Source organism: Taudactylus pleione, unplaced genomic scaffold (genome assembly GCF_031769625.1).
Source record: "Taudactylus pleione unplaced genomic scaffold, aTauple2 ptg000102l, whole genome shotgun sequence".
Classification (NCBI taxonomy): domain Eukaryota; kingdom Metazoa; phylum Chordata; class Amphibia; order Anura; family Myobatrachidae; genus Taudactylus; species Taudactylus pleione.
The window spans coordinates 6,759,711-6,822,500 of record NW_028284504.1 but is presented as its reverse complement, the minus strand read 5'-3'; the positions used below and the strand labels follow the sequence as shown (position 1 = coordinate 6,822,500).

Genomic DNA, 62,790 nt, shown 5'->3' with positions numbered 1-62,790 from the left:
TTGGGGGCGTGCCCGGCGCTTACGGACATGCCGGGCAGCCCCCAAGCGCTGCAGAAAGGGAGAATAGACGCCGGGCGCATGCGCCCGGCGTCTATTCTCCGGCAGTGACGGGACACCGCATGTTTCTCCACCTTGCGGGACACTGCGTCCCGCGGGTGAGAACGGCACCCGCAGGCTGTGAGGGCAGGGCGCTTTTTGCCCTCCTCCTGGAGGGCAGGGTGCTTTTTGCCCTCCAGAAGGAGGGCAGGGCGCCGCGCCCTGCTAAAACAGCCTAGCGGGAACGCTATATATATATCTATATATATATATCTTAGCAAAAATGGCAGCACTCCAAGGACTTGAAATCAATTCGACAAACCAAATGGGTATTTCAGTTCTTCAGATGTTTACTTCATCTTTTTTCAAGGATCCTTAAAAAAAGATGAAGTAAACATCTGAAACGTTGGCATACCTATTTGGTTTGTTTATTTGTCTTCAAGTCCTTGGATTGCTGCTGTGGAGGGGTCTGAAGAGTCTCCAGGGAAGTGCACTCAGGCATTTATGAATTCAGTGGAGTGCCAGCCAACATTTCTTCTGTGTTTATAGATAGATGTACAGGTTGAGTCTCCCATATCCAAATATTCCGAAATACGGAATATTTTTAGCATGACTGAGAAAGTGAAACCTTTGCTTTCTGATGGTTCAATGAACACAAACTTTGTTTAAAGCACAAATTATTAAAAATATAGTATAAAATAACCTTCAGGCTGTGTGTATAAGGTGTATATAACACATAAATGCATTATTTGTTTAGATTTGTGTCCCATTCCCAAGATATTTCATTATTTTATGCAAATTTTCCAAAATACAGAATATTCCGATCTCCAAAATACCCCTGGTCCCAAGCATTTTGGATATGGGAGACTCAACCTGTATATATTTTGGCAAATAAACATATTTAGTACATTTACACATTGTTTACAAATAAATTGAGTTTTGGTTTCTGCTGTTGTGTTGTATCAGAGGAAAAGGGACCTGATAATAGTATTGCAGGAACCTACCCTGATACTCTCCAATGAGAGTGCCCATAGAGAAAATACAAAGAATTCTTAGTTGCAGAAAAGACGATACACAAAGTAACACAGTATAACTCAGGGAGCTGTGCTGCTGCCAATCATATGCTCAGCAGTATTGGTGATAGGAGAGCAGCAGAACCCTGTATGCAGTGATATGAAGAGAAATAGTATAAGCTGCGTAAGTGACAGTTGTGGATGATACTGACTCTGTTGCCTGTGGGATTGCAGGGTCATATATCACTCTCAAACAACTATACACGCTACATGCTAGAAGGGAGAGAAGGAGGACAGGTACCTGTTACCTGGATGAACAGGAGAGAGTATCTGCTTAGGGAGCGGTGCATCACCGTGTAGCTTATATGTTTCCCGCTCATGCACAGCAGGAACCCGCGGTACAAGACGCACTTTTGACACTGACTCTTCCTCGGAAGCGTCAGTGTGAAACGTGCGTATTGGAACTTGCGCGGCTTATACTATTTTTCTTCATATCACTGCATACATGGTTCTGCCGATCACCTATCTCCAATACTATTGAGCATATGATTGGCAGCAGCACGGCTCCCTGAGTTATACTGTGTTACTTTGTGTATCATCTTTTCTGCATCTATTATTTCTTAGTACTTTCTCTATGGGCACTCTCAATGGAGAGTATCAGGGTAGGTTCCTGCAATCATTTTATCAGGTCCCTTTTCCTCTGATACAACACAACAGCAGTTGCCAAGTGTACTTTTTTCCCCTCCCTGGCAATTTATGTTTGGAACACACACTGATAAATTTGTCCTCCTGTTTTGTGGTCGCTCGAGGTTGTCCAGGTCGTGTGCGATCACATGCACTGTTGTTTACAGCGTATCTCTTGTGGGTACACTGCCGCCACCCAGAGAAACCTTCTGGCAAGCATTTCACGCAAACTATGCCCTGCATTTCTCAAAGAGACTATGGTAGATCACTTTTCGAATAATAACACCTTCCTGGGAGCCATTTACGAGACCACTTTACACGTTTTCACAAATGTTCACAGTATCACAATACAAGGTGAACACTGGAATTCTTCCACTGTATATGTGTTGATGAATTGTTTTGAAAACAGCATTAGGATCAGGGATCAGACATTACCCGGCTGTTAGCATACCTGATAACCTCTTTATTTCAGGAATTGGGGCCTTTGTGCACGGCGCAGTCGTGCGCCTGGGTGTGGCTTTGCGGTTAGGCAAGACCTCACGGTCAGGGGAGTGGCTTCAGGGGGAATGCCGCCGCATCCGCGCGTCACAGCAAGTGGCCTCATTTCTATGCAAAACGCACGTATCAAGTTCATCCTTTCCAGAGAATCTGACAAATCTGGGGGTGTATTCAAATTAATTAGCTATAGTGTATATGTGGTGATTTTTTTTTTTTTTATTATTTAATAATGCAAACTCTCTAATTATCTACAGGCAGCGGTATTATACTAAAGTATCTGACTGACCAAAACAGACCATACAGTGCACAGGACGTGTTCAGCAACCTGCAGCGTGAGCATGGCTTGGGCAAAACTGTAAGTAGGTGGTGGTGGTTGTTATGCTTTCTTTATGTATGACCAACCCACTCAATCCATTCCCCCCTCTGCTCCCTATATGATTTCCCTACTACTGACACCGCACACCCAAGCTCCAAATTTCTTAGTAATTTGCCTACAAATGGTTTATCCGGCTGCTTTACAGCATATGTCTCGTAGGTTGATTTCTGCTTACAGCCTATGGGAGGTGTGAGCAGAGATCAGATCAGCCTTACATAATAATGCTAATAAGCGCGGTGACCCAAAACTGTATCCCCATAATTAAAACCATTTTGCAGGAGTACAAAATGGAAGTGAATACAAGATATACAGCACCCCAGCAGAATAGCGGTTGTAGTGACACTTGCAGTGTGTTTAGGCCATGCCCATTATGCCTTTCACCAGAGGGTTGGCTTCACTCCCTGCACACTGGGTTTACATAAAGCTATATACAAACCATAAAACATTAAATAGAAGCTGGCTCTGTTTCTGAGCAACTGTTACTTATGACTTCCTGGTGCACCCTTACAAAGATTGGTGTGATATTGTATAAAGTTAATTTTTATATATATATACACACACGTGCTATGTTTTCTAAAGTCCCTTAGGATTCAATAGAAGCCCACACGCCGGTATTCTGTGAAGGTGGGGTCTCTGACTGTGTTCTCAGGGCCTGCTTCAGCTTCACACGGAATAGCTAAGCTGCTCGCAAGCAGCTTAGCTATTCTGTCTGTGCTGATGTGGTAATGCAGTAGGAGGCATCACGCCTCCTGCTGCATTACGTATCCGAGCTGCGTTGTCCAACGCAGCATCGGATACTCTTCGGACCATCGGCCGGCTAAGGTGACCTGGGGTCATGCAGCCAGCCATTGCAGCTGCGAGGAAGAGGCCAGGAAATCTCCGTCGACGAAGATCCTGGCCTCCACCCCCCCACCCCCCTTTCCAACGGCGGCGATACGCCTCCTCTTCAGGAACCGGAGGCCATCGCCGCCCCCAAACGTCAACAGCATGTCAATCACTGACAGTCTGCTGCCAGTTTATGTGCGGGCTCGCAGACCCGTTATCTGGCGCCTATCGTGCACTGCTGAATTAGGCCCTCAGTCTGCAGTATTGAGCAGTGACTGATTTTATGTAAACAGATGTGAGACACTCCTGTGTTCATCTATTACTAATATACCCTTATTGCACTTATCCTTGTGCCTATTTCCATATAGATCAAACTTTCTTGAATTCTGGTGCCCTATAGTATCAGCACTTTTTTCATGGCATCCCTAGGCCAAACGTTTATTTTTGAGAGTCAGAAAACCGTTATTAAATTAAGTAGCTTGTGCTTAGCAGTCATTCTTAGGTTGTTAGGTGGTGGTGGACAGAGTTGCGCTTCTGTATGTCCACACATTTTATAATTGGCTGCCAATATCACTGGTTTTGCTTATTACATGGACCATAAATAATTTCATTTGGTCCTGGACCACCAACCCATGGCAGCCCTGGAATATAGATTAGATTGTAAGCTTGTGGACAGGACTCTCTCTTACCTCTTTGTCTGTCTGTTATTACCCAGTCTTGTTTTATCACTAGATAAAAAGTTAATAAAACAACCGTTTGTTTTATTACTGTTTTGTCCCCAACTGTAATGTTGGGTACACACTTGGCCGACAGGCCGATTTGGTCGGCTGGTGAGTGTGCATACACACTCACCGACCAACTGATATGTCTGGCCACAGGAACCAGGTTGTGACGTCATTAGCTGCAGTTCCTGCGGCCGGCATATGGGTCAGTCGTCCTTCCACACAGGTAGATGTGCACGATATATCTAAAGGATATAGTGCATCTGCTGTGCTGCAGAACCAACACCATATACAGTACCTGTGAACAATGTTTGTTCACAGATACATTGGGTATACACACTGGTTGATGGCTGAGACGATATATCGTTTGTCGGCTGTATGAATGATATATCAGCCACTGTGTGCCTAGCATAATGCGCAACGGAATATGTTGGCACTATATAAATATTTGTTATAAATAAATAATGGTGATTGTATGGTTTGAGCCTTTGTTTGTAGCATCGGCTGTAGCACTTATGGTAACGAAGTACACACACTGTAAGTGGATGATATTAATAAATTGTATTTAACTTATATATAATTCCATTGTGAACTATTTTATAGTCATTCTGGTCAAAACGTAGCCCAGGGTCCCAGCATTGCAAGAGGAGGAAACAGCTAATCATTGAGCTTCCACCTTGTGAAATGATTGTAGATTTCGGCATTGTGTATAAACCAGGGTCCTCCATTTTATATTCTTATAGAGAACAGATATCACTTCTTTGCATATTTTCTTAGTAATTTTATGATTGTTTCTGTAAATAACTGGTTATAACTTTTGCAGAAATATTATTGTTACTGTTATTATTAGTGCAATTTTATTTGCTGGATAATATCAGTGATTAGTCTCTTATTTGTACATCAATGTGAAATATATTCTGCCATAAACTTCAACTATCATTGGAGACAGTAACAAAATTTACAATCCAGCCATTATTGACACCACACTCTCCCTGCTTTAGGCTGTTGTCAAAGCGATGGAGCTGCTTGCTCAGCAAGGCAAAATCAAAGAGAAAGTGTATGGGAAGCAGAAGATCTACTTTGCAGATCAGGTGAGTGAAAGCAAGATATCGTGTACAGATCGGCTGTGCTGCCTTCATCAGCACAGACAGGGCCGTGTGTAATTCCTGTATTTTTTGCATGAATTAGGAGAAGTTTCCTAGTGTGAGTGACTCGGAAATAAGGAGTCTGGACGTCCAGATTACAGAAATTACCAGTAAGGTGCAGAATGCCCAGCAGAGCTGCCGACAACTTGAGTCAGGTTTGTAAACTACTTTTTGTAAATTCTCATTAAGTTCTCTTAATAGGTTTGTGTAATCCGGTCCCCAATGTAGTGTCACCCACAGCAAAGCAACTAATTCAACTTTTATTTACTGGCTTAGTCCTTTCTATCAGGGATTCCTAACCTTTTTCAGCTATCAATAGAAAACAAAATCAAATTACACGACTAGTAGGGAGCAATCGGGCTTTTGCGCAAGCCCTGGCAAAATGCGTGTCTCCTATCTAAGGAGTTACTTTTGTGCGCACAAAGGGCCCCCCACCACAGCACGGACCATATCCACCTCAGTATCGCTGAAAAGATGCTCTACTCTCCTACTCACTTGCAACACTCTCATCAGCAGCACATACAAGGCATAACCCTGCACTGAAACATGCATCAGGGACTGATGTGGTGAGCCCTAATAGCAGATGCAGTACTGCTTCTATTTTCAATGTGCCATTGTAGAGGTATTTTCATCCCACCGCTATAGCAAAATGGGGGACAGCAGTTCACAGAATCGATATTTCCTCTCTCCCTCTGCTTAACAATAATGCTCTAAATGGGACTTGTGTGTTTCTGATTAGAAACAAATTGCTGGAGATTACATGGGCTAATGTAAAACGCCCGCTGCTACAATACTATATAGGAGATTGCCATTAACTGGTCTATTGATTTAATCTATTACTGTGTCCGATATTTGTGGGATCATCCATGGTGTGCTATTGTAATTTTAGTGTCATTATTTTGTCTACTCATTCACTTATCACAGATATTTTGCCTAAGAGTATACGCATATACTCAACTTTTCACCACATCTGCCTAATCAACCCTCACTTTGCTATACTTCCTTTTTTTGGGGGGGGGGGAAGGGGAGGGGGGGGGTGTTTACAGAAAATATTATACACAAGGGCAATACTAGCCCATCTCTGTACACACCCCCAGCCCAATATGATTCCTTCTATGGTAATAGGTTTAATTAAGTAAGAGTTGATTTAAATTAATGTAATTGGTCAACTGACAGTGTGTACAAGCAGTAGGGGGCAGTGATATTTTGAAGCCGACAAGGTAGTACTGCATTGTAAAGCTGACAGTGACTGTTTTACAGCGCAAAACTAGCGTGCCGGCTTGTCCCCCTTCTGCTTGTTGACATTGTAACTGTTTATTAGCCATACCGCACCAGCTTTATATACAGAACTAGTGTTCCCGCCAAACCACAGGCGCTGAGGGTGCAGGCAGGGAGTATCTGCGTGCGCTCCTGAAAAGGGGGCTTTGCCGACCGGGGAGGGAGCATCTCCTTGTGACATGCCCCCAATTCATCACACTTTAGAGCGTGCCCAGCACTTATGGGAGGTGCTGTGCTTCCCCCAAGCTCTCCCTCACGGTGAATAGATTCACCCGGCGGGGATCGACCACCGCAACTTTTCCCACCAGCAGGACATTGCGTCCCGCGGGTGGGGAAGGCACATGGCAGCCTCTTTTAGTGGGACGCTGCTAAAAGGGCAGGGCGCATTTTGCCCCTTTAAAATCGGGCATGGCGCAGCACCCCACTAAAGCAGCCTAGCGGGAACACTACAGAACCCTGTAACTAATGTGGTTGTATTTATGTGTGTTGGTATCTATATTTAGCCAATTTAATTGAATTTGTATTTTAATTCAATAAAGGTAACATTTTAATTACGATTGCATATACATCTTGAGGACCCCCAACTATGGTGAACTTTCTCTCTCCTTGGTACGGGGTGAAGGCAAATCGCCCCATCCATCGGCAAGATTTACTGTCGTCTGTGTTCCCAGCCGAAGAATTGCAGTACAATGCAATTTGTATCGTGATATTTAATAAACCTATTGCTGATTTCTAAAAAAAAAAAAAAAAAAAACAGAATGCCTATAATCTGTTTGAGTATCATGTGTCTTTCCATCTTATTTGTAGCTGAGGTTTGGTCACATGAATCGGAATGATTGACTACACATTTAAGGAAAGCACACTTGTATGGCTGTGACTATTGTGCATTGTATGTAAATGTATGGCTCCTTTCATGTCGATGTGTCAGTTGTATTTGTAACTATCAACTTTGTAGAGCAGAAAGATTTGAACAGCTCATTGACCACTGAAGAGATGATAAAAGAAAGTAAGGAGTTAAAGGCAGAATGTAGTAGGCACCAGGACAAGCTGCAGAAAATTAAATCTGCAACCAACCACGTCACTCCGGAAGAGAAAGAGAAGGTACAAGATCGGTGTGGAAGGCTGGTGCTGTGGTGTCATATGTGAAAATCTGACATTGTGCGGTCTCTGCATTAATACTGTAAACTGCTCTGTGTATTTCATATAATGTGATATTACTAAGCTCTTTTTTTTCCCCATACTTGCAGGTGTACAGTGAACGGAAGCAGTTTTGTAAAGAATGGAGGAAAAGGAAAAGAATGGTGAGTTTTGCTTGCTGTTGTGCCAGCCTTGTCCTTTTGACCAAAATCAAGTGTACAGTCAGGGGTGGGATTGGGATTTTATTTTAAACGTACATGAATTGTGATTCTACAGCGTATTTCATGTGTTAAAATTTGTCCAGTCTTAAATGTGGCCATACACTGTACAATTATTGGCCCGTTCAGCTGATTATTGGTTGATCGGGCTGATAATTGTGTGGCCATGAATGAGCAGCAATTATCTCTGTAGGGTATGAGAAATCTTTCAGCATGTCCAAAAGATGTGATAATTGCTGCTCGGATCTGGTGATGGATATACTGGGGGGACAGACCAATTATCCTACTCTGTGTATGACAATTGTCAGAAAATTGGTATTTTTGTCTTATGGTGAGTTTAATCACAAGGTGTATATGGCCAACGTAAGATTTACATGTTATGCATATTTAATAAATTATTACATTTTTTTTTCAGATGTGCTACAAAATTCTGAACATATTGTAGGCCTTAAGTTAAATTTGTGTGTGTTCTAGGGGATTTATTGCAGGTGAAGACCTTGACCTTAATGCACTCATTTTTACTTATACCACCACCTTGGATCATGGGGCATATTGGAAGGAGAAACATATATAGGTGTATGCTTATTAAGGAACGATTTTTTCAAAGCCACCAACTTTAAGTGTAATATTATTGGCCTTTTAAAACCGACCTGTAAATTCTCAGCTACGTTGAAAAGCTGATCTTTCGTAAATACACCTCATAATGGGTGTAGTAGGTATTACCGTCGGCTGCATGGGTTCAAATCCCGACAGCGGCAGCCCGGCAAGGGTGAAGATCCTGATCGTCCCTAAGGTAAGTATCGCTAGCCTAATTCTACCCCCTTAAATAAGCACATTACTGCTGAAAAAAAGGGTAAGGAGGGAGAAATAGATGTGGGATTTAGGGGAGGTTTGCCTGCTTTTCTATATGATATTGAAGTACTCTTCCTGAGAGTGGGACTTTAGTCCTTTTTTATTCTGCTGGTTTGAAATAAACTTGTCTTTTCAACGATCATACACAATTGGCCTAACTACTTGGATGGGTTCAGTCTGTCACCTTTATCAGCAGAAGCAGTAGCCATTTGCCGGAAATACTGTTGGTAAAACCCATATAAGAAGAATTATTATAGGTCTATAAGCATACAGCTGTGAAATACCTAGCATTGATATTTTACTTGTCAACATTATTACTTCTCAAATGTGTTTTTTGTATTGAAGTTACAAATCTCTTTTATTTGTCTTTTTATGGGCCCAAACAGCCCCTCTCATCAAACCAAATTGTGTAACATTTAGGCATTATATAAGTGTCACTTTTTGCTAACTGTACAAAAAAATACTTCTGCATTGGATAGAAAGTTCTCTTATGAAATGCAATGATCACGCCAGCATTAAAACAAGGTTGTATTTATGGATGTTTAGCAGATGGCAAATGTGACAGTACACCAACTAATACACATGTATGATTTCCCTTCACCAACACCAGGCCACAGACATTTTTGATGCTGTTCTTGAAGGTTATCCCAAAAGCAAGAAGCAATTCTTTGTAAGTAATCAATTTGTTTTAAACATGGACTCCAGAGCTGCTCACCTACCAATTGTGCTGTATATAAAATGCTTAGCTGTACTATAGTTTTTTTACTTTTAAACTGTAGTTTGTGAAATTTTCTTTGTTTCCTTAAGCATGCCTTTGTTATATTTTGAAGTGAAGAAGGTGCTCGGAATATCCCTAATATGACTCTTGTGAGTGTATATTGTATATCCAAAACTTAGGTTACAGAACTCTAGTAATAGTGTAAAAACAAAATCCCTTTCCCCAGAATTGATATATCATAGTGTTGTGTTTTATAGTTGGGGCTGTACCATAAACTGCATAACAATGTGTGGCCATGGATGTTACACAGGATTTATTTTACATAGAGGAAGCACAGTTTGCAATAGTTTTTAGGTATGTCAACCAAATGTAATGCTAGGATCAAGCCATAAACTCAAATATTTATGTTTGTACAATATAGTTTGTTGGCATTTGCTTTATCAGTAGATACATTTTCTAAGTTTAACAAGGATTGTGTTGTATCAGAGTTCTAAACCAGCTTGTTTTGTGCTATCCATAGTCCCACCTGATAGAAATTAGATTGAAGTGACTTTTCCAGCTCAGAGAAGTCTAAGCAGTGCTCATATAAGATAGTGTAATTGGTTATATATGCATGAAAGCTAAATTACCGATTACAGCATCAAAAATATTTTCAAAATCTAGGACTATTGTACCAGTGAATTATATATGTTCTATTCGACACTGAACTTCATTAGATTTGAAATATGGGGGCAATTCAATTCGATTTTGTTAAGCTGATTTGGGTTTGATCACATATTTCTATGACTTTGGTTAGTATAGACAATATACAATTAGATACCCATGTACTTTGACTCTGTGGAGTGGTGCATGTTTATTGTGTGCTTTTTAGGAACTCTACTGAAATACAGACTCAATGTCCGTTATCGCAGCCATTGCTTTCTATAGACCGCTAATTAAGCTGTCATGGAAATATCTAAGGTAAAAATGTTTGACACTTTAGGATTTATTTTTTGTACACAGACAGGGCCTGATTCAGCACAGATCGATATTGCGATCATGGCTGCAATTACATAAGCAGGTCTGCTACGAAAATATGCAAATGAATGTAATCGCAAAGCTGTCACACGGCCAGCATAGAAACGCCCACTACCACTATCTCACATCCAGTCCTGCGTACACTTCAGTAACATAGGGCCCTCAAGCACAATTACAGCAGGTCTGACCTTACTCAGAAATTGCTAACCTCGTTGCACGCAGTAAGTACTCAAGCTGCGTATGCCGTCACAGTGGCTAATTTATTTATGCCCATGCAATGGCGTTCAAACGGACAGGCACATCTGCGTTTCTCCTACCACTCCCGCCACCACCCCCAAACGCTGACAGCCTGTCACTCACTCTGCGATGGGTTCCTGTGTTCTGCGTGATCGCAGTGCGATCGCATTTGAGCCACTGCGCATGCGCAGTACGCACCATCGACTGGTCTGTGTATGCTGTTGCAATCCGTGATGAATCAGACCCACAATCCACTATTGCAAGATTACTAAAATGTCAGGTAGATTACCAGGACAGGGGCTTTGGCTAGGCCAGCATGACCAGTTCCAGTCCAGGAGTATTCAAATCTGGATGGATCTACAAGCGTTTTAGGTCATTAAAAATTTTGATAACCCCTAGTTTTAATGAGACTCCTTTCTCCTCTTTATTCTATCTCCATAGAGCACTAAGCCCTTAATTCATCTAGTTCAGGCATTATTCTACACATATTTACATGGATGGAAAGGGACACACTGCAATATTGGCAATTGTAGAAAGTGAAGGACCAGGATTTGGTTCAACATTACCTACCTTGTTTGTTCCTGTTTACTTTGCAGGATTACAATATCTGTTGAAAATTAAATTTCAATAAGAAAAAAAACATCTGAGATTAAACTTTAGAAGTGGAGGATATGAATTATGCACAGTTCATTCTGGAGCATCGGTGTAGTGGAGATTTCAGTACAGACTTCATCAGTTTAGTAAGGCAGCAGAAACTTCCATGGGGCCAGATAGACTGTATAATAAATCATACATATAGACAGAACAAGGTCATACAAGGTTTATGGTGGTGCAGGCGTGAGATAGAGAAGGCCCCACTCAGGAGAGCTTACTGTCTTGTGAAATAAAAAAAGACTCCCATTGGGTATCGTGTGCCCTCTTGAGGCAGCATTTCCACTTAGGAGAAATTCAGATAAATAGCTTATTTTCAGGTGGTGCGACCATGTTAATAGTAATACACATGTCCGGGAACTTATCATGGATTCTGTGTGTTAGTGCCTGTTAATTTACCGGGAGAGAAAAAGGGGCTCTAATTAAATAGCCCAGTAAACTATCGGGGCTAATTGATAAGGATACTGAATTTAAACCTCTATACGCTCCTGCCTATACCTTCTAAAATTTACGCTATTTGCGTACGCAGTCATACAGTAAAATAAAAGCCTTCAGACCTTGAAAATGTGTTTCCAAAGCACAAAGTATTCAACATAAAAAACAGTAGGTTACACGCTGTGATCTAAAGACAATTTAGCGCAAAGAAATTATACAGACCCAAGGTACAGTTATACATATGCACGCGCGCCCACTAGGACCAGTTACCGGTATCCATAAGAAACCTCCATCAACAGCATCAGCATGAAGACTCCAGATTGGGGTCAGAACACACATATATATACCCTTACAGAAATAGACTATACAATAGAAAAGTTTGGCATGGTTTCATTGGTTCCCAGTGCGGGTGCATCTGTTACAGGATATTTAACAGGTTGATTCAAATGGACACAGGTCAGTCCGACAGCCTATTGTCTCCTCTGTTCCCCCTGCATGCAAATCTAAGCTGTTTATTTTACAAAGTACATTTTAGTGTTTTAACTCTCTACTGTTCATAAGTTGAGAATGCAGGTTGCGATCTTCTCACCGATGATACCAGAAAGCTGTTGAGAGAGTCGATCAGTACAACACCAAACACTGTTTGCTTATCATGTACTAAACCTTAGATACCAAATAATCTTTTATTTCACAACATTAGCAATAAATGAATAAACCCTGAATGTTACACTTTGAAGCTATGGAACCTTTTACGTGAGTGTGCAGTGTGTAAGTATTATGGGTTTGGGAAAAGACGCTAGTTAACTTGTGGCAGATGCGTACGCATGAAGCTAACAAACAGCGTTCACATGCAGGATATCATGCATTCGCTAATGTGCATAATGTGTGTTAACAGCGCAACTGTGTGTAATGTGCAGTGTTTTATGCATGTGAGTATTTTTGATGGATTTTATATATATATACATATATATATACACACACACACACACACACCTCATCCCTTACTAACATTTTTAAACTGCAATGCAATGTGTTATGGGCAGTGAGCTTCACTCTCAAACAGGGTGGAGACCCCCAGCAGATTGCTGGTGCCATCCTGTCTGATAGTGAGTTTAAAAGTTTTCTTCTGCCTAATTAGGATACCTGTGTCAGTTCTTTTCAAGCAGATTTCTTACCATTGTTCAATCAGTCAAATTCAAGTGTCTGGGCCATATTACAATTGCCACAGCTACACCTGTCCACATGTGGGGTCTCTCCCTTTACATGCAAAAACACCCACAGTTCCTGGTGTATTGTCTTTTCTAATTACTTTTCTCAGGAAGCTGTTTTTCTAGCTGTTTTAGTATTTTTCTATGCAAGGTTGTCCCCAGAATGGGCTTGTCATGGCTTCTAAAAGGATTGCCAAAAACATTGCCATCTGTACTTAGCTCGTGAGTTGTAACTTAAAATGGCGCTGGACGGCCATTCGCAAAATGGCGTCATGCAGCTTCCGATTCTAAACAGATTCTGCCTCAGCCAATCATCCGGCTTCGACATTGAGTTCCCCACCTTAGAGATAGATGTCACTTGCATTAGAACTCTTCTTAATTATTACTTATAAGCATAGCTTACCATATCGTGCGCAATGGCTGTCAGCCGCTTCATCGGGTAAGTGTGTACCCAGCTTAGGGCCGTAATCAATTAGTTTAGCACCCGCGATACTTTTTTGCATGCCGCACTTTGACGACTATGCGCGTTTTAGCCGCGGAAACTTATCGTGCGCGCCCCCGCTATTCGCCGTATTCAATTCCAAAGGACATGAAAACGCGTCCTGGTGAAATTCACAGGTGAAAAGTGTTGGCAGAATTGGGGAAATCAGCCTGACACCCCCCAAAAGATGCACTGACATTGGGGATCAATGTAGATGTCCCCAATTAGCCCTTCTGAAGCTATTTGGGGCACTTAAGTGCTGGCAATTGCTCCAAAATAGCGTATTTGCACAAGTGGTGAAGAATAGCATTTAGCAGTGTTTTTTTGTGAAAATAAGTAGTCCTGTCAAATTTTGGGGTACTTGAAAATGGGTGCAAGCATAGTTAAAAATCACTAAAGTGAAGTTTTAAGTGCTGCAAAAAACTAACCTTCAGCAAACACCTGCAATAAAAAACACCTCCCCCATACTTAAACCACCCAAAAGTCTATTTCGCTAGTTTTGGAGTTTGTACCCTCACTTAACTTTTTCGCCCCCATATTCAAAGTGCTTTTATTGGTTGGGGTTTTTTTGCATTTTTTTGACGCAGTTATCCTGTGGGGGTCTGTCCAAAGGGTGCAGAGTGTTTTCCGCACCTTTGCACCCCAACACCGCAATTCTGTACTTTTTCCGCCGGGTATTCATAGGCGAAACGTTTTTGCCTATTACATTGCATTGACTTTCCGCATACGCGAAAAAGTCGCAACAATTGAATACGGCAGAAACTTTCCAACTGCCGAAATGACGTCACTCGCGATACTTTACCGCGGATTCTGACATTTCGCCTGGAATTGAATACGGCCTTAGTCTGCATTCTTTTTTTGAAGGTTTGGAAGGGTAGCACTGCACAGGTATAGGTGGGGGATGGTGGTGACTGGGGGAATGAGGGTGTACAGGGGGGGAGCGGGAGCGGATGGGGAGACTAGGGAAGCCCGTGAGGTGGGGTGGCTGTGTGTGGTAATCTAAACTGGTGTGGAGTGGTGTGTGATGCTGGTGTGAATAAGTACTGGACAGTGAATACAGGGTGAACATGTGTTTATTGCAGTGTACAAATAAGAGACACAGTGCTCGAAGTACTTGTGCAAGTCCCTCCTGGGCTCAGAACCGTATGAAGCTCGTTACAGTCCAAGAGGAAAAGTCCATACCCTGTTGGTGAGGGGGGTTGAATAATTTCAAGGTGGGGGGGGTAGCCTGGCTGGCTCCGTGGATGCACAGTCTGGGGTGTTCCAGTGCTAGTGCGGCGGCCCGCTTAGACTTTATCACTTACCGGTAAATGTGGTGGGTGGGGCAGGGGTCCAGCTGGAGCCTTGTGTCCTTGTCGCTTGGGAGCGCTGGTGTTGTGCTGTGGTGCCTGTGCGGTCCTGGCTTCTCAAGGTAGGATCACGAGTGTGGGTGCTTCACCGGTGGTTCATCTCACTCGTACTGGTGCGCAGCGTCACCTTGCCGGTGGTGTGGGCGGGGTGGTGGTTACCGTAGCAGGTAACTTTCGATGTCTTGGCGGGGGGTCAGGACACTTCGTGGGGGGCAATCCTGCGGCTCTTAGTTGATGTGGGTTTGGCTTTCTAGACCTACCAGGACCAAGCTACACCAGCTGTCACACATCGACGCTACCCGCTTACTCGGCACAACAGTCTCCAGCTGAAATCAGAGCCAACACCGTGAAAGCCAAACTTGCCTGCCCCTGCAGCTGGAAGTTAGGGCTAAGAGGATCGCTGAACATCATGTTCCCGCATGGGTGTCTACATCGGCTAAGAGAGCCGCAGGATTGCCCCCAAGAAGGGTCCACCGGCAAGGTGACTCCGTGCACCAGTACGAGTGAGACGAACCATCGGTTAAACACCCACACTTGTGATCCTACCTTGAGAAGCCGGGACCGCACAGGCACCACAGCACAACGTCCCCGTTCCAACACCAGCGCACCCAAGCGACAAGGATACGAGGCTCCAGCTGGACCCCTGCCCCACCCACCACACTTATCCGTAAGTGATAAAGTCTAAGCGGGACGCCGCTCTAGCACTGGAACACCCCGGACTGTGCATCCACGGAGCCAGCCAGGCTACGCCCATCTTGGAACTATTCAAATCCCCCCTCCCCAACAGGATATGGACTTTCCCCTTGGACTGTAACAAACTTCATATGGTTCTGAGCCCAGGAGGGACTTGCAAAAGTACAAGCACTGTCTCTTATTTGTACACTGCAATAAACACCTGTTCAGCCTGTATTCACTGTCCAGTATTTATTCACACCAGCATCTCACACCACCACACACAGCCACCCCACCTCACGGGCTTCCCCAGTCTCCCCATCCGCTCGCCCCTCCCCCACCTATACCGCGCTACCCTTCCAAACCTTCAGAAACCAATTTAGAGACCGGACACCTCTTAGGGAAGCTGCGCACAGACTACCTCCCCCCTCCCCTCACGCAGTATTCAACCATTGTTATATGCATTCTTTTTTTGTAGAACAACAACAGGGCTGTTCGCAACAGTGTCTCTACGTATGCGCTTATCTGCACAGAGTAGCTTATAATATTCCTGTCGGCAGATAGCCATGGGCGTTCCAAGGAGGTGGCTTGAAAAACCATCTCATTACGTGTTATGGTAGTGTCACCAACGTGTCAGAGCCACAGAGGCCATGATTAGAGAAAGTTCAGGAGACACTGCTCCAGCCATAGGGTGTCGTGTGGATGGTCATTGCGATGGTGGAGTGTTTGAGTACACCAGCGTCTGGCTGTGTAATGATGCCTGTTGCCTGTATTGCAGATCTGAGGGTTGCAGCCACAGTTCTCTCTGCATGAACATCGGTCATCTGAGTCTAACTTTCTGCTTACTCAAGATGGTCAGTGTTTCAACACTGTCTGGGCCAGTGTAGCTGTGTCAGAAGCCTCTGCACGCCTCAAAGGGGCCTACATGCCCCGTTTTCGAGAAGGCTGTACTGCACGTTGCCGTCCAGTCGCTGCCCCCAAACAGCCACATGTCAATCATGCTGCAGTTTAGGGGGCACTGTAAGCAATCTCGCAGAATGAGATCTACACATGCACAGATCTCACACCATCGGAGATTGACGCAAACCCGATGGTTTACATCTCTAAATAAGGCTCCTTGTTGTTTATGTGATCTACAGTCCTCTGCTTATCCTAGTTCATACAGGTCCAGTTTATCTAGCTCTGAGTTTGATCTCAACCAGGAGATTGTAGATCCGGCTTTTCAGTCACCTGATTCTTCACCGGAGGTCTCTATGGATGTGGTAAGTGCCCTCCAGATCTATGTAGACCCCAATAGAGATCTCTGTAAGTCAGATTTCCTTTTTGTGCTCTGTGGCTTTCACAAATGGGGCTGGCCCGCTCGCTGTTTAACTATCCACCACATGTACACGGCGGCAGACATCCCTGCACCGGCCATGGTGACTGCTCATTCCACCAGGTCGGTAGGTACTTCCTGGGCAGCTCAACTAGGTGCCGCTGCAGAAATCTTTGCAGGGCGGCTACGTGGTCTTCTGTCCACACGATTATCAGTCTCTATTCCCTTGACACCTCCGCGGACGTGGCATTTGGGCAGAGGGTTCTCAGTGAAGTTCAGGAGCGTCACATCCCTTAGGGGAATTTCTTTGTGAGATCCCAGCATTGTCTCTGTGTCCCCTATGGCAGTGAAGAAGAGATTTGTTCTTGCTTGGTTAAATCCTTTTCTTCAAGCTCCATAGGGAACACAGGGTGCCCACCCTGACGCACCTGGCTTGCGGGGGTTTGTTCTGTTTCTGGTTCCCCAGTCCATTTCTTGTGTGTGTGCTGGTCTTCCTTCTCCTTCCTCGCTCCTGCCTTGGGCTTGCTAACTTAACAGCTCTGATGTCAAAGTAGTTAACTGTTTGGTACCCAGTCCTTCTGCACTGCCCTATACCCCACCGTTGTCCCTGTGTCCCCTATGGACCTCAAAGAAAAGGATTTAACCAGGTAAGAGCATAAATTTCCTTATTTTTGTATATACGGTACCTATTTTCACTTATAGCCATGCAACCCCAGGTACTAAAAAAACAAAACAAAGTCGAAAAACCACTAGAGATCCTGATCATTCCAGATTAAGGCCGAACTGCTAAATTAGGTCTCAGTTCTGCACCAGGACTTGGTTCATCTGGCTTTAATGATATGACTGTTGATGTAATCATACACAGAGAAAATATGAGATATGGTAAGAACTTACCTTTGTTATCTCTCTTTCTACGAAGTCCATAGGGTTCCACAGGATACCTTGGGGTATAGGTGATGACGTCAGGCATCGGGCACCATAGAGTTAAGTTTTCAGCCTCCCAGGATGCATCAGAGTCCCCCTCCTGTACCCCGCCCCCGAGCCAAGGCACCTCAGTTACGTACCAAGCCTTAGGCCGGAGGAGAAGAAAGATCTGGACACACGCAAGAATCACATTCTCACCAGAGGGAGACGGAAAAAACGGTGACCAGAGTAAAGCCCATCTGCAGCACAGGTGCGACAGGGCGGGAGTCCTGTGGAACCCTATGGACTTCATAGAAATAGAGATAACAAAGGTAAGTTCTTACCATATCTCATTTTCTACATCAGGATCCATAGGGTATCCACAGGATACCTTGGGGATGTCCCAAAGCAGTATCCTTTAAGAGTGGGGACGCTCCTGTGCTGAAAGGAGAATCCGCCCCCGAAGGAAGCATCCTGAGAGGCAAAGGTGTCAAAAGCGTAATACCTCACAAAGGTATGGATAGAGGACCACATGGCAGCCTTGCAGATCTGGACTGCAGAGGCACCACGTCGAGCTGCCCATGAAGGACAACCTAAATCCTTAAGGCCCGCACAACATCCAAAGTGGCCTCACCCACTGAACGATCAGGTGAATTAAAAGCCGGCACAACGATTTGCTCGTTGATGTGGAAACTTGATACCACTTTAGGAAGGAATCCAGGACGAGTGCGAAGCATCGCCCTGTTCCTATGAAAAATCAGAAAAGGGGGTCTACAGGAGAGAGCCCCTAAGTCAGAAACACGTCTGGCCGAAGCAATGGCCAGAAGGAATATCGTTTTAGCTGTCAGCCATTTGAGGTCCACTGAGCCCAATGGTTCAAACGGCGGTCCCTGGAGAGCTCTCAGGACCACAGCCAAATCCCAAGGAGCCACTCGTGGTACAAAAGGGGGCTGAATGCGAAGAACGCCTTGCATAAAGGTGCGCACATCAGGGAGCGCAGCAAACTTACGATGAAACCAGACTGACAGGGCAGACACCTGCACCTTCAGGGAAGCAAGGCGAAGCCCATGGTCTAGGCCAGCCTGTAGGAAAGCCAACACTCTAGACAGGCGGAACTCCCAAGGAGCATAACCTCTAGGTCGACACCACTGGAAGAACGTATGCCACACACGATGGTAGATTCTTGCAGAGGATGGCTTCTGAGCTCTTGGCATGGTTTGCACCACAGAGCCGGAAAACCCCCTGGACCTTAACATGGCCGTCTCAACAGCCACGCCATCAAAGACAGCCGAGTCAGATCCGGGTGAAGACAAGGACCCTGTGACAGCATTTCCGGCCGTAGTGGTAACCTCAGAGAAACGTCTGCTGACAGACTTTGAAGGTCCGAGAACCAGTGCCGACTGGGCCACTCGGGAGCTATCAACAGGAGCGTACCTCCTTCCTGTTTGAATTTCCAGATTACACTCGGCAGAAGGGAAAACGGAGGGAAGAGGTAGGCAAACTGGAACGTCCACTGGACTGACAGAGCATCTACTAGAGACGCCTTTTTGTTTCTTGTTCGAGACCCGTACACCGGCAACTTGTTGTTGGGCCGGGACGCCATGAGGTCTATCTCTGGAAGACCCCACCTATCCACCAGAAGTTGAAAGACGTCCTGGTGCAAAGACCGTTCTCCTGGATGCACGTCCTGCCAGCTGAGAAAATCCGCTTCCCAGTTGAGGACTCCCGGGATGAACACCGCTGATATAGCCGGGAGATTGCGCTCCGCCCAGACCAGGATGCGGGACACTTCTGCGAGTGCTGCCCGATTTCGGATTCCTCCTTGTCGATTTATGTAGGCCCCGGTGGTGGCGTTGTCCGACTGGACCTGCACGGGGTGACCTTGGAGAACCTGATGTGCCTGCTGGAGAGCTTTGAACACTGCGCAGAGTTCAAAGATGTTTATTGGAAGATCCGTTTCTGCCTGAGTCCACCTGCCCTGGAACAAGTGTGGACCCGTGACAGCTCCCCAGTCCCGGAGACTGGCATCCGTTAACAGGACCCAGTTCGCCACCCAAAATGGGTGGCCCTTGTTGAGGTGGGTCGTCTGCAACCACCAGGCCAGAGACAGGCGAACCTCCGGAGTGAGCACCATCGTCTGGGACTTTAGACTCTAAGGCTGTCCATTCCATTTGGACTGGACCAATTACTGCAGAGGTCTGGAGTGAAACTGGGCATATTCCACCATGTCGAATACTGACACCATCGAGCCCAGTAACCGCATTGCCGAGTGCACAGACACTCAGCGACACTGCAGACAACTGCGCACCCTCAACTGCAAAGCAGAGATCTTTTCCTCCGTCACAAAGATCCGCTGCTGCCAGGAGTCCAACAAGGCCCCGAGGTGTAGGATCCTCTGAGACGGGGTCAGGGTGGACTTTTGCCAGTTTATCAACCAGCCGTGACTCTGCAGTACTGCAATTGTCAGTTCCAGATGGCTTAGAAGGAGCTCTGGAGACCCTGCCAACAACAGAAGGTCGTCCAGATATGGTAACAGTCGGACTCCCTGCGTCCGCAGGTGGGCCGCCATGACCTTGGTGAACACTCATGGTGCTGTCGCCAGGCCAAAAGGCAGCGCCCGGGACTGGAAATGTTCGTTGCGGATTGCAAACCTGAGGAATTGCTGATGGCGCAAAAGAATAGGGACATGCAGGTAAGCGTCCTGGATGTCCAAAGACACCATGTAATGCCCAGGTTCCAGCGCCAGAATAATGGACCGTAGGGTCTCCATCTGAAACAGAGGCACCCTCAAGGACTTGTTGAGGGCCTTGAGGTTGAGTATTGGACGGTAAGACCCGTTGGGTTTCTGCACCAAAAATAAATTGGAATAGAAACCCTGGCCCCTCTGGGAGAATGGAACAGGCACTATAACTCCAGCCTGGAGCATAGTGTGCAAAACCTTCCACAGTTCTAAGGCTTTGTTCCGGTCTAATGGAAGGCCTGTGGTGAAGAACCGGGATGGGGGCCTGTGCCGAAAGGAGAGGGCATACCCGTGAGAAACCACCTCGTGAACCCAAGTGTCCTTCGTAGTTATCGACCAACAGTGGGCAAACTGATGCAGGCGGCCTCCCACTTTGGGATCCCCCAAAGGGAGGCCCGGACCGTCAGGCCGCAGGTTTGTCATCTGACTTAGGGGCCGGACGTCTGGTACTCCAGGCCTGTTTCCTGGGCTTGGCCGATTTCTTGAGCCCAGCCTGTCATGGAAAAGACTGTGCTTTAGGCCTACCCTGGGCCCTGTAAGGCCGACGTACCTGAACCTGAAGGGACAGTAGCAGACGGGAGACATGCAGATTTGGCTGCTGCCAGCATAGCTACTATTTTGTCCAGATCCGAACCAAATAGGACTTCTCCATTAAAAGGCAAACATTCTAAGCCCTTTTTGGAATCCGCGTCCGCTTTCCAAGATCGCAACCGTAAAGTGCGACGAGCAGCAACCGCTGCAGAAGAAATCCTAGAGGTGAGGATACTGATATCCAAGGCCGCTTCATTGATGTAAGTGGCCGAGTCCCGGAGATTGCCCACCAACTCGGCCTGTTCTGTCAAACAGTCAGAGTCCAAAGACTCCTCCAAACTATCAGCCCAGCGCTCCATAGCTCTGGCCACCCAACACATGGCCATGGCCGGTCTGGACGCCACCCCGCAAGGGAATAAATGGACTTAAGGCAGATTTACACCTTGCGGTCCATAGCATCCTTCAAGGAGGACATGGAAGGCATGGACAAAGTGGCACTTCTGACTAGGCGTGTCACATGAGAATCCACCTGCGGAGGGGATTCCCACTTAGAAAAATAATTCTCTGCAAACAGATAAGCCACAGCTAAGCACCTCTGAGGCTGATACCGTTTTCTGGGATGTTTCCACGCCTCCTCTAAATGATCTACTAACTGACCAGAAAGAGGAAACACTGTGGCGTCACCCTTAATATCCTTGAAAAAGGCATATTTGGATTTGGCCACCGGAGGATCATCATCCTCAATAACTAAAGCCGTGCGGACTGCCTGAATAAGACCAGAAATATATACCTTTGACTTAGCGTCCGACTCTTTAGTACGGGGAGGTTCTTGGTCAGATAGATCCAGAATCTCCCCATCATCTGACGTCACGTCGTCATCCTCATAAGGAGCAGACAGAAGCCACTGGCAGCAACATAGACTCCCCCTGTAAAATATCCGACAAATGCTGTACCGAATTTGTCAGAGAATTAACCCACGCAGGCTCATGTGAAACCTGGGGAGGGGAAATAGGGAGACTGTGGAGTACCATCAGTTGTCTCGGGAAACCCTGCATGGGTGACGACACCACTGACTGCTGGGACAATCCCATCTGGGTAAACACAGGTGGCGGAGCTAGCAGAGTAAGAGCAGGGACAGTAAAATGGCTGACAGTAGAAAGTGAAAGTACAGGCAGCAGCGCTAGCAGAAGTCACATACAATGCAGAAGAAATTAATCCCTGCACTATCAGCGCTGTTTCTCAACTACACAGAGTCTGGTAGGACACAGCGCTGCATACACTGACCTTTAGCCAAACGGAGGAGAGGTATGCCGGGGCTCCTAGACCGGGATGCTAGAGTGGGCAGCGCTCACCATGCTTCACAAAGATGGCCACCGAGGAGCAGAGAGGAGGCCGGCCTGGGGGAGGAGTGCTGCCACAGGACCAATCGGCAGGTGCAGAGAGGGCTGTGTGCAGCGGGGGAGGCGCTGGCTGTATACAGAGAAGGCGCGCTCCCCTGGGATGCCGCAGCGCTTGTCGCTCACCTGTAGCCCCCTGTCCCAGGGGGTATAGTGGAAGCGCAGGTTAGTACTTGAGTCCGCGCTGCAGCCAGTCCCCAGGAAGCCCCCTGCCTGGGAACTTGCGGACCATGTTCTCAGCGGGGACCCATCGCGGGACCTTCGCTGCTTACCTGTCCCCCTTAGATCCGGCCATGGTCTGAAGCATCTGGGGTCACCGCTAGCCGTGACCCAAGATACTTACCAGCATCCCCGGATCAGTAACTGCATGCTGGTACCGGCGGGGTGTAGGGGAAGACCGCATGGACGTCAGCAGTGACTGTCCATGCTGTACTCCCAGATGTCTTGAAAGAAAACTTCAGGGGCTATTCTTAGCCCCCTCTAAACATGTGCTCCGACTCCGAGCCGGGCACCAGAAACTGGGATGCCTTGGCTCGGGGGCGGGGTATAGGAGGGGGACCCTGATGCATCCTGGGAGGCTGAAAACTTAACTCTATGGTGCCCGACGTCATCACCTATACCCCAAGGTATCCTGTGGATACCCTATGGACCCTGATGTAGAAAGTGGTCTTTTTCGGAGATTATCCAGACCATGCTTAGAGCCAGAGAGCCGGTATCTGCTAAGAACGTCCATTGTGTATGGAAGTTGCATTTCCTGGTGCAAAGGTAAAGCTTTCCATACACTGTTTTCTTAATGGCCAAATTTCTGCTGTCCATTTTTATTTAAGAAACAACTGTCCCTGCTTCCCGAGGTAGTTTCTCCTTTCAGGTTTAATATCCCCACCACTTTGGACACTATTTAACCTAAATTTCTTATATGAAAGACAGTGTTCCTTTTGTCCATTTCCTCTGCAAGTAGAGTTTGTGAGTTGGGTGCTTTATCCTGTAAGTTACTTTTCTTATATTCCACAATGACGGGTTTGTCCTGCTTACAAAACTATTTCTCAAACCCAAAGAGGTGTCGTGATTTCATGTTTACCAAGATATTGTCAGCTCATCCCTATAGCCGACTGAATCTGAGGGAATCGCAACTCTGCTTCATATTTTGGACGTGGTCAGGCTGCTGAAGATCTATTTGAATAGAGCTTCTGTTTAATGGAAGGAAGACAGATATATTTGATACTTTGACTTGCAACAAATAAACATATCAGTGCTAGGTAGATTAGAGTGGTTATGCATCAGGCCTACATTAGCTAAGTGATACCAGTTCTGAAAAATATCTGCACTCACTGTACCAGATCAGGGAGTGCTTCCTGGTGGTGCATCATGGAACCTCAACTGAGCAGCTGTATTGGGTCACTTGTTCCTCAGTCCACATTGTTTTACTAAATTTTACCATTTGAAAAGTTTTTGTGTCTAAGGATGCTTGCTTTGGATGAAGACCCCACTCCAAATACTCTCTTAAGATTACATTTCCAATAGGAAGAAAGAGAAAATATTATTTTTTTTGTACTTGCATTAATCCATTTCTCGGGTTCCACCCTTGTGGTCATTGGTTCAGTTAATCTTTTGAATATTTCTATTTTGCTCCCTATTTTCATCTGCTTACCCCATTCTGTTGCAGTGGCTGAGAGTATAAAAGGGAGAAGCTTCAGAATTTGTGTAGTTGTTAACTCTTAAGTGCCCAGCTCTTGCACCAGCCTCTAACTCATTGTAGGATGTCACTCAAACTGATCAGAGCACTGTATTTACCATTAGCCTCAAAATATCCTATTTTTTCCTGTAACACAAATCTAAGACTATAACGGTAATTTGAAGTTTACAAATTACACATCCTTTATCTCTAAATTATAAAGTAACTATTCAAACTTGTTTTCCTCTTTTCCCCCATATGCTGAGTGTGTAAAAGTGTTGGTTAGTACCAGTGTTTTAAGCTGGGTATAAAGTTGACAATATGTTGTCCGATCACGTGGATCAAAGCGACATATTTGGTACATCGGCTAGTGTATACCCATGATGTGTGTGCTCCCGTGGGTCACTAGCGTCATCGCCCGTCGGCCCTGCTGCATGGGGGAGTGTCGCCAATGATGCAGAATGACACGTAGCTCCCCCCAGTCTGCCCCGGCAAGTGTGTATGCACTTGCCGCATACAGGGTCCCGGCAATGTCATGTTGGGTACACATCATGCAGTGTGTACCCAGCTTTATAAACAAGATGATTTTACCATTTTCACCTAATAACTGTAAATTGTTTTGCAGGAAGAAGTTGGTGTGGAAACAGATGAAGATTACAATGCGACTCTGCCAGATATTTGACGGATATGTAAAATCTGGGTTCTGCAAGTTTTTATAGTTCCATATAAAACTCTCTCATTGTACAAGGTCTCAGAATACAGGTTACTAAACTGCGTACAGAAGCCTGTGACCTTAAGTTGGATTACACTCTATTGAAATAAGAATGCTTATGTAAAATTGGGAATACAAAAAGAAAAACTTCCCCAATCCTGAATTATTGTGAGGATCAGTGAGAAGGAGAAGATTCTATAGCAATGAGAAAATGCTGGTATTTAGTATGTAACTAAAGTATTCTCCATTATGCTACTTTTACAGCTGTACAGATCTACAATATCTCTTTACTATAAAACAGGCTTTGTAACATTGGAATTGACTGCATGCGGTTATGTAGCTGCACGTCATCACTAATTAGGGATAATCATTGTAGGTTTTCCTGTCCACCGATGGGCTGCAGGGAAAAAATCTGCATCATTAATGGTTTGCTAGGTGCTGAAGAAATTGTTGCCTCGCTAATTGAAAACCCACCTTAGAATATTACTGTGGAATACGCAGATCCGTTACTCTTTACAACTGCCAGTGCCTACCAAAAGACCTAATATGGTGTATAAGGTAAAAGCACAGATGCTGAAAAAGTCCAAGTTTGGCCATGAAATAATAAAAACCTGAGAAGTAGAAGGTGACAAAAGCTATTAGTAATACTCCAGAAAATAAATAATGCTCACTAGATATCTTGATGAATAACTTTTTCATTTGCAAATCACATGTTGTGTATTACTGCCTGCTGAACAAATAGTGATCACATATTCCTGCACAGACTTAGATACATTAAGCTGTAGTGAGAAGGGAGCACCATATCCTCTCCAAGTGTTATTTTCTGATCTAAATACAGCCAACTACACTTACTCCAGACTACAAAGTTCTAGCAATGGGAGATTGTCTGACCATAGACTAGTAGACAATGGTTTGAACACTTTCAAAATGTTCAGACTTGGGGGGCATGCCTAAGCTTCTAACTTTCCCACTTAGAGAAAAAGATGTCCAGGCGTTTTCTGATCCCCTGTGTGAGAATGCAGTCTATAACTTCATGTGCAGGGTTACAGGTAAATTTTTTGTTACTGGGTTAGCCCACAAAATGGCTGCTTACACTGTCTAAGGGACAAGTACACTTAAGTTTTTTTTGTTGGGAGGTTCTGCCAACCTAAAGAACCACCAAAATGAGATGGATATTTTGTAAATAGTACGTATAATATGGATATATAGAAGGTCTGTATAATTAAGCCACTGTTCTAATTATTGAAATACAGAAGTTACAATACATGCTTTTGGTGTGGGTTTTTATGCACATACAAAGCTCAAAGTTTATGAAAATGTACAAACATTTCTTGTGGTCTGTTACTAAAATAAACAAGCAAAGAACTGATATTGTAATTCAGAGGCAGGTATGGATAAATGACATCCCATTTTCTGGGCTTAACTGAAAGACATCACTTAGGGCAGTGGTTCTCAAACTCAGTCCTCAGGACCCCAAACAGGTCATGTTTTCCAGATCACCCAGCAGGTGCACAGGTGTAGTCATTACTCACTGACACATTTTAAAAGAGCCACAGGTGGAGCTAATTATTTCACTTGCATTTCTGTGAGGAGACCTGGAAACCATGCACTGTTTGGGGTCCTGAGGACCGAGTTTGAGAACCTGTGACTTAGTGCTTAGTTGCTGTTTCCAGAAACAGCAGGGATATTCATCATGCGGCCCTCCAGCTGTTGTGGAACTACACATCCCAGCATGCCCTTCCAGTATTGCATGGTAAAACTGTCAGGGCATGCTGGGATGTGTAGTTCCACAGCAGCTGGTGGGCCACACAAATAGCCCTGAGTTAGGGTGCATACACACCTGCACGATATCGGCCCGATTTAGCCAAATCGGAACGACAAATCGGGCATATCGTATAGTGTGTATGCCCAATTTGCGTGTACCCGCGGTTGCATGTGATATCGTGCGATTGGCTGTGCTGCACAGTCAATCACACGATATCGCATGTGAGCTTGTACATGTTAATGAAGGACAGAACAGTGATTGTTCAGTCTTTCATTAAATCTTTCAAGTGTGTACCGGCAATCATGCGATGTCCAGGGTGAAGGCAAATCGCCCTGAACATCAGCACGATTGTCAGTCGTTTAGGTGTGTACCCAGCCTTACAGAAATAGCCTGAAATGTAATAGCTGGTAAGTGTTACCCCTACTCTCTCCTGGCACAGGAGCAAGCTTTTCCACACATCTGCTAATAGCTGGATGGAATGAGATCTAAAAAAAATAAAAAAAAACACACTGTCACCGATAAACCTTGTTCCTTATACCCATGTTTAAAATGAAAACCAACTTATATGGAGTTTTTATAGCATATTTATTAAACATTTTTATTTTTACAATTGAAAAAAAAAAAAAGTAAACACTGAAAATAGATTTCCCTAAAGCTAACCCCTTTAAACTAGAAACCTTAATTATAAATCAGCAGTGTAAAGAGGAAATTATCACAGAAATAAATATAAAAAGATCCAGCTTCTTAAAATGGGAAAATGTATCTACTCTGTAATATGAGCTCATAATCACTTATTCCGCTTGATGTCAACATATAAGTAACAAAACTGAAGCCTTGAGTAATGAAATGGTACAAACTGCTGCCACTAAGACGGTGCTGCCCCTTTCAGTCTCAGTAACCAAACATGGGGCGAGGTACAGTTAATGAGCCCTCAAAGATTCTACTTTTCTTTCTGTAATGGGCAAAGACTACTGCCATTGCCACATGTGAGGTAAACTCAGCTAAAGCTATCTCAGATGAAGTGATAACGGCAGCATCAGTATGCTCTCGGAAAAACAATCTTACCAAGGACTCATTTTATTAACCAGCATTACCTTTCTTATTGTGACAATGTTATGGCTTACTTTGGACAGAAAGGTGTAAGAGTCCATACTGGAAGACAAATGTAACGGTCCTGTAATAGACAGTCAGAGAAGATGTCTCATGCTCACAAAAACAGGTCACTAAAAACAATAAGGGCTTATTCAAAAAGAGCAGTCAAGGTACATCCATAAAGGATTTCATTAGGTCAAGTGAAGGTGTTGCCTATAGCAACCAACAAGTCTCATTTTATAGAAGATACTAGATAAATGCTAGCAAGGATCTGATTGGTTGCTACGGACAACACATATCTACTTGTTTTATGAGGTTTGATAAATTGTGTTCTAGTAGCAGAACATGTGCACAAACTACTCTGAATATCCCACATGCATTTAGAGACTATTGAGCTTGGTGCCTGCATGCTTCAGGTGAACATTGGGAATAGACGCAGTTAGCCCTAAATCCCAAAATATTTTTTATGTGTCGGATATTCTGGTGTTTGGGGCTGACTCTTGATTTCCGGTGTAATTCATCTGGACATCGCAAGAACTAGCTTGTTGGCATGTGCCCTCATATTTCACATACTAAATTGTGGGATGTGTCAGTGCCACCTTTTACCTCCAAACAATTCCACATCATCCATAATTTCATATTTGGTTAGGTCCTTCATTTTAAATTGCTACTATAAACCATTAGGGAGACAGAAGAAAAAAAAATTCCAGTGAGGCTATAGTTTTGCTTTGAACATAAAAAGAGTGAATCCTAAAGCAACCAATAGTATTTTATGATTAATAAGGATTTAAATTCCAAGACTATGGCAGATATGCTATTAGTGGGGCTATCCAATTAGCCCCAAAGTGCTGTCCAATGCATCCGTGCTGATGTGTCCCGATAGAAAAAAAAAAATCCATGAAAAGTGGGGGGTTTTCGCCGCCGCAATGGCGAAAACACATGGACCCATCACGGATCCTGTGTTTTTGGACGAAATATCGGCTGCGAAAAACGGAGATTATCTGCAAAAAATCCTCGTTTTTCGCCAATCGCAGCTAATTGGATACCGGCCTATAATGCAGAGGTTCCCAAAACTTACCCATTACAGTCCAAGTTTTAAGGATATCCATGCTTGAGCACAGGTGATTTAATTAGTACCTCAGTCAATTTTTTTTAAACATTTGAATTCGAGCATGGATAGCCTGGACTGTAATGGCAGAGTTTGGGAAACTCTGCTATAATGTATTCCAGATACCTTAACAGCCCATTGCCACTTTAAGGCTATTAGAAGAGAACAATGTCACACCATTTGGTAGCAAGCGCGAGAAGCTTTACCATATATTTCAGGCCAGTGACAGTATGTTGGTGTCAGACTAGCTACGCACAGTTCTTAAATGCAGATAATGCCCAATTGTAATTCCAGCAACATGAAAGTACAAAGTCATTTCTTATAACCTCCCTGTGGTCTTGTGCCATTAACAGATGGGATGTGTTCTGTCTCAGTACAGCGGTCTTTTCAGCTGGTGCAGGACATTCCGCACTATGTCATGGAGTGTCTGGAGAGAGACGGAAGTAAATTAAATTCCTTATATACCACTTATTGCAACACTGAAAAGTCTGTCACACTGCATTTATTTATTGAGTTGTGTACACAGTGCTTTACAGGGAATATTTGTCATTCACAACAGTCTCTGCCCTAGTGGAGCTTACAATTTATATTCCCTTAAGGTGCCCACACACATACCGACTTTTCATCCAAGTTGTCCGATTTCAACGAATCATGACGACAGATCATGTAAAAAATGGCTAAATCGTGAGTTTCTACACTTGATCACGATGCCGATACGCGTCCCCGCTCGTCGTACATCGCATCTTCAGATCTGCCGTGCTGTAGGGCAGATTAGCCAATCTGGGATACAATGCACTGGCTGCACGATAGATCTTAAGTCAGATTGGACATTTTTAACTCCAAATCGTGACCATGACTGCCTGGGGAGAGTTCAGGGGAAATCGTGTACATTGGCCGATTGGGAGCAAGTCGGTATGTGTGTGGGCACCTTTACACGGTGATGCACACTGGGGTTGTTTGTCAGAAGCCAGTTCATTTACCAGAATGTTTTTGGATTGTGGGGAAAAAGCAGAGCAGGTGGCTTAAACCCACGTATTACACATGGAGAACATACCAACTTAACACAGATATCGCCCTGATTGGACCTCAGTGCTGTGAGACCGCAATGTTAACCACTGTGCAACCTTTGTATAATCTTTCAAGTTATATTATTACTTTAATTTACACCTAAATCTAAAATATAGAATACTCTACACTGAGGTATCTTTCTAAAAGGCCCTCCCTTTGTCACAATAAGAGATGTCAGTACCATGACTAACATGGGATTTATTGTTACATGAGGCAGTGTAACCCAGGGTCATTGAAAGAGGAAGGAAACAGATAGAAACTACAAACTAATGTCTTTACAACAGGACATGGGAAATGAAGCTCAGTGCTGCAATGTGCCTAAACAGAAGGAATCATTCATTGACTGAATAATGTAAAAGTATTATTTCGGAGTTAATGGGACACTGCCATAAAGTAGTAATTTTCATGTTCTAAACTTCAATTTGTTAAAACTAAATGAATGACATTACCTTCAAAGTAAATAAACATACATAGTTTTATTGATTTAAGATCCCTGTGTGCGTGCAAGACCACTTTTTCTCTACACGAGTCCTGCACAAGTCAGGTCTCACCTGTCAATACCACTCAGTCTACCTAGGCTATAGAAAGCACTACCAGCTATTTGCTGCAAACCGTTATATTATAGCTACAATGTCAAGTGACAGGCCATTAAGATGGAGATAAAGCTTACAGCTCCTCCCAACAAGTATAAGATATACAGAACTATGACTAAACAAAAATAATAAATGAAAGGACTGCATACCTGAGGCTTACAGTGTTCCTCTATCCAGCTGAAGACACAAGCTGACAACTCCTGGAAACTGTTCACAGAGATGGAGGCATTGAAGGTCTGAAACAAAGAGTCCATGATGCCTTCAAACACACTGAATTTCACTTGGTCAGGAACATGGTCAGTCCCTTCATGTGGGTTATTCTGATGAGCTTTAACAATCTGTTCATAATTTCTGCAAAAGAAAAGGTTTTAATGCAGAATACATTTCCATAAAGTACCTCTTGAGTTTCTGTAAATGACATTGCACACAACAGAGCTATGATTTGCCAGGCTTTAATGTCCTGCATGTTACAGCTGCACATATGGTCCATAATACAGCAAGGTAGTCCTAGCAACTCTGACACCTGCAGGCTACAAGATGGTAATATATTGTATTAAAAATAGCATATTCCAGATGTTCCCAAACACTGACCGCAAGCCTCCCCAACAGTTCAGGTTTTAGAGATATCCATGGCTGAGCACAGGTGATCAAATCAAATTGACTGAGGTACTAATTGTCACTTGTGCTCATCCATAGATATCTCTAAAACCTGGCCTGTTGGGGAGCCTCTGGAATATGCTCAAAATTTGATCCGATAGGCGCTGACAGAGGAGTTGTACAGTAGCTATCAAAGAAGGGGGTCAGCCTCCAAAAGGAAACAAATCCGTAATGAAAAGGGGGAGTGGGGGAGATGTACAGCGCTAAAAAAATCTGACCACCACCTATTAATTTCTGCAGTTACCATTCGACTTCTATTATTGGTACCCACTTATTTGTACATACCAGTGGTTCCCAAAAAAGATCTTGTCAGATTTTACCTAAATTCCATTGACCTGTGTTTTAAATGACCTATAAGTATTATGTTTGTAATTGTGTTACCATTGTTATTTCCATATTAAATATTACACATTTTTAATGTACTTTAATCAAGCTGTGTGCTAATTATTTTAATGTTTTTTAGATTCCCTTAGTGCTTTACATCCCCCTCTTTTTATTACAGAATTGTATCAAACATAGAGGCATATTGGCATATATTTTTCTAGACATTCTTCAAAAAATTCTGACGAAAAAAAATAAACATTGTGTGTGTAGTGTTTGTTCTCATGTGTATATGCCAAAAAGATCTGACTTGAGCCCCGTATCCACTAGACAATAAATTGGAAGATTTGAACGATAATAATATCGTTCATATCGTCCAGTGGGTATGCAGTCTCCCGCTGGTCGATGATGGCATCTTTCATCGCCTGTACTTGCAGAACCTGACGATATACTCAGGCTGCTCTGCAAGTACGGAGATGAGGGAGGGTGACGTCACTTAACGACATTGAGCACATCACTGCTGGGGAAACACTAGACCAGTGGTTCTCAAACTCGGTCCTCAGGACCCCACACAGGTCACGTTTTGCAGATCACCCAGCAGTTGCACAGGTGGAGCCAATTATTTCACTTGTGATTCTGTGAGGATACCTGGAAAATATGCACTGTTTGGGATCCTGAGGACTGAGTTTGAGAACCTGTGCACCAGACGATATCGCTCATGGCGCATACTCTCTGTCTGATATCGTCCTTACTCTCAGTCTGAGTTATAAGCTCCAGGAAAAAGGGTACAATTTCCTAATGATATGCGGTGATGTATTTTCCAGTGTCAGACATACACTCCCCCCATCCGTCATACTAGTACATGGGTGGGGATAAGCACCACAAGATTACGGTAATTTCCACTATGCCCACGAAATTCAGTGACTACTGAATAAATACTGCCAATAGTGCCAATGCAGAGGCAGCTGATCAACGGATGCATCAGCACCTTCTTCTGCGAAGCAACAAATGTAAAAGAAGACATGGGGTTATGCGGCATGCTAAAGGAATGAGAGGCCCAGTACTGCTTTTTTTTGGAAGTGTACTTCTGTCCATTAGACTACAATGCAGACAAATATATATTTTCACCTGACAGAAAGTGGTTAAGAAATCAACAGTAACAATTTGTATTACAATTACTAAATCTTTATTAATCTCTCAGCACAAACATACTAAGAGCTGTATTGTGGGATTCACCTGCTGGGAAAGTGCTGTGCATAAAAAATGCTGGGAAAGCGGTGTACATAATAAAAAAAAAAAAAAGTGTTTAAAAAAACTTACGATTTCATGATCTTCAAGGCCATGACCTCTTTACGCAGGGTAGACACTTCCTCCTCATGTTTTTTCTTCTCCTTGTGCAGGAACTGAATATAGTCTATGGCTGTGGGAAAGATTCATAGCAATGTCAGCCAGAAGTCAACTTTATTGGCACATAGTACTGGGGCTAGAAGGCTTTGCTAAACGTGCAGTAACACTGGTAAATTTATATACAGTGCAGGCTGTAAGTTGTGCCACACAGCTGGAGGGCACCAGACTGGCCTTTTTACAATCTCCTGGGCCCTGTGTCAATAACTGCTCAGACTTTCACGGAATCTCAAATGCAGCACATACTTAGTGACTTCATTCACATATGTAGTGTATGTGTGCCAAGTGCCTCATGACTATTTGGCCACAAGGGGCTTCAGTGTTCTCAGAATTGATTCTCTCATGAATAGATGTACATCCCACAAAATGGCTGCTCCATCATGTAAGCAAGTAACAGGTGCACTTCAAGGGGTGGGATAGAAGTAGATAAAATAAACTGGACCATGACAAAGATACTGCGTTCCCTGTTCATGCTTTTCAAGAGGGCTTTCAACTGTCTGCGCATATAGTGACCATATATTGTAGGTTAACTATTTAATTTTCATGGTAAAAAAAAAAATGGATATGACTATTGATATGAGCTCTAAATTAATATAAAAATGCTCTGAACAATCATTTGTTGCTTTGCAGGTCCACTTGGATATGTGCAGGGTAAAAGCATAGCTTAAACGTCCTGCCTGCTAACACACAAAACTGATGAGCTTTAGGTTAGAAACTATGAAAGTAAGGGAACATCAGAACTGTATATAACACAGGTGTCCAAGATTGTCTTACATCCCTTTAAAAGTATAGGGCAAAACCCGATTTATGCCACTTGCGAGGATACTAAAATAATCTCATTTTAACATGTGGCATTTCCATCTAAAACCATCAGAAGATGGTAACTATGACATCCCTTCCCCAAGAAACAGCTCAGTGACATCAAAGGTCATTTCCACCACACAACCTGCATTGCTTTTTTGCACTGTAGCAAAGTATCTGCATGCTAGGCATTACATATTTAAATGTGAGTCACTTGGACCATTTTAATTAAATGGTCGCTTATAGAAACTATTGTGGTTTAAAAAAAAAAAAATGCACAAATCAGGATTCTTTTCAACACATGAATGGGACAAAGTCATAGCAGTGCAACATTAATAAAAAGTTTCCCACAGGAATATTATCTAGTTTACTATTGAAGTTCTGTTTGCATCAGTTCTGCCCATACACCATCTAATATGTACCCCGGTTTTTAATCTCATGTTGCTTTTAAGACACCAAATGATGAACAAACCAATCAAGGCTTCATTTTGCTGATAATAACTTCTAATTGTGAGTGTCCTGCATTGGTGGTCAAAACAGCAGTTTCCTTTCCCTACTTCCAGGAGACAGATTTGCAGGAGCCAACTGTAACTCCTTTTGCAAAGGACAACTAGCAAAGCAAAAACAAAATCACTGTCCACATTACACAAGACTCTGAAGGCTCTGTGATGAGGAAGGAGGAGAGAATACACCCTTACTCTTCTGCAGGACGACCGCCTTGCTGAGCTTCTGTGCACCTATAGAACAATCCTGTTGCTGGCAAGTAGGCACTATGGTCTGTAAATCATCATAACCTTTCTGCAGGGAGAACAAAAAGTTAGTTTTAGTTTAACAGTTCCAATTCATAGTATCATACAGCTTTTGACATTTAGCTGCATCTCAAATAGTTTAAAGATATATTTTCATTTTAACGCTATGAGTCTTTGTTTTCTATCTGTACATAATTTTATCTGCAAGGGACAAGTAATATTAGCTCTATTACTGCAATAGTAAAGGTTACATAAAATATGAACAATAAAAGGTCACTTAATAATTTAAATATATGTAAAAGGACACCTCATTTTCAGCAAATACACACAAACTCTTTTGTGGAAAGTGCCTCTAAAAACACTTTGCAAGACAAGCATCCATAGACACACACACCCCCCACCCCCTGTCACAGTGCAGACTTTATGCTGCAGGTCTTCATTTTTTGCAGCTTGGTAATTAATTCTTTAAATACAGCTCAGATATAATCCCTTACACCACAAATCATCCTAGAAAATAGTAGCATAACAGAATTGTCTCCCAAGAGGCAATATTTGAACAAAAGCATCTTGAACACTTCGATGTACCCTTTTTTGGTTAAGCAAAATGTGATCTACAAAATAGTCATTTATTTATAAAATGCCACAAAATGGTGCAGCACCATAAAGTGAGCATATAACAAAGTTTAGGAGGTCCAACAAGCAAGAGCCCCAACAAAAAGAGGAAAAATGCAATTAAGCCAAATAAACAAAATACACAAAGTAACTTCCTCTGAGGAGGGTCTGAGGAATTATCCTGAGGGAAGGAGCATTAGGAGAGATATGAGGGGAGAGGAATTATCCTGAGGGAAGGAGCATTAGGAGAGATATGAGGGGAGAGGAAGTTACTTTGACGGTTCCTTGTGCCTGGATCTGAGTCCTCTCCTGCCCAGTCCTGGTGATAGGACATAGGGTGTAAAGGTGAGTGCTCTTTCTGAGGGGTTCAAGTTGGGACGTTATTCTAACTAGAAAAAGATACCTTTATGTGAAAGTATTATATTTTGTTGAGGTGAGTCTCAAAAGGCCGACTCCAGAACATTTAAAGTATTCCAGTATTCAGAAGTATGACCTACTGCACATGTTCTCTTTTATTTTAAGTGGAATTTTTATCAAGGTGGACATCCTTTAAGCATTTCCCTGGGGATCGCGCTTCTTTGGATCACTCTATTTGTCTATTATATGCGATTTTGGAGGAGTGGTGCTCCTAAGAGTGGACTAAGCTGCGGTCTGTGGGGCGCAGGTTGCATTAACCAAAAAAAACTTTCTTTTCTCAGATATTTTTCTTTAGCTTTTGAATTTAACATAGAAACATATGTTTCTATGTTAAATTAGAGGGTTAAATAAAGTATTGGGTTATTATTTGGAAATGTGTAGTAACCCATAGCAACCAGATATTTTGTATTAGATTAATGAAAGCTGATCACTGATTCCTTCACGTGGGAAACCAACCATGTGGACTTTGGTAATAGGGAACGCCCAATGTTTCTAGAAGAGTTGGAAATTTTGCATATAGATTTGTGGGTTACTACAAATGGCTTGGGTTTTATTATGGATGACTACAGCTAAAATTGACAATTACCATATTTATGCAAGTTATTTATTATCCAAGTCCAGGTGTTCCCGGACATAGGACAAGGTGTGTAATGAGGCAGAATAACTGTCCATCCCTATTATTTGTCAGAGGTAAGTAACCTGGTCCTTTCCGTTGCGACACATCATTGTAGGGGTAAATGGCTTGTAAACAAAAGATTTGTTCTACTGTAATTATGGGAATATTTATGTATAGTTGTTGCATGGATGGATAGAAGCAGAAAGTAAACAGATACTGATGGGCACAGGATGTTGTGACAGATGCACATGGAGCAAAGGCGTAGCCATATACAGCTCTACAAAAACACCCTGAGTAACACTTCCATAACACATCAATACTTCAGTAAGGCATAACAAAAACCCTCACATTAACGGAATTATAGAAAATGCTTTTGGGGTGGCAGGCTGACAATCTGTAACCAGTCCTGTTTACTAAAATGCACAGTAACCAGCTATAGAACGTCCTCATTATTCCATAAGCCTACCACCACCACTGACTACAGTGTGTTTTACATACAGCCATTACAGCAGTTTATATGGAAGATGGACCAGCATTTATTAATCTAGATATGTATTAAAAACCTTCAAGAAGACAGCAGTACCAACAGGAGCGACATAAACAAGAGCTTTAACTTTTCAGAAAACTAAATTTGTTTTCCTTCAGTATCTAGTGCACAAAGAAATTCTATGTTATCTCCATGGGAGAGAGCACAGAAACACAGCACCTCTATGCAAGGGGTATCGTACTACTCTACCTATATTTACAAGCACTATATGCATGACATCTCAACAGTGACGGACCGCCATTGAAGTACTTTATAATGACTCTTGAAAAGGAAAAGTAAACTAATCAATGAATTTAGCATACAATTACTGGACACATGCTATGTTTAAGTTATGGAAAGGCTTAGCTGATGCATATTGTAGATGCTCACAGTAAATATAACTGCTTACCTTAATAGCGTCCCTCCGCTTTTGCTCAGCCTGGGTGTGTGCCCGCCTGCGTCGATCTTTGAAGGCATCCTTGATGCTCTCCTGGCGATAATCGCTATCCTCGTCATCTGAGGTTGGGGAACAAGTATTGTCGATCATGCAGCGGGCTAGGGGGGTTGAGGGGACACACATACAGATGCCATAGTCACCCTAAATAAATTTATGTATATTTTTCCTATCTCCCTATGGAACAAGACAACTGCAAAAAGCATGAACTACATTGTTCAGTTCCAGTAGAGTTGGTGGCGGAAAATGTATATAGGAGCATCCTTGCCTACTTTTAAAAAAAAGCCTTTCAGGGAGATTGTGAAAGTAACACCTATGAGCGTGCGGTAAAGTGAATGTGTACTGCTACATCTGAGAGGTGTGTCATAGTTGATTTACATTAAAAAGTAAACAAGCCCCAAAGCAGTTAGTGAGATCTACTTGCTGATGAAAGTACACTGATACTTTTTAGAAAATGCATGTAGCCATAGGGATCATTGTGCCTTATAGCCAATGCAGAGAAATAATACTAATGATCCCATTTGAATGGATATATATCTGTTTTTTTTATATATATATAGAACAGCTTCATAATGGGGGGTAAGGTGCAATGAGGGAGATTATTAGACTTTTCAGGGAGATTGACAATCAGGTAGAGTTGGCAAGTATGATATAGGAGTCTACATGGCAGACTGTAGCAAATTTAAAGTGTGACAGTCAACCTGGAGGATGTAGATGGGGGATACTACTTCCAGAAACAAAATGTAAAGCCCATCCATTTTCAATGTAAATGTATCATACATTCAGCGGCAACTTTATTATTTATAACAGACTCATTAATAAAAAGATCTAATCAGTCAGTCAAGTGGCGGCAACTCAATGCATAAGAGAATGCAGACATGGTCAAGATGTTAATTTGCCAAACACCAGAATGGTCAAGGAAAGTGAATGATTGTTGGTGCCAGAAAGATTGGTTTGAGTATTCAGAACTTGGGTTCATAGGACCATTCTCCAAAATAGCTCCATGGCAACCATTTGTACCTGTCGATCTTCTTCCATGTCGACCTTTTGCCTGTCTAACATCTGGTGTCTATCTAGACATTGTCGACCTTTTTACGGTCGATCTATAGTCCGGATATCCATACAGATAAGGAAGTGATAGAAATATGATGTGCAATAATAAACTGTATGCCACACACACACACAATCCTGCCAGAGCAGATAGTTATTGAAGTCCTAACGTTGGCAATCCCAGTGATGTCATATGTGCATGACATGGATGGGGGAGGATTTCATAGTGTTCCCATTAGAAAGCAGCCTGACAAAATATTACAGGGCCAGGTAGTGGTTAAATACCATCTCATAGATGTGTGTGCGCGCATCTCCCCCCTCCAAAAAATAAAAACCTTTAGAAAAACACAGTTAAGTGAAATTAGTTTTTTGTAAAGCTGGTCACACGTGTGACTGCTTCATATATTACAGCTATTACAAAGCAAACTGAGGATGTGAGGTGTGCAGTAGTCAGTTGTAGGACTGTTCATCTAAAACTCATCACTTTTGGATGAGAATTTCCACTCAAGAGGAATGGACTATGGCTCGATTTGGCCATCTGCATTTAATAGTAATCCATAGACTGCCACCCATACAAGTATTAGAAAAAAATAACAAAAACAAGCATATTGAACTGTAATCTGATGACATCATGACTCACAGAGAATGGCCACATCACATTGGGTTGTACCTGTATTAGGAACAGAAGAGGCACTGGTGGAGCCAATGCTGTTTGCTCTGGATACTAGGCTTCCCTTTCGTTCCATGATGTGACCTATAATTAGTAAGTTGCAACAAAATATTAGAAAGACATTTTAAACATATTTTTGTAGTACATACTAACAATGTGGAGTGCTAACCTGCAATTTTCTCACATAGCCATACATAAATGACAACAAAATGCTATACTATAAATGCAACGCATTAAAGTGTAAAAATACATTTACCTGTGAGATCTACATGAATATTTCAGCAAAACTTAAAATTATGATATTCTAGTCTACCTGAATTATGCCACTGTAGCATGAGTCTCCAACATTGTTCTATCACATGCCAAGTTCACAGAAGTCATATTTATGGCTTATTGTTTGTTACTTTAGGACAATATATTTATATATACAAACAAGACTGAAAATTTATAAATATTTAATTATCGGTGAAGATCTAGAGAGAACATCTACAGTAATGAAGAATGCATTCTTACCGGCATCCACAACATTATCGCTGAATGATGTGTCAGTCTGAAAAATGTAAATATTAACATGAAGTCATCATTTAAAAAAAAAAAAAAAAAAAATTCCTTGACAGGTTCATTTTAGGTCATCTTAAGGAAATAATCAGACCGCCATTACATTCTCAAGAACTGGCTGAAAATTACCTGTAAAACATTTTAATGTGGAATTGCTTTTAAAATTTTATGGCAGGCATATGGTTTACCATATAACAGTGGTACCCACTAGAAATGTAATAATAGGTGATAACAAGTCTAAGAGGACTGCAGGTAATTTGTAATAAAAAAAATAATAAAAACAATTTTATCTCAGATTAAACTAGTAATGTTAATGAACCCGGAGGCATATTTATCAAGCCCCTTTTTCATAAAAATTTGTAAAAACTACAGTTTCTGAATAATTGTATGCATCACCACTATGTACCAATAGCCTAATGCAGGTTTCCTAAAAACCTCTGAATGGGGACTGCAGTCTGACTCCTATGTAGCAAACTCCAAAACACAGAGCTTTTCACAGCTTGAGCTCGAAGGGATAGCCGCATTACGCCAGTGGACGCATTTTTCGGAGGAGAGGGATCTTGAGATCCCTCTCCCGCAGCCTTCATTCAACTAAAACTGCAAGCATGCACGGTGTCAGATACTGTGGAGTCGTCTCAAAAATACGAACGACTCCTCCAACTTGCCAAGAATAAATTCACAGGGACAGCGTTATTTGGAAAGCGCAATCCCTGTATAAAATGTTGATACATAGTGGGGTGAATCATGAAAAACTCATTATTCCTGGCGTAACCAGGAATGTTAATAATCATTAACACATAGGCCCCTTAAACTTGAATAGAAGCTAACAGAAAATTAAAATAGTTGTCAGTAAAGGGCATAACCAATACTACAAAAATATTTCTGCCCCAGACTGGCGTTGCAACAGATCCATTACTAGTTCCCTTACTGGGGGACTGCATTTCAGACTGCACAGAACGCTTCTGGAAGTGATTTCTCTGGTGCCGCGACTGAATTGAGACTCGGGAAGAGGTGTCGGTCCTATGTGTCTCAAGAAGCCTAGTCAATATGACATAATTAACATCCCGACTGTGAGGATGCCAGTGCTCAGAATACCGGCGCCGGAATCCCGACAGCAGTCGGTCCTTTCTCAAGACGTTCCATAATGAGTCCTAAATATTAACACTTTTACTATTATGGGGCCTATGTATCAAGCGGTTCCAGGGGCAAACGCAGGATTCTTACAGGGGAGTTTACACATACATACTGCACAAAATGACAGACACTGCTTATTTGTTTAAACCAACGTTTCAATGCTTGTGTTGCATTTTCATCACGCCCTGACAAAAATGCAACACAAGCATTGAAATGTTGGCTTGAACAAATAAGCAGTGTCAGTCATTTTGTTCCGGGGTGCCGCTGGGATTCACGTTATATGGATGTGTTGTCATGAGCTATTCATGCCTACATTGGCAGGCACCGGATATCCAAGTCATCATTGTATATGGGATTTATAGATGAGTGCCGCTTCTGTGATTTTTGAGAGAAAAAGAGATATGTATGTACAGTCAGGTCCATAAATATTGGGACATTGACAGAATTTTCATATTTTGGCCTCTATTCACCACCACAATGGCTTTGAAATGAAACAAACAAGATGTGATTTAACTGCAGACTTTCAGATTATATTGAGGGTAATTACATCCAAATCAGGTGAACGGTGTAGAAATTACAACGGTTTCTATATGTGCCTCCCACTTTTTAAGGGGCCAAAAGTAATGGGACAAACTAAACAATCCTAAATCTACCTTTCACTTTTTAATACTTTGTTGCAAATCCTTTGCAGGCAATTACAGCCTGAAGTCTGGAACGCATAGACATCACCAGATGCTGGGTTTCATACCTGGTGATGCTCTGCCAGGCCTCTACTGCAAATGTCTGCAGTTCCTGCTTGTTCTTGGGGCATTTTCCCTTCAGTTTTGTCTTCATCAAGTGAAATGCATGCTCAATCGGATTCAGGTCAGAGGATTGACTTGGCCATTGCATAACATTCCACTTTTTAGCCTTAAAAAAACTCCTTGGTTGCTTATGCAGTATGCTTCGGGTCATTGTCCATCTGCACTGTGAAGCGCCGTCCAATGAGTTCTGAAGTATTTGACTGAATATGAGCATATAATATAGCCCGAAACACTTCAGAATTCATTCTGCTGCTTTTGTCAGCAGTCACATCATCAATAAATACAAGGGAACCAGTTCCATTGGCAGCCATACATGCCCACGCCATGACATTACCACCACCATGCTTCACTGATGAGGATCATGAGCAGTTCCTTTCCTTCTCTTCCCATCACTCTGGTACAAGTTGATCTTTGTCTCATCTGTCCATAGGATGTTGTTCCAGAACTGTAATGGCTTTTTTACATGTTTGACAAACTCTAATCTGGTCTTCCTGTTTTTGTGGCTCACCAATGGTTTGCATCTTGTGGTGAACCCTATATATTCACTCTTGTGAAGTATTCTCTTGATTGTTGACTTTGACACATATACACCTACCTCCTGGAGAGTGTTCTTGATTTGGCCAACTGTTGTGAAGGGGTTTTTCTTCACCAGGGAAATAATTCTTTTGTCATCCACCACAGTTGTTTTCCGTGGTCTTCCGGGTCTTTTGGTGTTGCTGAGCTCTCCGATGCGTTCTTTCTTTTTAAGAATGTTCCAAACAGTTGATTTGGCCACACCTAATGTTTTTGCTATCTCTCTGATAGGTTTGTTTTGATTTTTCAGCCTAATGATGGCTTGCTTCACTGATAGTGACAGCTCTTTGGATCTCATATTGAGAGTTGATAGCAACTGATTCCAAATGCAAATGTCACACCTAGAATCAACTCCAGACCTTTTACCTGCTTAATTGATAATGAAATAACGAGGAAATAGCTCACACCTGTCCATGAAATAGCTTTTGAGTTGATAGTCCCATTACTTTTGGTGCCTTAAAAAGTGGGAGGCACATATTGAAACTGTTGTAATTCCTACACCGTTCACCCGATTTGGATGTAATTACCCTCAAATTAAATCTGAAAGTCTGCAGTTAAAGCACATCTTGTTTGTTTCATTTCAAAACCATTGTGGTGGTGAATAGAGGCCAGAATCTGAAAATTCTGTCAATGTCCCAATATTTATGGACCTGACTGTATGTATGTATGTATGTATGTATGTATATATCACACATACCTTACATACACACATATATACTGTATATAATACATTCACACATACATACATATATATATATATATATATATATATATATATATATACATACATACATACATACATATATATTACACACACACACACTTACCTTGCAGCAGCTGCGAGTTGTAGACCTGATAAGGATGGGACCTGGCAGGCTTGCACCACCATGTCATTAGGCCCCCTAGGGACAAAATGCCACGATTTGCAGGTCAATTGGGAGGGGGCGGTGCTAAATGATGCAATTCTAATTGAATCACGCCATATTGGCTCCACCTCCTCCAGACTGAAGATGGTGCCTGCTTTCCAGGCTGTCAGGGGTTCTGGGTACTCAGAAACCCACCCCTGTGTGCGCTAGTGCTTTTGTTGCATAACATTACATAGAAACTGCAGTTTCTGCATATTTTATGTATTGTAACTATGTACTAATGGCACAATTCAGGAGATTTCACAGAAATCTCCAGCAAAGTGCTAGTTAGCGCTGCAGATTGCAGTTCCCATTATTATCAATGGGGACTACGATCTGACCCCTATGTATTAAATTCCAAAAAGATAGGCTTTTTAGAGTTTGGCTCCTTTAGTTTATACCATCTTCAGGTGGTGTAAACGGCTTTAAGCCTTATGGAGGCTCCAGGAGCAGAAGAGATATCTTTCTCTTGCAGCCTCCGGAAGCTGACACTGTGCATGCATCCACAGGAGAAGTCTTTGCACAGGTGAAAGACTTCTACAATTTGCCGGGGATATAACTTGCAGGGACAGTGGTTACTGCAACAGCTGTCCCTGCGAGTTCCCCTTTGCACATAGCGGGGAAGTTTTCATTAAAAATGACAATAAACCCTGCGATATGGATAGATAATTGCGGCAGTTACGTAATTATTAGTACATAGGCCCCTGTGTCACTAGTTTTTGGTAATCTATTTATTAAAAAATTCCCAGATTTTTGGGATACTGAGCACCAAAGCACACACATTATGGGGGAGATGCGGAAAAAAATTAGTTAATTGACGGCATGATGCTCATGGCAGGATTATCTAAATGAATTGGTGTTGCCACTTTAGCCGCAGTAATACCATGTGTGAGGCAACTCGTACTTATAGAAATGTACAAATAAATATTAGACAGAATAGGGAGTAATAAGGATAACACACATTTATCATTTAAATGACAATAACTGAGATAAGGCAGGCTGCTATGGAGAGATTGGCATAACACTATCCATGGGTTGGTAGTAAACATGGTTTATATAGGAAACCATAAGAAATGTCTTAAGAGTCTTAACAGAAAACGAATGAGCAGCTAAGGGTACACGGCGAAGCTGTGGTTAGTAATGGAGGCGAGGATATAAACATTATAAATAAACACTGAATGTCCCCCCCGTGTGCCCCACGCTATGCCTATGCTAATGCCCCAGCCTAGGCCTCTCCCAGGGCCTCGCAGATCTAACATCCCCACTCTGTCCTACGCCTCCTCCTTACTTTGCTCCATGGATCCTCGGGAGATGCGGCGCCAGCTGCCTCCGACATCCTGCAGTGCAGCGACTGACAAGGCCTCGGAGTGACCGCCCTCTGCTGGGCGGAGAATATAGGAGAGGCCGAGGAAGCAGCACAGGCCTGGCCCACAGCAAAACATTACATTTATTATTATTATTCTGATTTGTATCATTAGTCATGGACGGTCATGTGTATTCTTAGCTGTAAGTGTCACGGTACTTGTTTATCCATGGATAATAGGAGATGCTAGATTATTTTATAATGTATTAATAATGTAACATCGAGTTAGTTAAAATGTGTGTTACACTTTATGAGAACTGCCGGGGCAAAGGAAAAACTTGTTATTTCCGATAGCAACAAATGGAAGGTTTGCTTTCATCCTCCTAACTGTAAGGGCCGTATTCAATTAGGTGTGAAAAGTCAGCTTCTGCAGAAAAGTATCGCGAGTGACGTCATTTCGCCAGACTAAAAGTTTTCTCCATATTCAATTCCGAAGACTTTTCTCCGGTGTGGAAACTCAATGCAATGGGACCTGCGAAAATTTTTTGCCTATGAAAAGGTGTCGAAAAAAAATGCAGAATTGGGGTTTTGGGGTGCAAAGCTGGGGGAACCACCCTGCACCCTTGGGACAGTCCTCCAAAGGTAAACTGTGTAAAAAAAAAAAGTTTAAAAAGTCTTTAGATCACCACAAAAAAGTACTTTCATTTTGGGGGCGAAAAAGACCAAAGTTGGGGGACAAAAATAAAAACTAGCGAAATAGACTCCAGGGGGGTCCCCAAGTATGCCCCAGGTGTTTTTAAGTTTGCAGGTGCTTGCAGCAGGTGGAATTTAAAAAAAAATTAAAACTTCACTTTAGCAACTTCCAAATATGCTAACACCCATTTTCATGTACCCCAATTTGCTGGGACTACTTATTTTCTGCAACAAAAACTGATAAATGCTATTCTTCACCACTTGTGCAAATACTCTAATTAGCAACTATTGAGATAATTGAAGTATCCCAAATACCTTCAGCAGGCCTATTCACGGGTATCTATAGTGATCCCCAATGTCAGTGCATCTTTTGGGGGGTGTCAGGCTGATTTCCCCAAATCTGACAGGACTTTTCGCCAGGTCCGAATTTGCCGGGTTCCGTTTTCGATGATTTCGAATTGAATACGAGGATAAGCGGGGACAAGCGCGATACTTTAACACATGCAAAACCAGCGATGACGCTGGAAACTCCGGCATGCAAAAAGTCCGGGACTTTTCGCACCTAATTGAATACCCCCTTTAATGTTTGCTTTCATTCTCTTAACTCTAATGGAGGGTGCACACGGTCAGACTTGGAGACGATCAGATAACGATTGTTATCTGATCGTCCTGCATGTGTTGGATGTTCAATATCCTCAGATTGAGCTGCATGTACAGGCGACTGGGGATATCGTTAACTGGGGTCATTCAGTTCAAACACACTGGACGATTTGAACAATATATCATACAACTCATCCAGTGTGTATGGGGCTTAAAGTAGAGGTGTTGGCCATAGCAACCAATCAGCTTCTACCTTTTCATTTTATAGAATGCATTGATAAATGCTAGCTAGAAGGTGATTGTTTGCTATGGGTAACTTCTCCATTTGTCCTCTTCTCCACTTTTTAGAATGCTTGATACAACTCCCCCTTAATCGTTTGTCTCTCTACATCTGTAATCTAATTCCAGTCCACACACCATACTTGCCTACCCTTCCGGGAGTCGTGGGAGGCTCCTGATTTTTCGGGTAACTCCCTGCACCCCCAGGAAAGTAGGCACTTCTCCCGCATTCTGTCCACTTCCTAGCGAATGGGAAAAAATTTTCATGCGGATCGGCAAGTCCGTGAGTAGGGGGTAGGGCCTAACGACGTGATTTGGCCCCATCCCCTTAGTCAGCCCCTTGGTTTTTTAGCCGAGTGGGTGAGGCTTAATGATGCGGATCATCCGCTTCCACCACCACCCACCTGCATCTCCTCTCTGGGCAACTCCCGGAGAGGAAAATCGACCTGTGATGGCCACGCCCCCAGCCACATTATTATTTATTACCAGTTATTTATATAGCGCGCACATATTCCACAGCGCTTTATAGAGAATATTTGTCCATTCACATCAGTCCCTGCCCCAGTGGAGCTTACAATCTAAATTCCCTACCACATGTACATACACACACACACTAGGGTTAATTTTGTTGGGACCCAATTAACCTACCAGTAAATTTTTGGAGTGTGGGAGGAAACCCACGCAAGCACAGGGAGAATATACAAACTCCACACACTGTGGGACGTAGTGGGACTCCAACCCACGACCTCAGTTCTATGAGGGAGTCATGCTAACCATGTCTGTGCTGCCCATAATATGATATCATGCAGAGGGGGCAGGGCTGTCAGCATCGTTACGGGTGGCAGCACTGCCGGAGCATCCTCCGCATGTTCCGGGGTACTGTACAGACTGCCGGCTACATGTCTGGAGTGAAGTGACACTGTGCTTCAGAAGTGACACTGGCTGCAGGGTGCCGTTCCAGACACCATGCTAGCCAGAAGCAGAGACCGTGGCTCTGTGCAGCAGCACCGCTCATGCACGCATAGTTACGGCCCTGCTGCCCACCCCCTTCACTCCTCCACGACTACACCCTGGTTACCTCCTCACATGACCAGTTCCAAGATTTCTCATGCTCAGTCACCCTTTTGTAGTGTCAGCTTCTTGGTAACTTAGGGCCTCATTCAGACCAACTCGCAAGCGGCTGTCCACTCGCAAGTGGTTCGATGGTGTGCACTGCGCATGCGCACGACGGAGGGAGCTCCGTCGTGCGCATGCGCCAGACGCGACGAGCGAAGGATTTTCCTTCGCTCGTTGTGTCTGATCAAAGGGGGCGTGCTGTCGATGTTGATTGACAGCACGCCCCCTTTGGTGGGCGTGCCGGGGGCGTGCCTCCCAGACGGGGGCGTTCCCAAGGGAACGCCTACCGTCTGAAGCCGGCCCACTGACATCACTAGTGATGTCAGTGGGAGTGATTTTGGCTCTGATAGAGCCAAAATCACTCCGGGCCTTGCGGTTGAGAAACTCAACCGCAGGCTCCGGCTCGCAGTGGCGATGGTCAAGACCATCGCGGCCATCAACCTGCACGCTCGTATAGGCTGTGGGTGGTGACCCACAGCTATACGAGCGTCCAGGAGGACGCTCCATAATTATGGAGGTGGGCCCTGATTCAGAGCGAGCGCTCTGATCAGAGCGTCCGGCTCTGAATCAGGGCCTTAGTTTCTTCAGCGCTGTATAAGAAATATACAATGTGGCAAATAGCAAAGACATAAAATAGCTGCACTCCACTTCACCTGTTAGTAATAGACAGAAAAGAAACACAGGTGGCGCTGCTAAATGTGAAATAAAGAACATCAAATATTGAATTACTAAATACAAATTTAATCATAATAAAATGTACACAATAAATACTCCCAGGAGTAAATAAAATAACATATATTAAAGACAGTAGTACACACCAGGAATAAAAATAAATCTAGGAATAGATATAATCGTTCCACTGCACAGGTAAATGGTAAATGATACTTTAAAGAACACTGTTGCTAGATAAAATATTCAAATCTCTTTTTAAGAAACTGTTGCCAGATAGTAACATCAGATGTGGGTCGGTATGAAATACATAGGTCCGGCGGTTCAAATCCTGATGCCGGAAGACCGTCAGCAGTGAAGATACCGACAGCTAAAAAGGTAAGTATAAACTAACCCTACTCCCAACCCCTAACTCTAACCCTCCTTTAGGGGTGCCTAACCCTAACCTCCCCCCTAGTGCCTAACCCCAACCCCCCGCCCTAAGTGCCTAAACCTAACCCCCCCGTTCCCGCAGCCTAAACCTAAGTCTCCCAGGTGGGTGCCTAACCCCAACCTACCCCCGGGGGTGCCTAACCCTAACCCCCCCTTCCCCTAGCCTAACCCTCCTGGGGGGGTGCCTAACCCTACGTCCCCCTTGGGAGCCCCTAACCTAACCCTCCCCCCACGCGGCTGTCCCCGCCCGGCTTACCATCGTGGGATGCCGGTCGTCGGGCTCCCGGCGTAGGTCTAATGAGAGGTGTTGCTATTTTGACGCCAGTCATTAGTACCCTGCCGGGATTTGACAGTCAGGAAGCCGGTGGTCTGCATTTCGACCTTCGGCTTTCTGACTGCATCCCGTCTGATGAACAAGTCAGTGTTAACCAATGCTCTCAGATACATTTTCAATGTAGTCAGTCACAGCAATAGATAATATATGAAAAGGTGGTGAACTCTGGCATTCCAGCTGCTGTGGGACTACATTTCCCAGCATGCCCTGCCACAGTATTAGCATTCCCTAATAGCAAACTCTGGCAGTGCATGCTGGGATATGTAGTTCCACAGCAGCTGGATTGCCAAGGTTTGCCACCATATCGTGGAGACTCTATGGACCTCATTCAGACCCGCTCACAAGCGGGTCGATGGTGTGGGCCTGCGCATGCGCAGCGCTTGCACCGCGCGTGCACAAGCCCCGGAGCGAGTGACAAATGTACTCACTCCGGGGCTCGCTACAAAAGGGACAGCTGTCGATGTTGATCGACAGCTCACCCCGTTTTGTAGGCGGGGTGGGGAGGTGGCCGGACAAACGGAGGCATTCCTGAAGGAACGCCTGCCGTTTGTAGGCGGCCCTACTGACATCACCAGTGATGTCAGTAGGATGCTTCCTGCTCTGTTAGAGCAGGAAGCAACCTGGGGCTTGCGCTAGACGAGACCCTACCGCAAGGGTCTCGTCGCAAGCCCCGATGGTCTCGACCATCGCGACCATCACCTAGTCACTCGCTAAAACCGTGGGTGGTAACCCACAGCTTAGCGAGCGGCCAGGAGGCCGCCTTTCAAAAGAAAAGCGGCCGCCCTCATTCAGAGCGAGCGCTCGCATTTTGCGAGGTCCTATATGCGGTCCTCCTAAAATAGCCAAGGCACACCATCCAGCGATGCGGCATGCGTGACCAATGAACGATATGATAATGTACGATATGTTGTTCTGATGGTGATCTGATATATAACACAAGAAGGAAGGATTCTAGATAGATGTTTTTATATTGTTCTAACTTGGACAGATAAAAATAATAATGAAAAAAATAAAGAGCATCAACACTGTTTATGTATTATAAACATAGCTGGTTAATTGCAAATTATAATAATGCTACAAAAGATTACATGTAATTTACAAATAAAAAATCATGTTACATAAACAAGCATATGTAAGGAGGAAGAGGAGTGGGGGATGAAATTAGCACAGAAAAAGTGCCAGCCTTTGCCAGATTTCAGAGCTCACATCCACGTTTACAGGATTCTACCATATATATATATTTTATGGTCGCTAATGTATCATTATATATTATCCATGTCCTGATCCTGTAGTGTACTGTTCTGTAAGTCGCTTGTCTACAACTTGTTTATGTACTTTGTAAGGCGCTGCAGAACATTTGTGGCTCCATATAAATAAATGATAATAATAATAATAATATACCAAAACCAGAAAGCACATTTTGCAGAGTGATAAAGTCACTGGCACCCTGTTCCTCATCTGCATAGTTGAACAATCAGTATAATCAACACTAGGACCCTAGACAGCACTAGGTGACCCAAGAGTAAGGGGGGATCCAGCCTACACCCCAACAGCAGAGTGCCCCGCACACATCCACACAACACAGGTAAGAGAACAGCATGCATGTCACAGAGACTTGGGAACAGCAATAACACTGTGCTAGTATTGTACCATGTTGTGCTTCCTGAGGTTACAGCGCCCCTCACCCAGCACTGTCTCAACCACAGGTGAAGCTGCAGGTAACATGACATGACTTGTCCCGCTCATAGGTGGTGCACCAGCTGACCATCTTGCTGCCATACACCGAGGGCCCCTGCACTCACACTCCCAACGTGGAGTGCATGACTTATGGTGTCACGCTGCTGCGTCTCTACAGGTCACGGCCCAGGCGCGGGCCTGAGCCTCCCAGAAGAGCCCAGTGCAGCATGGGCCCGTAGTACAAGTAAAGGCGGCCTCAGCTCTGACTGAGCTGACCCCGCACGGCACCAGGGCCAGTAACAAAAATCTCGGGGCCCGGTGCACTGATGTCTCTGGGAGCCCCAACTTCTCACCATCACCCCCGATCCCGTACATACCTCCCCTGCATGTGTGATATGTGAAGCATGATAACGTTAACTGAACGATATACCATCCTTTAAATAAAGTAAAAATACACTATGTCTTACCACACTGTAACTGATGATGCAGTCTCTTCCATGGTCTTCTTGATGACAGTGCTGTGGATGCCTCAGGGGTAGGAGGGATGGTGTCTGCAGCCAGCAGTCCTCAGTCCCCTAATCACCTTCCTCAAATTCAGGCTCTCATCACTATCCTCAGCCCAAAAGCCCCCCGTCACCTTCCTCAGCCTCAGACCCTCATCACCATCCTCAGACCGCAGCACCTTCATCAGACCACCATCACCTTCCTCAGCCTCATCACCTTCCTTAGCTCCCAAGACCCTTCACCTTCCCCAGCCCTTAGTTCCATGACTCCCATCACCTTCCCCAGTCCTTAGTCCCATGACTCCTATTACCTTCCCCAGCCCTTAGTCCCACTCCTATGACTCCCATCACCTTCCCCAGCCCTCAGCCCTTTTACCTTCTTCAGCCCCCAACCTCCTTCACTTTCTTCAGCCCTAAAACCCTGCCTCCTTCCCCTCTCCACCGCAGCCTACCTGACAGACGGGGACAATGTGCAGTGGCGTGGCCTATGACATCACACCGCCGCATTGCTGGAGGTCATGTCCGGCCTGGGCCGCGTCTGAATCACATGGAAGAGCCCAGCAATGCCAGGGCCAGACTACAAGGAAGCTGAGCAGCGAGTACCGACGGCCATGGCGAGCAGGTTGGAGCTATCTGGCGGTCGGAGCTATCTGCTGTCTGCGGCCTGCTTTGTGTCAGTCTGGACATCGGGGCCCCGCGGCACAGCGGTTGAAAGATGCTGCTCTACATGGTAAATATTACACTCCAGGCAGTGTTGTGCTAAATAGCAGCGTTAATTGTTATAGTTACCATCAGGAAACTTGAATAGGTCATATGCCGAGGGTGTCCTGGAGCAAGAGCCCACCGGGACCAATGATGCAGACCAAGGCCATAACTAGGGTGGTGCGGCCGGTGCACGCTCACAGAACGCACATGCCTTGTGGGCAGATCCGGCCGCCTCCACCCGTGGTCACCCCTATAGCTCACCTGAGTCTCATTAACTACAGCCACCCGGCCGCCTGCTGCAATGTATAATAGTAACGGTGTGCCTGAATCCTTCTCTGCCAGGCGCATTGCAACTAATACACACATTATAGCAGGCAGCGCTGCAAATGCCTGCCCCCTTTGCTTCGCCTCCTCCCTGTCTTGCAGGGCTGGAGGAAAGTGTCTCCCTATGAAACAAGGCCTCCTCCCACCGCTGCACTGTCACTGCTGCCACTGACACTGGTGACATGACCCAGTGGCATCACAAGGGGGGTGCGGGCCGCACCCGGGTGTCACCCGCTGATTGATGAAGAGTGGAAAGCCTTTCTAATGCATTTCTTCACCTTATCATGATTTTGACACAGGATGTGGTATTCGTATGTGGGTTCTCATATTTATTCCCCACCTTATTAATCAATTTAGGTATATATGATGCTAGACTAGAATAAATATATATAAAAATATCACATATAAATAACTATTAGCCATTTGGGTAGACACAAATAATGCATATTAAATAGTAAATATCCTAATAAGATCATAAAAAAATATGTAAACTGGACACATGATCAGCATATAGTTTATAGAATAAAAACACAAATAAGAATACACATATAAATATATTCATAGAATTTGATACATAGGCCCTCATTCAGAGCCGTACGCTCTGAGCAGAGCGCACACTCTGCATGAGGGCCGGGCTCCTTTTTCATGGAGCGTCCTCCTGGACGCTCGTATAGCTGTGGGTCACCACCCACAGGCTATACGAGCGTGCATTTTGATGGTCGCGATGGTCGTGACCATCGCGACCATCGAAATTGCGAGCCGGAGCCTGCGGTTGAGGTTTTCAACGCAAGCTCCGGAGTGATTTTGGCTCTATCAGAGCCAAAATCACTCCCACTGACATCACTAGTGATGTCAGCGGGCCGGCTTCTGACGGGAGGCGTTCCCGTGGGAACGCCCCCGTCAGGGAGGCACGCCCCCGGCACGCCCACCAAAGGGGGCGTGCTGTCAATCAACATTGACAGCACGCCCCCTTTGATCGGACACAACGAGCGAAGGAAAGTCCTTCGCTCGTCGTGTCTGGCGCATGCGCACGACGGAGCTCCCTCCGTCGTGCGCATGCTCAGTGCAGACCATCGACCCACTTGCGAGCGTACAGCCGCTCGCGAGTGGGTCTGAATCAGGCCCATAGATCTTCTAAGGGAACAGTAAAATAATATTTATATACTAAAGAGCTTTTTATAACTGTATAACTGGATAGAAGTAAAGGAAAAGGAGAGAAATATAACTGTATTGGGTCACAGTTCTAAGTAACCCAATGGCTACTCAGAATGGCCGTTGGCAGTGGCGTCACTGGGGTAGGTGATACCCAGAGAGTCAAGTAAACTCCCTCAGTGACCAAAAAGAAGTGGCCTTGCGGGGAAGGCTATGGTCTCATGGCACCCCACCTTGTCATCACTCTGGGGGCGTGCCCAGCACAGGAGCCAGGCTGTGCACACTAACGTCACAGTACACCACCTGGCTCCCGGTTGCTGAGGAGTAGACGACATTTTGGTGTCACCCCATCAGAGGGTGATACCCGGTGCGCTCCGCACCACCCTAGTAACACCACTGGCAGCGGGAACTGAGACACTGGAGTCATTTTATCTGTGTATGGAATAGCAAATGCAGGCTGTGACACTTCCTGAAAACGGTCGTAATACATCTACGTTCTTTGCCGCCACTCCCCATTACCTCCCACAAAGCTGATTGGTTGGTACTTTATCTCTCTCCACTTTATCTCTCTTCAAGGATTAGTAAATAGACCCCAATGTTACTCTCTTAAATAGTACACTATTATGTGCATGTCCTTTCTCTACCATTATACCAGGGTAGAGAAAGGATAAGATCTCTCACATGTGTAATGTTCTCTATTTCAGTCTTTTTTCCGACCAGGCCACAGCAGGTAGACCACTGCTTTCCCTCACAGTCATAGGACTGTGGGCCTGATTCAGACCTGCTCGCAAGCACTATGTGCTCGCAAGCGGGTCGATTGTTAGGCAGTGCGCATGCAAAACGTGCGAGCCCCGGAGCGAGCGCAAAAAGCACTCGCTCCGGTGCTCGCATCCAAAAGGGGCGGCTGTCGATGTTGTTCGACAGCTCGCCCCATTCGGAAGGCGGGGCGGGGGGGGGTGGCTGGGCAAACGGAGGCGTTCCTGCAGGAATGCCTGCCGTTTGTGGGCAGCCCTACTGACATCACTCGTGATGTCAGTAGGTGGACTTCATGCTCTATTAGAGCAGGAAGTCCACTGGGACTTGCGGCAATGAGACCCTAATGCAAGGGTCTCGTCGCAAGCCCGATGGTCGCGATGGTCTTGACCATCGCTACCTTCACCTGGCCACTCGCATAAGCTGTGGGTGGTAACCCACAGCTATGCAAGCGGCCAAGAGGCCGCAACTAAAAAAACAAAAGCCCGCCCTTTTTACGAGCACCTCTGAATCAGGCCCTGTGTCTCAATGACAATACAATTTAAAAGTTATTACTTGCCAGGTTGCGCACACAGGAGCTCATTCAGACCTGCTCGCCAGATGAATTCGCTCGCACCCAGCGTATGCAAATCTTGTGCACGCCCAGCAAGGCAGGCGATTGCACGGCAAGGCATTAGCACGCCCACTATGTCTTGGCGTGGGATCACTTTGTGTATGCAGACGCCCATCAGCGATTCATAAGACGCCCACTTGTGCACGTCATCTCCTGGAATTGCATGAAACCATTGGTACATCGAGCACCATCGGATGCAATCGCAGTTCTTGAGGTTAACTATACCCTGCCGCAAGCACTGCGATCACTTCAGTGTGTATTTCAACAAGGTGACAGGTACAATGATGCTGCCTCTGAAACAGCGTTGACACACTGAGGCACACCTGCATTTGCATCTCCACTCCCCCATTTATAGTGGCTAGCCCCTGTCACCACTCACAAACGGCTTGACCTGTCACTCATTCAGCTGGGCGAGCCAACGCTTCCCAATCTCTCGCAGTGGTTCGAGCGCACGCATTGCGATGCGTACGCATGCGCAGAAAGCGACAATCGGCCAGCTGCGAGTAAACGCATCCTAGCGAGCGTGTCTGAATCAGCTCCACAGGCAGCTGAAAGATGTGTACCCACAGGGTGTTATTCTCACCCAAAGATACCCAAAGATACTCACACATAAAATATAATTGAGTACCTCCCTTCTGCGCCTCTTATAACTAATAAAGAATAACACTTATCGGCCAAGCATGTTCACCACAAATGACAATTTGTGCCACATTGAAGATTTGATTCAGGAGGACAGACGCATTTGTGTTAGTGGTACTGCTGACGAACTGGACATCTCAGTAGATACTGTGCACAACATTGTTCATGAGCAACTGGTTGAAGCAACTAACAGAAGTTCACAAAACCAATAGGATGGGATTGTCTCTCGTTCACTGGATACAGTACCATGAGGAGGGAGCGCAGTTCCTGTAGTGTATAGTTACAAGCGATGAAACGGTGCATCATGTGACACTGGAGATGAAGCAAGCATCCATGATATGGAAACACATATAGGGCGGCTGCTTTTTTTAAATTTTAAACTGGCCTCCTGGCCGCTCGCATAGCTGTGGGTGACCACTCACAGCTTTTGCGAGCGGCCCGGTGATGGTCGCGATGGTTGCGACCATCGGGCTTGCGACGAGACCCTTGTGGTAGGGTCTCGTTCCCGCAAGCCCCAGTGAGCTTTCGGCTCTAATAGAGCCGGAAGCTCACCACTGACATCACTCGTGATGTCAGTGAGGCCGCCCTCAAGCGGCAGGCGTTCCTTTGGGAACGCCTCCGTTTGGCCAGCCACCCCCTCTGCCCACTTCCAAAACGGGGCGAGCTGTTGATCAACATCGACAGCCACCCATTTTGGATGCGAGCGCCGGAGCGCTCCGGGGCTCGCGCATGCGCAGTGCCCGGCCATCGACCTGCTTGCGAGCACATAGCACTTGCGAGCGGGTCTGAATCAGGCCCATAGTTCCCACCTTCAAAACAACTTCATCAGCAAAAAAAAGGTCATGGCGACTGTGTTTTGTAAACACAAGGACATGCTTCTTGTTGATTTCCTCATGAATGGAGATACTGTGAATGCGGTCTGGTAATGTGAGCTATTTGCAGAGGGCAATTAGTCGAAACCGACCTGGGTTGCTGTGAACAGGTGTCATATTGCTACACAATAACACAATGACACCAGACCACACTGTGCCAACTGCACATGGAAGGTACTGGACCATATTTATTTGCTAGAAAATATATTTAGTGCTGTTAAAGATAATATTGGACAAATGGGCCTCTACTCACCGGCACACATACTGGACATGTACTATGGGAGCATTGTCCGCAGCTTGTGTTGTCAGAATATTTAGATCCTTAATGGATGTAGAACAGATGACACTCTGAACTACTCCACCTATCCAAATTCCGGTGAGTAGGTTGGTGGTTATACCGGTAAATTGGTGCTGTGAGAGAAGTGCCGTCTGTAATGCTGTGCCTCTCATCTATGAGCAATAAGAGCCTGCACAAAGAGAAAGCAGCTTTATGTGTGCTGACACTAGTAGCTTATCGCTCCGTTGGTATAGAAGTAGCACCAGTCATCAGTTGTAACAATGCTGCTAAAGTTGTTCTCAATCTGTAAATAGGTATACAGGGAGATGCACCTAAACATCGGACACTATAGTCATTCTTGCAGCTTTCTTATGTTAATATGTCCTGACACTGTTTTCTCAACATTGGGAGCTGCCAAACGATGGTGTGGCATTAATGTCACACCATCAATGGCAAAACACTTGCCATCGGTCAAAAACCATCAATGGTTACAAACCATCAATAGCCATCACTACTGGTCAATAATCTATGCTGTGCCCTGTCATTCCCTGCATTTTAGTAATCCACAGTGTCTGCTGACTTTACAATGCTAAATATGTGTCCAAGCACAGCAGACTTACACAATGTTTGCATCTGATGTAACACACCCCTAAAATGATTAAATGAAAGTCTAGATCTGCCCCTACCCCAGTAGTACCCTGGAGTGGTTCTTGAAGGTCAGTCCTTGTCTATACTAGAATCTACCTCCTGCAAAACAGCAACTGATAAATTATCACAGTTTACGTTGGAAGCACAGTAAACAAAAAGGAGCAAATTTCCACTTGGCAAAACAATATTGCATTGCAGATAGGGCAAATTTCAAATGTGCAGAGAGATTTAAATTTCGGAGGGGTGCAACCAGGGCCGCCGACAGCCTCGCCGGGCCCAGGTGACAGGGGCGTGGCTTAATCGCGGGAGGCATGGCCACACCCCCTTTGAGGGAAATTTTATTTGGCCGAGCCACAGCCAATGGTGGGCGCGATCAGCGTAATTGCTCCCCCCATAGGCATAGTAGACTGCTCCAGCTGCTGCTTTAGCAGCCGCGAGCAGTCTCCCAGTGCAGCCCAGCACACACTGCTGTGACGTAAGAGGGAGGGAGAGCGGTGCCGGAACCGGGCCCCTCCAGCAAGCCCGGGCCCGGGTAATTAGTACCAGCCCACCCCCTCTCGGCGCCCCTGGGTGCAACCAGAACTGCATGCAAAACAAATAAATGTGTTTGGACCATTGCAGCATGAGGTCTGATTAAGGGTTACACGCTATGCTGATATTTATGGAGTTGAGCGATTATTAGTAAACTGCGCATGCATCTAAGTCAGACAGCGCATGCGTCATGGTGTATTACCGTAGTCACTCGCTGCAACTTTTTACTTGCAGTGTGATTGTCAGGAAGCGTTTGGGTGAAGTAACGGGGATGCAGGCGTGTTGTGACCGGTGTGTCACATCCTGCCTCTGCGATTTCATATGTAAGAAAAATCCCTCCGGCGTCTCAGTTCCTGCAGCCATTCTGGGTACCCATTGTATGCAAGTGTTTGGATTTGCAAAGACACAGTTGCGCGTCTCAATACATTCTTCGGTGTCTGCGATATTGCATATTTTCACATAGCAGCTGCATACAAAGACGCAGCAGTGGCGGCATTCGCGTAAACTCTGAATCAGGCCCATGGTGTGTCCAGGCGCAATTTTTTTTTGCTTATTGCTTTCTGAATCAGCCCCTTAGCGTTCTATGGGAACAAGGGTTGTATTGGTTCGCCAGCATTTTTAAACATTTTTGATAACACATTTCAACTCTAGAAGTTAAGGGGCAAAATTTACTAAGCAGCGGGTTCTAAACCTTGGCAGTTTCGTGGCGGTTTGACGGCGAGTTCTATTCTGTTCTAAACCCCGGGGGTTTGGTGGTGGTTTTGCAGCGGTTTCTAAATAACAGCCTGTTCTATTCTATGCTAAAATGTGTTTTGATGGCAGTTTTGCAGCGGTTTTGGCCTTAGTAAATCTGCAGAGAGCAAAACCGCCGCCAAACCGCAGTCAAAACCGCGGTTTTGAAAACATTTTAGAATAGAATAGAACAGGGTTGTCATTTAGAAACTGCTGCAAATCCGCCACCAAACCACCGGGGTTTAAAACAGAATAGAATCCACCGTCAAACCACCGGGGTTTAGAACCCGCTGCTTAGCAAATTTTGCCCATGGTCTCAACTTGGCAACTGTAGAAAGTGTATTTTCAAATCCTTGTTTCAAAATTTGGTGTTTTAATACGACTATAGCAGAGTTAAAATATTTTTTGTCTGCAAGACTAGAAGCAATGTCTTAGGTCTGCCTATAGCTGTTTAAAGCAGCGCATCTCTTCCTCCAGATCTATACGTGTTGTTCATGTTCTGCGTATATGTAAGCACTACAATAAAATATAAAATATAGTTCCTGAAGTTTGTCTGCTGATAAATATATTATATTGATTAAGCTTAAGGGAGGAATTTAGGGGGTCATTCAGACCCGCTCGCGAGTGAAGGACGCTCGCAAGCAGGTCAATGTTGGGCGAATGCGCACGACGGAGAGAGCTCCGTCGTGCGCATGCGCGAGACCCGGCGAGCGACGAGGAATACGTCGCTCGGGGTCTCGCACCAAAGGGGGCGTGCTGTCGATGGTGATTGACAGCACGCCCCCTTTGGTGGGCGTGCCGGGGGCGTGGCTGCCAGACGGAGGCGTTCCCATGGGAACGCCTACCGTCTGGGTCCGGCCCCAGTGACATCACTAGTGATGTCAGTGGGAGTGATTTTGGCTCTGATAGAGCCAAAATCACTCCAGGGCTTGCGGCAGCGAGACCCTACCGCAGGGTCTCGTCGCAAGCCCGTCGCAAGGCTGTATGTGGTAACCCACAGCTATGCGAGCGTCCAAGAGGCCGCTCCATTTTTAGGGAGGAGGGCACTGATTCAGAGCGAGCGCTCTGGTCAGAGCGTTCGGCTCTGAATCAGGCCTTTAGTTAGATGCAGGGATTACCAAGTGCTTTTAGCTCCCAGGTTAAGAGCCCTGAGTTATTCAATATCTGCCTACGGTAAGCCCCAAGAGTGCATTTAACGCGGACTTCTGTTTGCACCTCAGGAGGGTGCGAACAGAAATCTGCGTTAAATGCACCCTTAGGGCTTATCACGGGGTTATTGCACGTGATAATTGCATAGCTCCAGAAACTTAACCCAGAATCTATGCCTTACCGGGCATTAGCCGCACTAATTGAATAGTTCTGGGCTCTTAATCCGGGAACAAAAGCTTGGAGTAAGTTCAGAGGCTAATTGAATTCTCCCTAAAGGTGGGTACACACCTGACAGATATATCTGTAGATCGAGTGATCTGCAGAAGATAGTCGTACATACACACTGAATGGCCATCATCTGCTTGTGTCCTCGGGTCCCAGCGGCCAGGGGGCAGGACCCGGAGGCCGGTGGGAAGGTTGTGGGCGCGGGACACGCCCCTCCTCGTGGCTGCCTCTGTGCTTGTACAGGCGGTCTGAAGACCACCTGTACACACCTGCCGATGGACAGATATGTCTGCAGATCGAGTGATGATGGTTGTTCGTACACACTGGACAACCATCATCTGTGTTCAGTGTGTAGGAGGGGGCAGGTCCCGCTGGCCGGGGCGGGTCTGCAGACCTCCCGTACACACCTGCCGATGGACAGATATGTCTGCAGATATAACTGTCCATCGGCTGTGCAGCACAGCCAATGCAGTATGTTGGTGAACTCAGATGTTCACCGACATATCGTGGGTACACACTGGCCGACGGGCAGCAGATACATTGGCCGATCAATTGATTGGCCAATGTATTTGTCAGTGTGTACCCAGCTTAAGAGAAAAGTATTATATCCAGTTCAGAGATATCTTTAACTGAATAGATATATAGAACTTTCAACACTAGGGGTCAGAATGCCATTACAGCAAAACTGGCATCAAAGGAAAGTTATAGCTTTTTGTTTTTAGCATGACACCTAAATTATCCTCTGTAGCGATGCATAACTTCCAATTGTCCCTATTTTCCAGGGATAGTCCCAGGGTTCAAATATTTGTTTTTCATTATTGATCAATTGCAGCATATTTGATGCAATTCTTGACATGTATTTTTTTGAATTGTACAAGTTTTCTATTTTATTTAACAAAGAAAAGTATGTATAAAACAAGAAAATAAATGATATTTTAATCAAATTCAGTAAAGATATATGTCCCAATTTAGGGGGGATAGTTACAGTATCTGTCCTGACTTATATGACTTTTGTCCCAACTGCCGGAAATGTGGAGAGGTACGTTTAGCTTCTTCTCTGAATGGGAAGGGATTTGACACATCCTTGCACTTCAGACGGACTAGGCAAGTACCCGGAAGACAGTGCACACCCCTATGTAATACAACAACGCTAGAAACAATACACGATCCATCCATAGCGCTGTTTGAAGGTAAGTAACATGTCGTGATGGGGATATTGTAGTGCTTTATTGGGGGAATTCAATTGTTTTTTTCACAGCTGCAGCTCCTGACCAAACTGACAGGAGCTACTCAATTGTTTGTGCCACTGGGTGCGAGTGCCGTTAGCGCCCATCACTTATTGCTGATGACGCACCCAAAATAAAGGGGATTAGCCAGGTAAAGCAGCTAATGCCATCTAAAGAGACCCAAAAGATGGGCACGATAAGGTTAAGGCCTACTTTGGTAGGATTTATACTCTCACTTCAGGAGGCTGCCAGCAGAAATCCGTGATAAGTATTGGGCGCCTGTGGCACTCACACCCAGCAACACAAGCAATTAAATAGCTCCCATAAGTTTAGACAGGAGCTGCAGCCTCGAAAAAAACGATTGAATTTTCCCCTACCTATTTCACGTCATGTAGTTCATTTACAGTTGCAGATTGTTTTAATTTTGGAAGAAAAGAAATAGTTCCATATCAAACAGGCGCATATGTCCCTACGCAGATTTGTTTGCAACTTACACTTAGAGAGGTGCAACCTGGGGGGAAGTGGCATGCAAGTATAGGCCGGGTACAGTAAGGGCATTTTCTCCTAAATGCAACTGTCAGACCTGGGCACAGATGCGTACAAGGTATATCTCTTGTGGATGCTGAAGAGCTGGTGCAAAATACACAATGATAATGATGATGATTGATGATGATCTGGCTGTGCTCTCATTGGGTGATGCAGTCAGGATACCGGCAGGCGCTATCCCACCCGATGATATCCCAACACTTACATCCCAACATGGGACTAAAGATAGGCGTCAAAATCCCAACGCCTATCATTAGCCCCACTACGGAATCCTGACACCCGGCATACCGAACAAAGGTAAGCCGAGTGTCTTAACATCTAGATGCGGGCGGGGGAGGGGTTAGGTTTGGGACCCCCGGGGGGACTTAGGGTTAGGCACCCCCCAGGAGGGTTAGGGTAGGGGAAGGGGGGGTTAGGCTTAGCCACCACTAGGGGGAGGTTAGGGTAAGGCAACCCCCCCGGGAGGGTTAGGTTTAGGCTGCGGGGAGGGGGGGGATTAGTTTTAGGCACTAAGGGGGGGAAGTTAGGGTTAGGCACCCCTAAGGGAGGGTGAGGGGAAGGTTAGGGTACTTGCCTTCAGCTGTTGGGATTTCGACTCGCCAGGCTGCCGCTGTTGGTATTTGATCCGCCGGCATTACATACCGATTCCAATTGTAGATTGCCCTCTCCAGCTGATTTCATTTGCATTGAGGCTATATGAAATTTGTATTTGTGATTTTATTTATACGTTTTACAACCACTGTGCCGAATAAGCACAAGATTCTAGTTGCACTCATTTGTGGCAAAATTAAAGATGGGGATTTTCTAATTAATTACTTAAAGACAATCAGTAATTTTTATTACTTTTTCCAGTACAAGCAGATACTATAAAAATATTTTCTCTTCAAGTTTTTAATATTGACTCTAACAAATGAAACAATGACAATCCTATAGTGAAGAAGAAAGATGTACATATTGAACTGGTTGATTGTAGTGTGTTTTAGGTCATTGGTTAATTGTAAGTGCCAAGAAATCTCCATGAATTAAAGAGCACCTGTCCACTTACTTACAATGCAGGTCCTGATCACCCATCAGACAACTTAGGGTAGGTACACACCTAAACGACCGGCAATCGTGCCGATCTTCAGGGCGATTTGCCTTCACCCTGGACATCACATGATTGCCGGTACTTACTTAAAAGATTTAATGAACGGCAGAACGATCACTGTTCCGTCCTTTATTAATATGTACAGCCTCATATTGTGTGATGTCTGTGCAGCACGGACAAGCACATATCGCATGCGACCACAGGAGCGTGAAAACCGAACACACACACATTGTTCATTATATGCCCATTGACATGTAATTGGTTATAACTGTACAGGTTCCAACTGATTTGCTGGAGTCTGGGGTTGCTCTCAGTGTTGAATGCCAAGAAATAGCATACTTAATTTACCCCACATCCCACCAGCATTCTGCCCACCTTGTTCATCTAAAACAGTGATTTAAGTTATGATTTGAAACAGCTGTACAAGTGGAAGCAGGTTCTGTTGAGTTTTAAAAGTGATGCTTGTAGAATTAACAGGTACCTATGTTAACACTAATCAAACCTTTGAACCTTCACAGATCTGACCCAGCTGTATATAGCCATCTTGTCTAGGAAAGGCATATTTTGGGGAGGGCCTTGAAGCAGCATCTTGCCTAGGGCTGCATGGGGTCTTGAAACGGTTATAGCAGTCTGTAACCAACCAAATAAAGATGATACTACAGTCTATCAATTCACTATGGTACCACTAACATGCAAAGCATTCCTAGTAGATTGATAGTCTGCTTTTATTAGAGAGCAGTGTGTTCCTGCACTGTCACCTTACTGTGTATACATGCTGGGCAGTGGGCACGAGGACCCAGAGTCTGCAGGAAGGTCTGACCTTCAACCTGATGTGCTTCTGCACGTGTGACTGCTGCCATCTTAGTACTGTGTTGAATGACATGGTGGGAGACAGAAGTTTCAGCTTAGCTACACATGAGAGGCCCCATTATTGTAACAGTGAGTACGACTATACCTGCTATCTATCAATAAACCAATGCCACTGGTTAGGTAACTGGGATATTCAT

At 44.6% G+C, this 62,790-nt stretch overlaps 2 protein-coding genes across 2 annotated transcripts; one reads left to right on the top strand and one right to left on the bottom strand.

Moving 5' to 3' along the window:
- The first annotated feature begins 2,504 nt into the window (after positions 1 to 2,504).
- Positions 2,505 to 26,088, top strand: PSMC3IP (PSMC3 interacting protein). Its single transcript, XM_088470714.1, has 7 exons — positions 2,505 to 2,586; positions 5,156 to 5,245; positions 5,343 to 5,454; positions 7,533 to 7,678; positions 7,825 to 7,878; positions 9,395 to 9,454; positions 24,736 to 26,088. Exons 2-7 carry the CDS (start codon positions 5,171 to 5,173, stop codon positions 24,790 to 24,792), a joined length of 504 nt encoding a protein of 167 aa, XP_088326840.1. The 5' UTR covers positions 2,505 to 2,586; positions 5,156 to 5,170; the 3' UTR covers positions 24,793 to 26,088.
- A 1,075-nt stretch (positions 26,089 to 27,163) lies between these two features.
- On the bottom strand, positions 27,164 to 44,096 carry MLX (MAX dimerization protein MLX). The gene is made up of 8 exons (XM_088470713.1): positions 43,987 to 44,096; positions 39,239 to 39,275; positions 38,726 to 38,809; positions 36,961 to 37,067; positions 34,330 to 34,429; positions 32,747 to 32,846; positions 30,598 to 30,799; positions 27,164 to 29,214 (listed from the first exon to the last, which is right to left on the bottom strand). The coding sequence occupies exons 1-8, from the start codon at positions 44,032 to 44,034 to the stop codon at positions 29,158 to 29,160; spliced, it is 735 nt and encodes a 244-aa protein (XP_088326839.1). The 5' UTR covers positions 44,035 to 44,096; the 3' UTR covers positions 27,164 to 29,157.
- Positions 44,097 to 62,790: the final 18,694 nt, after the last annotated feature.

Coding starts and splice junctions, on each gene's coding strand:
- PSMC3IP (XM_088470714.1), top strand. CDS start 5,171: ATGGAGCTGCTTGCTCAGCAAGGCAAAATCAAAGAGAAAGTGTATGGG. Junction 5,455..7,532: donor CTGCCGACAACTTGAGTCAG/GTTTGTAAACTA, acceptor TCAACTTTGTAG/AGCAGAAAGATTTGAACAGC. Junction 9,455..24,735: donor AAAGCAAGAAGCAATTCTTT/GTAAGTAATCAA, acceptor ATTGTTTTGCAG/GAAGAAGTTGGTGTGGAAAC.
- MLX (XM_088470713.1), bottom strand. CDS start 44,034: ATGTCGGAGGCAGCTGGCGCCGCATCTCCCGAGGATCCATGGAGCAAA. Junction 32,847..34,329: donor GGCGGTCGTCCTGCAGAAGA/GTAAGGGTGTAT, acceptor TCTTTCCCACAG/CCATAGACTATATTCAGTTC. Junction 30,800..32,746: donor GCCTTGAAGATCATGAAATC/GTAAGTTTTTTT, acceptor TTTCTTTTGCAG/AAATTATGAACAGATTGTTA.